General features: G+C 40.2%; 1 protein-coding gene across 2 annotated transcripts; it reads right to left on the reverse strand.

The window, feature by feature from the left end:
- Positions 1 to 22,233: 22,233 nt before the first annotated feature.
- NRROS (negative regulator of reactive oxygen species) lies at positions 22,234 to 46,989 on the reverse strand. 2 transcript variants are annotated; one of them, XM_039850635.1, is made up of 3 exons: positions 46,772 to 46,989; positions 30,046 to 30,166; positions 22,234 to 26,458 (listed from the first exon to the last, which is right to left on the reverse strand). In XM_039850635.1, the coding sequence occupies exons 2-3, from the start codon at positions 30,151 to 30,153 to the stop codon at positions 24,488 to 24,490; spliced, it is 2,079 nt and encodes a 692-aa protein (XP_039706569.1). In that variant the 5' UTR covers positions 30,154 to 30,166; positions 46,772 to 46,989; the 3' UTR covers positions 22,234 to 24,487. The 2 variants fall into 2 exon arrangements, with proteins under 2 accessions (XP_039706569.1, XP_039706568.1); XM_039850634.1 differs by having other exon boundaries at positions 46,815 to 46,987.
- Between the last annotated feature and the right edge of the window lie 14,370 nt (positions 46,990 to 61,359).

Here is a 61,359-nt window from a genome sequence, read left to right on the forward strand (position 1 = left end):
ACCCCCAGTTAGATTTCTTTCTGTCATCACATATTTGACCCCTTTTACCCCATCTACCCCGCACCTTGCTTCCCTCTGGTAACCACTAGTCCACTGTCCATGTCCATGAGTCTCTGTTTGTTAGTCATGTTTATTTGTTGCTTTTAGATTTATATCCCACATATAAGTATCATCATACGGTTTTCAATTTTTCCTGTCTGGCTTATTTCACTCAGCATGATTATCTCAAGATTCATCCATGTTGTTGTGAACAACAGTATTTCATCTCTTCTTATAACTGAGTAATATTCCTCTCTATATATGTACCATATCTTCTTTATCCAATCATCTATCATAAGACACTTCTGTTGCTTCCATGTCCTGGCCATCATGAATAATACTGCTATGAATATCAGTGTGTATATATCTTTTCAGATAAGTGTTTTCAACTCTATTGGGTAAATACCCAATAGAGGGATTGCTAGATCATGTGCTAGATCAATTCTTAGTTTTTTGAGAAACCTACATGCTGTTTTCTATAGTGGTTGTACCAATTTTCAGAGACACTAACCACTTTTGTGTCTAACCTAGCAATCTTATTCTAACATTCCTTTGTGAAAACCTACTTTCTTCAAAATACTTTTTGAACCAGCATTATCATTTTATTGGCCCCCTTCATCATTGAGTTAATATGTCTTAGACATGTGTTCATTTTATGTTGTATAAGAGTTATGTTTCTTAATTTTTGAAATTATACTTCAACACCTGATAGCCCATATGATGAAAGGATTAACATCTTTTTAGTCTTTGGTATGTTTTTGATATAATAGGCTTACATATTTCAAACTTTCAACTTTTGACATTTCCCTCTCTGAAAGGAGCTGAGAACAGGAAACAGGAGAGAGCAGAAAGCTTGAGGCAAAAGAGAAAGAGACCAAATTGAAAAGTCAGACAAATAAAGGACAATTGCCACAAACCAAAGAGCACCCCTCTTTGGTTTCTAGCTGGCTGAAGCAAGCAAGCTGTGTCACTATCTTCCTGATGTCCACTCTGGGCAGGCTCACCGTAGCACTGCTAAGTTAACAGTGGGACTTCAGAATAAGAGGGCTGGGAACTGTGCTCTGGTAGGGAAGTTTAGGAGTAAGGGTAATAGCTAGGAAAATGGTCTTGAATATATATAACAAGCACATTGTGCATCTTAAAGTCCCTACCAGGCTGCCATTACCCACAGCCATAGTTCCATCTTAATAAAACGAGGACTGTCCAATTATTGCTGCTAAAATTTAAAAGAAAAAAAACAAACCCATTACCATCAGAGGGCAGTATTTGTTTTTTAATTTATCAAAAGATAGCTCTGGCTTGGCACTAAAAGGATATTAGTAATACTTTCTTAAAATTTAAACAATGTGCCTATATCTACATCCAACGTGAGTGCTGGGGTGACCCTTGCTTAGCCTTTATATTGTTTTTAAACAACCTTTTTAAAATGCTAGGTCTTCTGTGTCATGCTTAGATTCATTCATTTTGAGCACTTTATATGTGCCAAGCATTATTCTAAGTAAGAGGGATATAGAGGAGAACAAGACGGGACCCCGCCTTCACTTTTCGGTGGGGATAAATAAGTAAATAAGGAAAATATCATATAATCATACATATTGCGCCAATCAATTTAAGTAGAGTAATATGGGGTGAATTCTTCACTTAATCATCATTCCCTCCTGTAGAATCTGAAAATGAAGACAAGGAAAAACATTCTATCAGCCTGATAAAGCCACAAATGCAAACTCCAAGATCATGTAACTAAATTATCTGTATGACCAAATCACATTTTATAGCATTATATGCCCAATTAGTTTTATTCTTAAAATCCAACTTTATATTTTTCTAGCTGTTTTCAATTTTTGTCCATTCCTATACTTCGTTTTCTTCAAAAGCCTGATGAAATGTCACTCTACGGAAAAAGAGCCAGGACTTACTTGTTCTGCTCTCCCTCCCTTTTGGTCCAAGTCTTTCAGCCCCAGCTGAGCATGAACCTTCCTTTCCTACCATGGAGTGAAGCTTACACAGCTCGTGTGCATAGGAGCATCTGTATGCTCAGTTGTTCCTGAGACTGGTGGCTGAGAAAGATCCCTCAGAGAACAGGATACCTTCATCTTTGTCCCTTCCCCTCACTGTCCTCATTCATAAAATGAGATATTCATACCTGTTTTCACTGGGGCAGTGTAAAGATTAAATAAGATAGTGTATGCAAAGTACAGTATCTGGCAAGGAGTAGGTATTCCATAAGCGGAAATTTAAAAAATATGTCTTGCCTTCACCTCTCTCCTAAGTTTCAGATATATGTTATTGGTCATCCAGACGTACAGAAGTAACAGTAACATTCAAGGCAACGAGACTGGGAAGTTATAGCCCCTTGAAGAAGAGAATCAAGGTTTTATAACATTTCGAGTGACTGAACGAAAACCGACAGGATGAAATATTATGGAGATAAAAGTGAAGTCTAGCATTTGCATTAAGAAATGTCGAGTGGAGGAGCACAGGGTAGGAAAGCGTTTGCTTCACAGTGATTACTGTGAAACAGTAGGGGTTTAATGGACAGCAGATTCAGTGTGAACACACTGTAGAGTGGCTGCCAAGGAAGTTGATGTAATCCTAAGCTGCACTAATTGAGGTTTAATGTCCAGATCAAGAGAAGGTATGGCCCATTATACACTGCTGTGGCCAGATTCTGTCTAGAGTCATGTTCTCTTTCAGGAGCTTCGTTTAAAAAGGGACACTGACAAACTGGAGTAAGTCCTGCAGAGAGTGATCACGTCACATGAGAATCTGTTGGAAGACATGAGGTTTTGGCCTGGAAAAGAGAATATTGCTCTTAATGGATATTTATTTAAAGACTTTTCATGTAGAAGAAAGTAGCAATACTTCCAGAGGGAAAAACTAGGCACAATGGGGGGAAGTTTAGGGAGCAGCTGTCACCTCAAGGAAAGAAAGAGCTTTCTGAGGATCAAAGCTTCCTGCAATAGGAAATACGACTTTGCGAAGTAGAGATCTGGCTATCCCAGAAAGCAATCTAGCAAGATACTGTACTAGAGCTTAACCAGATCAGTGTTTTTCAAATTGCTTTTTATGGAGAGGCATCCCAGGGAGCTAGGGTAGGTGAAGGTGGGGAGTGGTAATTGTTCCACAGTATAGAATGGAGGGAGACTGAGAAGGTGGGAACTGGACCCCCTAATTTAACCATAACAGCTCAGTTCTTATGTTTTTGAGTTTTTTTCCATCTTAGTATTCTACTTGAGATGTTTTGTTAAGGGTTCTGCCGCTAAAATCAAAAATTGGAGATGATGGCTTTCTCACCAACTCAGGTTGTGGTGACATAATACCTCCTCACTGTAGAGTACAGACTAGATAAGTCTTACCTTTGTCTAAACTCAATCACTTCTGGAGCTTTCTAAATTGTCCCCTCCCTTCTTTAAAAAAAAAAAAAAAAGTGGTCTCAGCTTTTGGTTAGCAGCCTTTGAGTCTGTAAGGCCTGACAATTTGCTGGATACCTAGCATTAACCTTTAAGCCTTTCCTCACATGCCCCCTTCCTCCTTTGGTTTGCCTCGTCATGCAGGCCTTCCTCCCATCCAGCCTCCTCCATCAGTCTCTACCTCTGGCAGAAAAGGCTTGCCCTTCCATCCAAAGGGGAGAGAAATACTGGGATCAAGTTTCAGTCAAAACTCTAACCTTGGACATCTGTGCTTCTTCTGCCCTGGCAAGGCCCTCCAGGAGACACTTGGCTACTGCAAGCCCTTGGAGGGGAGCTCACCAGATCAGAGGATCCCTTTCTGCTGGTTGGGGTTTCCCAGCCACCCCAGGCTTGAGTTCTCACCTCCCTATTCAGAACCTCATTACTACTATTTACACTAGGGCTTCTCAAAACAGGTTTCTCTTTATAGTTGTCATAAAAAGTTGAGCAGCTTTATAGAAGTATAGACTCAGTCACTCAGTCACTTTTTAAAAGTATAGACTCGGATCTCCTGAATTAGAATCTCCCAGGGCGTGGTCTAGGAATCTGTATTTGTCACAAGCTTCCCAAAGGGGCTCCACTTGGGAGCTGCTGGTCTCTACTACTTACTTTGGCACTGAGCCCACCTTACCTTGCACAATTATTGCCTTAATGAGGCATCCCATCTTTCCTTAAAGTGAAGGACTGTGTGTCACTTGAGTTTGTTCCTCCATCTCCTACCACCAGCTCCAGATGGCAGCAGCTGACAGTGGAGTGAAGCATGAGTAACACCCGGAGTCCTCTCCACTCCCTTTACATATCCTGAGACTTGGTTGCAAAAGTTTCTCCTTTGCTACCAGTGATTCTCAAACTTCCAAGTGCATCAGACTTACCTGAGGGGCTCGTTAAGCTTGCTTGACCCCACCCATGGAGTTTCTGATTTAGTAGGTCTGGAATGGGGCCCAAGGATTTGCATTTCTAACAAATCCCCAGACTCTTTGAGAAACACCACCCTACACTCTTGCTTTCCTTCTTTTTTGTTGTGGGTGTTCCTGTTTCTAATCTACAATTCCCTTTTATTCATATTAACTCCAAAATATTCCATAGTGTCCCTCTGCTTATAGGCCTCTCTTCTTATAATGACATGATTTCTATGAGATTCAGGTATACTGTGGCCTTCTATCCTAAACCTTCCCACAACCCCTGGTTCTGTGGCCATTCGTCTGTGGCCCAGGGGTTCGCCCTCTCAAGATGTATGCACTTAGCAGGCATTCTTGCTGAAGCAATTCAGAGAAGGGAAGGATTAGTGTAGGCTGGAGCAACTAGGAAAGCTTCAAAAAGTGATCAGATTTCAGCTCATCCTGAAAAGGAGATTTGTCTACTTAGAAGGGAGAGAAAAGAGCAATTCTGACAAGGGAACCATGTCACCAGTGACCCCTAAAAACAAGAGCATATATTGGAATGACACTTGGGGAAATAGACTCGCCCTGGAACACGCGTCTCTTCACTCTTCACGTCTCTTCAGTGAGGTGGTGAAGTAGTGAAGGGAAGACATCCCATCTGTAGCTGAAACTATTATAACTTATCAAGTGTAATCAACTGCACTGGAGGCAAAATGATGTTGATTTTCTCGCATCGGGTGAGTCAGCTGTTCTGGAGCCCTAAGGGCGGCAGGGCTGTGTGGATCCTGCAGTGTAGGCATCAACTCCTGAAGCCCAGGATAGATAATTCCACTTCTTCTTTCTGAGGAAAAAGCCCCCAGGGTGTGGCAAGAGCCTGAGGAAGAAGCTTTGCTCAATAGGAAATGAGCTATGATGGCGAAATGAGGAAGCCCTCCTTGCTGGGCTTCGGTGTGATGGTTTTGAATTACCAATGAACGTGTAGAAATTGAACACAATATTGGAAAATTGGAAACAACCCAAATATCTATTAATAAAATATTGGTTTAAAAAAAATTGTGGAGTGCCCATACTGTGGCATATTGTGAAGCCCACAGGGAAAAGGTAAACATGGTGACCTGGAAATACCTCCTACTTACATGGTTAAGTAGGAAAACAAGTTACCAAATAGTACATTATAATCCATGATTTTAAAGATAGTAAAAACTCTTGAAGGATGACGACAAGGCAACGGTTAACAGTGGCCTGTGGAGAGGGAAGTGAAGTTAAAGGCAGAGGGGAGGAGCTTAAGTAAGATTTTTTAATTTTTAAAAATAGATTTCTGAATGGTTTGGATTTTTTACTTGTAATCGTAATAAATACTAGCTTAGTCCTTACTAAGTGCCACGCACTGCTAAAGTGTTTTAGACCTATTTACCTATTTAATCTTCCCAATAAGATATTATTTTTCCCCTCATTTTATAGATAAGGAAACTGAGGCATAGAGCAGATGAATAGCCTGCCCAAGGACACACAGATAATAAATGGAAGAGCTTGGATTTGAACCGAGGTCATCTGGCTCCAGTATTTGTGAACTAAATCCCTCAGTATTATGTCTCTCTATGGTCCATATTGGTCCTTTGGATATTAACTGTAAATGAAATATGATTCCAATTAAAAAACAAAATATACATGGAAAAAATGGAATTCAGGTCTCTAAAACTATCTCTTTAAAACACTGATCCAAAGATTCACTCTGAATTCCAACTCACATGGGATAATTCAGGAATGAAAAAAAGTTATTTCAGAGCACAAACAAAGCTTTGCTTCTCTCCCCTACCCCAAACTGTTGGTAAACATTTCTCGAACAAGGGCTAAATGTTTTTTTTACCACTCAGAGGTAAGGTTTAATAGGCAAATATATCTGGACAAGGTGTAACTATCTCGGATTTAATTGTATAAATCTCTGATTTAATACTACTATGGTATAAACAGCAATCATATACAAAGAACAGGTTGAGATAAGGAAAGGGAAAAGACAGGCAGAAAGTAGACAGCCTGAGAGCACCACAGAGTTGTTAGTGACAGTGATACAAGCCTTACCTTCTATAAGCACCTACCCATGTATTTTATACACTTGATCCTTCCCATGAGCCAGGGAAGACAGATATACCCATTTTATAGATAAGAAAACCAAAGCTCCAGGAGACTGTGGTGTGCTTAATTGCCAAGTTGGAGCTGGAACCCAAAACTCCTAATTCTCCTTCCAGGACCCTTGAATCACATCCAGAGACCTCAGCCACATTACAACCTTACCCAGGGCTAGGCCTGAGTCAGCATCAGTAGAAGAAAGTGGAGCAGATGAAAAGATCCAGGTGTTGAGGGCTACTCTTAAGTGATCAGGTCCTGGCCAAGACCTACTGAGGGATATCCAGGTGGGATGATAGAGCGCAAGTGTTGGTCAACCAAGAGACAACACAAGGGTGCCACAGTCACAGAATGGGAAAAAGGCCCTGGGGCTGGCACCACATCAAGCCAAAGAGCAGGGCAAGAGTTGATTTGGGTATCTATAGACCAGGACTTTGCTCCCACGCCAACCCCATTTGTAGGATCTTCCTCTTACTCTTTTCCCTTCTCTTTGCTTCCTTCTCCCACTGCCAATTCCAAATTTACATTTAATGCTATGAAAAGCAGGAAAATACATAATATTGTTTTAAAAAGAAATTTGCCCTACCAATAGGGTTCAATTCATAATTCTATTTCCTTGAGTCCAATTAAAGGCTCTTCTAATTCTTTGAACTTCTTTCTAGTTATCACCTAATTAGGATAATTGCTTCCCTCCTTAATTAAATCCAATTAATCTATTTACTGCTTCATTCAATCTTGAATTCTTTTCTTATTCTCTCTACCTTCTAGTGCTAAGTAACTTTAGATATTAAATGACCTCCAGCTAGATTTTGTATATCTCTCATAGCCTTGTTTCACTTTGTGCTCACATCTAAAAAGGCCATACTAATGACACAAAGACATGGATATGCTCCACCAATCCATGCAATCTAGAAAAATACAAATGAAAATAAATATACTGCAATTCCTCTGGTAATGGATGACTCCTGAAATGTCCTGCAATTTGTGTTTGGACTACTGATAGTAGTAGGAGGAAAAAAGTACCGAGGAGGCAGAAAAATTAACAATTAAAAAGCTTGTGTGCATTACAAGGAGGGCATCTCATGATTTTTGTTTTACAGTTTCCACATTTTATTTTTGCCCTTACCACAGCCCACATAGTTCTAAAAATCACCACCAGGGGGCACGGGTGTGCCAATGTCAAATGTTTGAACTGGTTGTTTGGGTTTCCTTTCCCAGAATATCCTCACAGAGCAATTACTGTTCCTATCATACAGATTAAGAAACTAAGACAGAGTGAAGCAAATAGTAAGGGGCTTAGCATCATGTGAATGGCTGAGGTAGGATATGAACATCGGTTTCAGTAATCCATCCAATAGACCCTTTTAGAGCTCACCTGAGGGTTTTTTTTTTTTAATTAATTTATTTAACTTAATTTCAAGTATACAGTACATTGGTTAGACATCTATATAGTTAATAAAATGATCCCCCCATTTGCTCCTTTCCTCCCCTGGCCCTCCACTTAGCCATCATATTAATGCCAACTGCATTCCCTATGCCGTGCTCCCCTTCCCCATGACCAATTATCAGCTATTAATTTGTACTTCTTTAATCCTTCATCCCATTCTCCCAGTCCCCCTACCCACCTTCACTCTGTCCATCACCAAATTGTCCACTTTATTTGTGAGTCTTTTTTTGATTAGTTTGTTCTTTTTGTTCCTTAGATATCGCATATAAGTGAAATCATATGGTATTTATCTTTCTCCATCTGACCTATTTCACTCAGCATAATAACCTCTAGGTCCATCCATGTCCTTGCAAATAGCAGGATTTCATTTTTTTTAATGGCTGAGTAATATTACATTGTATATATGAACCACAACTTCTTTATCCAATAGTCTGATGGGCATTTAGGTTGCTTCCATATCTTGGCTATTGTAAATTGTGCTCCCATGAATATTGGGGGTGCATAAATCTCTATGAATTATTGTTTGAATTTTCTTTGGCTATTTCACTTTTTTCAATGTTTGCACCTCCCCTCCCCCCCCGTTTTGAAGTAAAAGATAATAAATTAAGAAAACTTCAAACCATATTACTGTAACTGCTTCTTTTTCCTATTTTCTGTCACTTACTCCTAATTTTTGTCATTCATAATCCTTCTTTCATCCCTGTGCTCAACGTCAAAGAGATCCTCGTTCTCTTCCACTTTCGCCAAGAAATCATTTCTGTGACAGCTTCTGTTCTATTGCCTATAATTTACTTTAAAGACTTCTTACTTTAAAGAATCAGTGATATAAATGTGTGTATGAATTAGATTTGATCTACAAGCTAGGAATGGCTAGATGTCCTATGCAGGAACGCATACTGTATGAGTGGTGACAAAAACCTGTCACCACATGCTTCTGATATTTCTGTATCCAGTTCACACCAGAGGCTTTGTTAGCATAATGGATGTTACAAATGTTTCACTGGGGAAATTAGTAGTGTCTCAAGATGTGTGGATTGTCTGGAAATATTGAAGAGTGTCCCTGTTATTGACCCCATCTGTTATCAACCGAATAGACCCTAATAATTATAAACAGCCCAGTTGCCTTGGATTGGTTCGCAGTATTTTGTTTACACTCCGCTTTGAAGAAAATCCCTTTAGCAGTTATATCTGCATCTCTTTCTTTCTCCCATGAGGGAAAAGTATGAAGAAGGGAGGAATACTCACCTACAGCCTTTAACCACTGGCTGGAGAAAGCATCTTCCCTCCTTTCTGTTATTTGGAGTTTCATTTCCCCACAGAGCCTTTTTTCCCCCCCTTTTCTTTCTAGGAGTACCATGTGTGTTAGGTAATTAATAAGCCCCTTAGCAAGTTTTCCTAAGCTAGATGGGTGACATTTTGGCAATTCTCTTTTAGGAAAAACAAACAAACAAACAAACAAAAAACAGTTATATCGAATGTTTAAAGCAACAGTCTCCCTTAAAATACAAGATAAAATTGAAAAGAAAGTAATTGTATTTTTATACTTTTCTGTCTTTCTAAGGAGATGTCTGATGAGTCTACTAACTCTTGAAGAGTCAACTCAGAAATTACGATGCCCCCTGCCCTCTCCATGCCACATCTAGCTCCACATTCACTGCTTTGGTCCAGACTTTCATCATCTGTTGTCCACATTGTTATTATTACCTAGATTCATTACTGTTGTTCCATAGTCTTTTTACTTTATGAAAGTGTAGCAAACTGCATCACTTTTAAATGTACAGTTCAACAAATATTTACATATATATACGCCCATGTAATACCACCAGAATGGAGGTGTAGCACATCACCAGCACCCCAGAAGTCTCCCTTATTCCCTTTCCTTGTCCAACCCAGCCCTCCAAAGGTTACAGCTACTCTAACTTCTATCTCCATAGGTTGTTTCCGTGTTTTCTTGAACATAGTTGAACCAAACAGTACATACTCTTGGGCATCCAGTTTCTTTGTTCAACATAGGGGTGGTGAGATTAATCCACTGCGGCATTTTAACAGTAATTCTCTCTTCTATATTGCTGTGTGGTATTCTATTACATGAATACATCACAACTTGGTTATCCAGCCCACTGTGGCTGGACTTTTAGGTTGTTGCCAGTGTTCAGCTATTATGACTAAAACTGCTGGAAATGTTCTTGCACATATCTTTTGGCGAATTCATTTTTCTTGGATGTATACTAGAAATGGAATTGCTGGGTTGTAAGATAAGCATGCAATTAACTTTAGTACATACTATACTACAATTTCCCAAGTTGTATAAATTTATATTCCCTCCAGCAATGGATAGAGTTCAGTCGTTCCATATACAACTGTTGATACACATATTAGTTGGTATGAATGGGTACTGGTAAATTATTGTATTGTGGATTTAATTATATTTTCCTTATTTGAGCATCTTTTTATATGCTTCTCTATTTGAATATACTCTTTTATGAAATCTTATTTGTGTCCTGTCTGTTTTTAAAAAATCAGGTTAAAAAAAATAAAAAATAAAAATAAAATAAAATTGCTTGTCTTTTTCTTATTAATTTGTAGAAGTTCCGTATATATCTTGTCGAGTCCTTTGTTGACCATGCATATTGGTCAACAGTACAAAGCTTAATTTTCAGTCTCTTAATAGTGTCTTTGATAAACAATCTTAATTTTAATCCATCTAAAGCATTGATTTTTGTGTGTGTGTTTATTGCCTTGTGCATCCTGCTTAAAAAAAAAAATCTTTGCCTACCCCAAAATCATGATGATAAGCTTTTATTTTCTTATAGAAATTTTATTGTTTTAGTTTTAACGTTCAGATGTATGATCCATTTCAAATGAATTGTTATGTAAAGTATAAGATAGGGGATCAAAGTCCTTTTTTTCCCCCTCTGTGAGACTATCCAGTTGCTCTAGTACCATTTATTGACAAGACCATTCTTTTCCCCATTGAATTTTAGGGTGACTTTGTCATATATCAAGAGACTACATGTGTTGAGTTTATTTCTAAGCTCAATATTCTCTTCTCTGAATGTGTTTGTTTGTCTTTACCCCGTACAATGATATCTTGATTAGTTGTCTTATACTAAGTCTTGAAATTTGGTAATGAAACCCCTCCAACTTTGTTCTTCTTGAATAAGTCTTGACGCTTCAAGGTCCTTTGCATTTCCACATAAATTTTAGAATCTTCTGACAAATTTCTATAAAAAAACTTCCTGGCATTTTAATAGGGATTGCATTGAATCTATAGATCACTATGTGGGCAGTGGTGAGAGTTGACATCTTAGCAATCCCGAGTCTTCCACTCCATGAACATCATATATTTCTCCATTTCTATGTTTTTATTTATTTCCCTTAGAAATATTTTGTAGTTTTTAGTGTAGGACTCTTGCACATCCTTCATTATATTTATTCCTAGATATTTAGTTTTTTATGTTATTATAAGTAATTTTTAAGATTTTCATTTTCTAATTGATTGTAGAAGCGTATAGAGATACAATTGGTTTTTGTATAATGATTTTCTACCTAGCAACCTTAATTCATTTATGAGTTCTAATAGTTAATTTGCAGATTCTTTCAGATCTTTTATGTATACCATCATGTTGTCTATAAATAACGAGTTTTATTTATTTATTGATTTCCAAATTTTATGCCTTTCTCCCCCTTTATAGTTTTTACTAGAACCTCTGGTATGATAGTGATTCTTGATGGTGACAGCATGTTTATGATGCCAAGGAAAAAGTGTTCAATATTTAAGCATTATTTGTGTTGATACCTATAAGCTTTTTAAAAATGGATATCATTTATTAAATTAAAAGAGTTTCTCTCAGTTATTGGTTTGATGAGTGTTTTTATCATTAACAGGTATCAAGTTCTGTCAAATGCTTTTTTGCATATTGAGATAATTACATGGTTATTCTCCTTTACCCTGTTAATATAAAATTTACATTGATTGACTTTCAAATGTTTTACTAATGTTGCATTACTGAAATAAACCTGGCATTGTCGATCAAGATTTGATATATTTTTTTGTGTATTGCTGGGTTTGATTTGCTGATATTTTGGATAGGATATTTAGATTTAGATTCATGAAAGATATTGCCTAATAATTTTCTTTTTCAGTAATGTACTTCTCAAGTTTTTATATTAAGATTATCTTAGCATCATAAAACAAGTTGAAAAATATTCTCTTTTCCCCTCTTCTTTGAAAGTATTTGAACAACAATGATATTGTTTCTTTCTCAAATATTTTGAATAACTCACTAGTGAAGACATCTAGATATAGAGTTTTCTTTGTGGGAAGATATTAATTACAGATTCAATTTATAGGACTTCAGACTTTTTTCTTTCTTATTGTATCAGTTTTATTGACTTGTGTAGTTCAAAGAATTTGCCAATTTAATCTAAGTAGTTAAATCTATTGCACAAAGATATGATGTAACTATAATATGTAGGATCTACAGAGATGTTGTTCTCATTCTTGATATTGATAATTGCTGTCTCTTGAAGTCTTGCTAGGAAGTTTTTAAAATAAACTTTTTATTTTAGCATAATTTTAAATTTACAGAAAAGTCATGAAGATTGTACAGAGGGTTCCCATATCCCTCTCACCCAATTTGTTTCCCTTAATACATTTATTAAAATTAAGAAACCAAAATTGCTACATTACTATTAACTAAACTCCAGACTTCATTCATATTTCATCATGATTTTTCATTAATGACCTTTGTTCTGGGATCCAACCCAGGGTACTACATTGTGTTTAATTATTAGTTTCTTTGTCTTTTCTTGTTTTTCAGGATCTTGACAGTTTTGAGAAGTACTGGTCATATATTTGTAGAATGTCTCTCAAATTGGGTTTTTCTTAAGTTTTTCTCATATTTAGACTGTGGTTATGGGTTTTTGGAAAGAATACCACAGAAGTGGTGTGCCCATCTCATCACATCATGTCAAGGGGCATAGTATCTGCGTAACACTCTTAGTGGCGTTAACCTTAATCACTGGGTTAAAGTAATATCTGCCAGGTCTCTCCATTGCGAAGTTGTTATTTTTCTCTCTCCAGACTCTATCCTTTGGAAGGAGTTATTAAGTTCAGCCCATACTCAAAAGCAAGGGGGATAGGAGGAGGCTAATGTTCACCGCTTAGAATGGAGAGTGTCTACATGCGTTATTTGAAATTCTTATCTAAGGAATATTTGTCTCTTCTTCCCCATCAATCTCTTTATTCAGTCTTCCTTTATATCAGTATGGATAGATACAGAGCAAAGCAGGGAAGTGTGAGGAATGGATATGAAAGTAAACAGGCAGTTGACTGGCACCAGAGCTTAAGACAATACTACTTGTTTTCCAATTTTTTTGAGATTTTGAGGCTCAGAGCCAGGACTAATGTGTCTTTGAATGACTGGATCTGTGAAGGATTGATGTTCTGTGTCACCCAGCTTTGGAATCAAGAAAAGGGACCATTGTGTAGAATCGTATTATGTGGCAAATGCATGGTTGACACAGGAATAAACACTGATTTTCCTCTTGGAAGCACATTAAATTAAGAAAACTGAAGACACGGAAAAGAGCTTATAATACACATGTGCCGCACACTCTTTCTGTAACTGCCCAAATATAGCAAGAAGTACCTCAACTCTATACTAACCAGACTAGTGCAATACCCAGCTCTCAAGGATACTGAACATTAATAACAGTAGAGAATCTGGGAGACAGAGTGAAGAACAGTAATTTATAAGTGACTATTAGTGAGAAAAAAAGTAACTTTGTATGTATCCCTAGAGTAGTATCTGGCACATAGCAGGGGCTCAATATATATTTGCTAAATGAATGATTATCTTAGGAATCTGTGCCCATTCCCTCGTTGTAGAACACTGAAGGGCATGGTACAAGGTGTAACACATTTCTGTGCATTTGGACTTGAAATAAGCCCCAAGCAAATGAATGATCTTAAAAAATAACAAACTTGAAAAGTCCATGATGTTGAAATCATACGGAAGACACTGAGCTGTAATTCCCTGATTAGGACATCGATTTGAGGATGTGAGGATGGGATGATGAAGCTTTTTCTTTTTTTTAAGCTCCAGTTGACTGATACCAAGAAACCCGTGGGCAGTTCTCTAGCAGAGCACCCTTGTCATGCTCAGTAACTTCTAACTTTCTTCTTGCCCTGTGTTCCTCCGCTGCTGTCATTTGGGTTGTGGCAGAGGGGAATTCCAGCTCATTTTAGGATCATTTATAGAGAGGTTTCTGGTCAGTAGCCCTTGGGTGGATCCTGGGACCCTGATGAGAAGGGTAGAGCAGAGATGCATTGGTCTCAGAGGGTTACTGGGCCAAGAATGGATATGAATTGACTAAAAACCTCACGGGCAACAAACAGAACATCCATATAAATGTTCTCACAAATCTGGAAGCTCACAGTTGTATACAATCAGATGAAAGTAGGTAACAGAAGGTAAGACTGCTTTACCATAATCTTTAGGCCATCAGTAAACCAGGCACCTCCGTATTGCTCCATTTCTTAACTCAGCTGACCTCCCACTCTTTCTAATTTTATTTTTAATTAATATATTATTTATAAATATTTTTAATATTTGTCTAGTCACACAGATAGTTGAACAGAAAACTCCTTTGAATCATGGAATGTGAGATTCTGCAAGGCACTGAATCTGAAATTATCTAGTTCAGCCTCCTCATTTTGTAGGTGGGGAAGGTAAAGTCCAGGAGGGAAATGCCTGGCTTAAGGGTACACATCGAGGTAGAAGCCAGGTCAGGACTATAACCTCAGCTATAACTCCCAGTCTAAGGCTCCTTCTGTTACTCTAGTGCTATTCCTCTACCTTGAGTAAACTCGGAGTAGATTCAACAGCCAGACCTAAGACACTCCTACTTTCCTGCCTATCAAAGCTCAGGAACTGATGGTGGAAAAGCTTATTAAATGATTAGTTTTTTTTTTTTTTAAATCTCATATATGTAGAAAAGAGCAACTTGGAATTGAGAAAAAGAATATGAACCATGAAAGATAGAAATTGTTACCACTGAGGACTCAAAGGAGCAGAAACCCTCCCTCATTTGAAACAAGCCCCCAAAAGAGGCTACACTCAATCATTTTAAAGGAGCACTGTCTCTCGCCACCAGAAATTAAGTAGGAGCTAAAATTTAATATTGAACTCAGTAATATGAGAATCTAGTAGTTTTGGCTAGCAATTCAAATTTAAATTGTCTTCTGAAAATGAACAAACCTCAAGACATGAAAGTTCAGACCCCTGTTCACTCTAAATGAACAAGTCGTGGCAATCACCACCTTGGTTACCACGCAGCAGGAACACAGCTCGCTAAATGATCCAGTCCTGGTAACTATGAACAAAATGCAAAAATAAGTAGTAAGTCCAACATCTTGCAAGGGTACAGAGACTTAGAGATCAACATTTGAAAAGTAAGCTCCCCCAAAGAAGTAAAATTTGGCCATGAACTCATAAAATATACATCCAAGAAAAGCACCTAAAAATGAAAGAAAAGGGGGAGGGAGGATGGAGTGGGTGCAAACTAGGGGAAAAAGAAGATTAAACAAATCAGGGAGGAAAAAGATGATAAATTCAGTGACGACCCAAAAAGAAGTAAATGCCCACCATCGGAGGCTGAGTTTCTCAAACATTAAGGAAATATCAGCAATATTCTTCCTTTGAAGACTGAGAAACAAATTGTACTTATTTACAAAATCTAAAATGCCAAAAAGGTGAGCGTGCTCAAGTTAACAGTTATCAAAGAGAAAAAAAATATCCAATCTTTAAAAGATTTCACCATTGGTCTGAATAAACTTAAGTATAAACAAAGATATTCTGCCTTCTGGGAGCAGGAGAGAGAGGGACGTGGGAGACCCAAAAAAAACCACAGAAAGCTGAATAGTTGCAGGAACCCCTCCCCATCTTGAAAACCTCAGTCAAAGTACCAGCAGCTAAAGGTAAATAAAGCACATTTTTAAAAGACCATACTTTCACACACGGGATTATAATCCAGGGACTGACTTCATATAAATCAATTTTGGGTTCATGAACACATTCTTTATGCAAATACTTCTTTTGTTTCGAAATGCTACTGTCTTTACAAATTTAAATATTTTACTTACTTCCCCTTTTAAATCTTTTTTCTGTAATGAATTTGCCCTATTGATGATCTCTCTACTGAACTAGTCCATACTTTTGTACATTTTCAATTTCTCCTGTCCTACTAAGCTGTTATTCCTTTAACATTTACAAAATGATGCTATCATTCTTTTTCCATTTTTGGACCTTCTTTTTTTTTCATGTGTAATTTCTTCACTCGTCTATCCTCACACATATCAAATCCAAATGATATTAAAGTTCATGGAAACTGTAACTTAGGTGAAGGACAATGTCTCTTTGTCTTATCTTGCGCAGTTAATTTCTCTAGAGCCTTGAAGCAAATCAATGCTCTAGATCCATTAAATGGGTCAGTTTTGCTCAACAATTTGTCATGTCTTATATGTTACGCTGTATTTTTATTTCCACCCAATTCACATAATAGTAAATCTCTTTTTTACATCATGATCAGTTAAGCTTTCAATTCCCAGGTTATGTTTACACAGTCTTCCCATCTTAATAAAACCTTGCATTGTATTTGTTCTGATTAATGTTTTAGTAGAATTGTAGCCGTTTTTTTTTTTTGCAATTAATGACAGTTTTCTTTCAACAGTGAAAAAGAAAAGAAAACTTAATTCAATCCATGTCACAATGCTTCCCACTCGCAAGGCCAGCCAGCTGACAAAGCTGAGCACCTCCCTCTTCAGACCTTCAGGTTTTTACCTGACACATACGGAAGGTCTTTTCTCTGGGATATGATACATATTGCAGAATATTTGACAATCATTTATAAGAGTCGGTCCAGAAGATAATTTAAATACCATTGGAACTTCTGATAGAGAGTGAAGTAGGAAAACATCTTTAGAAACAAAGCTGGGTATAACAAAAAAAGAATAAAGTGATTCTAGCAATAAAGATGTCCGTACCTCTTTGCCTTCATCTCCAACTATCAGGTAGTTGATATTCACCTGTTAGGAAAACTGCAGGATGTGGAGTTGGGGATGCAAAACTTACCTGTATTTTAAGGGGAAAGTACAACATTTTTGAAAAGTTAGAACACTGGATGGTGTTTCCTTTCCTAATCAACCGTTATGATCAAAGTGGAATTTTTGTTGTCGTTATCTCTCTTTCAGAGGAAGGGTGTTCTACCATGTGAAACACAGGCAACGGAGAAAGATAATATTGTTAAAGAAATGTAGTTCAAGACAGTCAGGGTTGGCTTGACAATTTTATGAGAAGAGTTTGTTGCAGAATCTCAAAGTCTTCGAAGAGATGGCATTAGCAGATTGCAGTTTGAAAACGGTCTTTCCCTCAGATCTTCAAGAGACATTATCTAAGAGGAGGGCATGGGGAAGGTACATGACCAAACCAAATTTTAATGGAGATAAAACTGGCCTTTTGAAGAACAGGAAAAAAAGTTGGCCACTTAAAAGCAAAGCAAGGATGTTATTTTTTAAGTGGTAGGTTATATGGTGATATAAATAAATAAATACATGTATGTATATTGATGATGGTGTTATGAACACACACACACACACACACACACACACACACGCACGCATATATGTGGCATATGTGGCAACCTATTGGTACCACCTGTGTATTCCACCCTGGGGACTAGGATGCTATTTCAGCTATATCTCATGAAGTATCTCACAGATTGCTAAGATGCTCATAGCAACAAAACAAAACATAATCTGATATAAAAATGATTTTTTCCAACACTGCAAAACTTTGGGGTAGCACCTCAAAAATAGAAGGATTTTAAGGGCATTAATCAGGGCTAAGTATAGTTCTTTGGCAGTATGCTCTTGACGTATTTCCTTATTCTTCCTTTTTTTGACCTATTTCCCTATTCTTCCTTTTCTTGACGTATTTCCCTATTCTTCCAAAGATCTTCGACTTTGTTGTCTATTCTGCTGTGTCTTAAAAATATCCTTTTTTGAGATTATTTTCCGGATCCTGATTGATTTGAAAAGCAGCTGACATCTGGCATGTGCCTTTCCTACTACATCTCCAGGAAAAAGGAGCTGGTGTCATTTTGGAGGCTGGCATCCCTGATCTGGATAGAGGGGCTTTGCTTTTTTCTCCCTTTTCCTCTTTTTTTCTTTATTTCTAACTTTGTAGTACTGGTAAGACAACAGGAAGCTCCGGGCTTCCTCTGCAGGGCATTCAGCTGAAGGGATGTGCTCACCACATTGATAACAGTAGCCGGAAAAGAAAGAAACACACCCTTCAGAAAACATGACCCTTCTCCTCACCCTCCCTGCCCTCCCCATGCAGGGCCCACTTCCTCCTGGAAGCCTCGGAGGCCCTGTTGGGGTAACACCATTCAGGCCACTCCAGTGTTCAAGCCAATTTTATTCCCATTAAAACTTGGTTTCACTATGTGCCTTCCCTGCACCCACCTCTCAGATGGTGTATTTTGGAGATATGTGGGAAAAAGTGTTTTCAAACCACGATCTGCTAATTCCACCTCTCCTAAGATTTCGGGATTCTACAGGAAAGTTCTCTCGGTCTCAGCAATGTGTGAGATACTGTTGTCTAAAGTTAATAAGGGTTAATCGTTGTGACACAGACTCGATGGGCATCAGTAGCACTATGCATGTTCTTATATGGAAAATAATTTGTTGTGTTTCCTTTTATAAGCTAACCACCCTTGAAATAAGCAAAGGGGGGGACTATTGGTTACTAATACAATGTGTGCAGGAATAAGAGTTTTAAATATAACAGAAGTTTGGAATCCAGTTTTTCAAATTTTTCATATTAAAAGATCTAGAGGTGGTGGGAGTTCAGGCCTGCATGTCTGAGGAATGACCACAGAATTGAGAATAGCCATAAAGCTTCTGAGGACAGTCATTGCACTGGCATTATGAAGGGTCAGTTAAAACAAAAGCCGTGTCAAAGATATGAGTGAAAGACACAAGCCACTCTTGGGAACAGTCATTAAAGATAGTTTTTAAAGGGTCCTGAGAAGTATAATTTGAAAGAAACTCCATCTGGGATGCCAAAGAAGTCTGTACGTTGCAATCCTCTCTTTAACTATTTCCTGGGGTTTAGCTGACCCTCATCTACCATTCTTGGTAACACTAAGACCAAGAACTGCCTGAGCTCCCAGAGATCCTGGAATGAATGGGTCAGTGTTTTAACAACTTGTAAGTCTATGAGTAAGTACTATGTCTATTGATGTTTAATCTAATCTTTCTTCTTAGAGATACTGCATCTATAAAAGTTGGTTTCTGCATTCGAAAAACTTGGAGCAGGCGGTTATCTCAGAAACAGTCTTCTCTCTGGGCCAAACAGTTTCCCTGATCAGTCCCCTCACCCACATTGAACCTTTAAAATCCTGGTAAAAACCAGAGTCCTCTTGCATTAGCCTGTTGTCTTGATTTTGAGCTGGAAGATGCTGCATGGCTGAAGTAGGAAGGAACCAAGTGAGAGCCTTCTGTTGTGAATTACCTCCGCGCTATCACTAAACCATGCCGCTGCCTTCAAAACAGCCTCAAAAAGATGGGTAACCTTCAGCTACTGTAAGTCCTCACTTAACGTTGTCTATAGGTTCTTGGAACTGCAGTGAAAAGATGTATAATGAAACCAATTTTACCGCAGGCTAATTGATATAAACAAGAGTTAAGTTCATATGGTATCTCATTGAGGTTAGAGCAAAATGACATTATTCAAGGACGTGCTACACTCTGGACTTCCTCACCTATGCCCTATATGAACCTCTCCATGTTTGCCATTTAATCAGCAAACGTGTACTCTTCAGTAACCACTAGCCACCTACAGGTCAACAGTTTGACAGACTCGATAAAGGTGATCAAGTTGCTGCAGCTGCCTTTCTCTTTCTTAGCTTAATCCTAAAGTCTTTACCACAGTTCTGTATGACCTTAGGCAAATACGAACTGCTTTCAGCCTAAGGTTTTCCCAAATTAAGTGAAATTATCTATGTGAGGCACTTAACACAAAATAGGTACGTAAATTTTTTAATTAAAAAAATTTAAAAAATTATAGTTGACACACAATATTATGTTAGTTTCAGGTATATGTCATAGTGATTAGACATTTATATACCTTACAAAGTAATCACCACAATGAGTTTACTATCCATTGGGCACCGTACATTATTATTATAATATGGTTATTATTTACCGTATTCCCTATGCTGTACATTAGATTCCTGTGACTAATTTTATAACTGGCAGTTTGTATTTCTTAATCCCCTTGACTTTTTTGCCCATTCCCCCAGTCTTCTTCCATCTGGGAACCGTTAGTTTGTTTTCTGTACCTATGAGTTTGTTTCTGTTTTGTTTTGTTTGTTCATTTATTTTGTTTTTCAGATTGCACATATAAGCGAAATCATACAGTCTTTCTCTTTCTGTGTCCGATTTATTTCACTAAACATTATACACTCTGTTCATCCATGTTGTAGCAAATGGCAAGACTTCATTCTTTATTATGGCTGAGTAATATTCCATTGTGTATATGTATCACATCTTCTTTATCCATTTATCTATCGATGGACACCTAGGTTGCCTCCATATCTTGGCTATTGTAAATAATGATACAATGAGCATAAGGGTGTATGTATCTTTTGGAATTAGCGTTTTCAATTTCTCAGATAAATAACAGAAGTGGGATTGTTGGGTCATATGCTTGGTAATTGTTAATGAGGATGAAATAGAAAATGACTAGTTAGTGAGGAATATTTTTCTTTATAATACTTTTTTCCTAGCCTCATTTCTGTTTTCTTTGGCTTGATGCCATCACAACACCCACAGTCTTTTAAAAGGTATGGTCTCTGAGGCTAGGAACTTCTCCCTCTCCAATCTGGGTTACATCTGAATATATTTGTAATATGATGACATGTGCCAGCTTACTCATGTCCAGCTTCTTCCTCATGTTCACCCAAAATGAATCAGAGGGACAGTCATCTCTGGAGGATTTGACTTTATATCTCTGACTGCATTCTTAGCCTTCCATGGCTCCCTGATCCAAGTACCAGGACCTCTCTGGCTCAGTATTACTAAATAAATAACCAACTGTATCACTCAGGGTCTCAGATCGAGGATGATTTATAAAAGGACTGTTTACAAATGTGTGGCAGGGAAAGACGTACCACAAGGGATAATGCAGGTCTGGTAATGACAGAGCTGTTACCTGTCCCTAGGCTCAGAGGGAAGAGACCTGTGGAATGAGTGGTTTCTAACCCCAAGACACAGGGCTTTTATGTAGAAAAGGCCACCTTGAGAAGACTGTGGCCTTTGCTATAAGTGCAGCCTGTTGGAGATAAATTCACAGAGGAGTCGGGAGAATAATCACCCTGATTTCACTCTCCTCTTGCTCTCTGATCTGCCAGCGCTCCTTCTTAGCCAAATACAGCTGGACCCCAGAGGGTAAGGGAGCCCACTGGGGCGAACTTCCTGCGGCAGGACAGAGGAAGCGGATTTGGAGGTGCAAATGTAAGATATCTGCCACATTAAATAAATAAAAGTGGGTCATGCATGCATCAAAGATGACAAAAGATGACCAGTATTATGAACCCCAAATTAGTTTATCCAATTTCTTATGAATGAACTCCTTAAAAACATCAGCTAAGCCCTAATAACTTACTTTGTGCCACTAGAAAAACCTTCAGGTTTTGTTTTATGACTGGATTTTCAAAATCTGAATTACTATTACTCATGGTAACAGTCCAATCCCTCACATTATTTATCTTTGATTCTGAATATTCTCCTGTCTAGATATTCCAGAATGTGGCAACTCCAGGATGGCACCCACTTCCCGCCCACTGAGGAAGAACTGCTTGGTGCTCAATCTGACTGTACAGGAAGCCTTAATTCTGGTCCAACCAGAGAACTCTGGGAATAGGCCTGTGGGTCCCCCCCGCCCCGCCCCTGCTTTAGCACTCTCAGCGTGGATATTAGAATATACTCTTCTGCAGGTGGAGGTAGGGGTGGGCAAAGCAGGACAATGGTACAGAATTTGCTGGAGAAACCACAGCTCAGGACTGGAGGCAGAAATATACCTGCTCCTCTCATCCTTCTCACCATACTGAAAGAAACTTAAGAAACAGCCTTTAGACTGTAGCGATGGATAGCCCACAGCCTTCAGAGGTCATTGCTACAGGCAAAGGTAAGGATCCATCCTAATCTTTCCTCAATCTGCCATTCTACAAGGCTAGGCCCTAAGAACAGGTGAGTGAGTGGTGAGCTACATGGGGGAGCTTCAAAAGGCTTGCCTGACCCCAACTATCTCCCTTGCTGGCCTGAGAGTCTGCCTAAAGTTTCCATCATTCGAGTCATTTCTTTATGCTAAGAATTTGCTTTAAGAAGTCCTCTGCTAAAATGTACATGGTGGCTAAAAGGGCATGGTGCATGTTTGTCTTCTCAACATCAATCTTCCCTTCTTGTTTTGAGAACTCCACCTCTTACGAATATTTCTAAGAAGCAGAGCCCATTTTCTTGCATAGAAGCCTCACCAGAAGGTACAGCATTTGCCGTCACAGCCCCTCTTATAGTCAGGGCATGGGCACGGGACCTAAGGGCACCCAGCCAGGTCCACTTGCTCCAGACTGCATATCAGGAGCCAGTGACACAAAGCAGTAGAATCTGGAAGATCTTTTATTTCGGCAGTGGGCCGAAGCAGTGGCCCTGTCCAGAGCTGTCAGTGGCAGCAGTGCAAACTGTGGTGTCCAGAAGTAAGGGGTGGCTGCAGTCATGTTCTCACAATTACTGTTTATGGCATGATATGCACTGTGGTCCCAGCTGCTGTGTAACATCCCCAATTCCCCTGTATTTACCAAGTCTGCTCCTCAGCCTTCCCAGAAAATCTAGAGCTCCCCAATATCCTTTTTCTAAAACTCACACTGTTTAAATCAAACGTAGTCATCCTCAGTTGCAAGAAACTAAGAACACCGACTGATACAGGGGTGACACAGTAACACAAGAGAAGCCATAAATGTACCAGCCACGGATAGATTCATTTGTCAGATTAGCTAGCTGTCATCTTGGGAGACATCAGGACACCAAGAAAGAGTTTTTGTTGACGGGAGGAGGAAATCAGGAGTGTCTAGTCTTATGAGTATTGGCTAATGGGGCTTTCCTAGAAGGACACTAGACAGAGGCTTCTAAGAAAGCTGAACATCCAAGGCACTGGACTGGGGTATGAAAAGAGACACATTGATCAGAAAGATGGAGGTGCAATAAGGCAAAGCTAACACAGCTGACACCAATGTCAGTGAGTGTAGAGCCTAACTGAATGACCTTTTTTACACTCTGTAGAACATCTAAAGGAAGTTTCTGCTTTGTCAAAATAAGACCACTGATGTAATCTCTTTGATTTGCTTAAACATTTCTGCTTACATTAACATTCATGGTACTAGTGATCAGTTTGTGGGATTTCTGTCCTCTCTTCTTTTTCCCCCCAACCCTATCACTGCATTTGGCCTCTTTATGATTTAATTAGCAGGGATAAAAAGTGCAAGGATAGCATAAATTCTAAACTGATGAAAGGGCAAGGGCCATGTCTTTATTATCTTCTCCCTAGAGAAGAGCACAGAAATTGTTCATTATTCACTGAAGAAAGGAAGGGAGAAAGGAAACTAGGAATGTAGCGAGTACAGATATTGAACACATGCTAAGAAGTTGTTTGTGGTTTTTGTGAAGAGTAGGGGTAGTCCACAAGTCAGCAGAATTCACTCCATTCTGCATTCCTCTTTACGTCTCTCAGAACAAGGACTGTGCCTTGTGTTCAGTTTATTGCATGAATAAACTCAGGGCATGGTTATTGTTCTGTCAGCTTTTCCATGGAAGGGTCATGTTTGCCTGCCAGCAACTCCAAGAATGAACCCAGGGCACCCGCAGAAAACCCTTTCAGGCCCACTTTGACTGCAATGGCAATGCAAGCCAAGACTGGAGGTGACAGTTCTCATCTCAGATCCCACAGCTCAGCTCTGAAATTCTGGTCTTTGGTAAACCCCCCGGGCAGTGACTCTCACCATCCACAGGACATGCTCTTGGAGTTGTTTTTGCTGTTTTTGCTATAGGGTAGCACCGAATCACCACCCTTTCTCACCAGCTCCATGGATGTCACCAAGGGAAGGGCACTGAAAAATAACCTAAATGAAACTACCAAAAAACATTAAAGAAAGAAAAAACACAAGCTGTGTTTGATTTAAAAAATATTTATGAGATATGTTTTTTATTTTTGTCGAATGTTACTTAATAAATATTTTACCAGTATGATAAGGATGAATCATGATGACGGAGAAAGAACTTGGGGTGCCTAAGGGATGGAAACATTTTACACTTTAATTTAAACCTCAATTTATCAGATTTGTCCTCTGCATCAGATCTTGAAATCTGGCAGAGAAAGTGTTTTTCCATGCATGGAACAAATTTCTAACCTTGGCTTGTAGCCAGGTCAGTATATGGAGGACCAGTGGCAGCGACTCTTGATTACCTGAAGCAGAGGCTTCTTAAAAGTGAGGAAGATGACAGTGCAGGCCACCAGTAAGGTGAGGCAGCTGGGGAGAATAAGCACAAGGTACAGCAGGCCCATGTCTACCCTCTCCCACTTACAATCCTGAGGCATACTTCTAGGTAGGTCTACCAGGCGAATGACCTTGGAGGAGAGGTTGCAAGTGACCATGGCCAAGTCGGCAATGGTGTGCAGATGCTGTAGGGCCCCCCAGCCCTCTACCCAACAGCAGTCATATGGATTCTGACTGAGGTAGATGGTCCGCAGACTTCTCATGAGCTGCCCAGACACGGCCCTCTGGGGAAGGGCTGTGAGTGAGTTCCTGCGGAGATCCAGGGTCTGCAGGGCCAGGCTGCCCCTGAACCTTGGGAAACTAGTCAAGGAATTTCCTGACAGATCCAAGTTCCTCAAATTCTTAAACCCAGAGAAGTCCAACTCCATGAAGCTGGAACTGAGGCCCACATTCCTGAGAGATAAGACCTGTAATGTGGGGGCAATCTTCTCAAGAGGGGCAATGCTCCCATTCAGAACCCCCCAATTGCCAGACAGGTCTAAGTGGGTGAGGGCGGTCCCCTGGAACGAACAAGCTTGTAATGCTCTCAGCCCACAGCCCTCCAGAAACAGGCTCCTCAAAGATGCCACGTTCCTGAAATCCACACAGCTAGGGGGCCCCATAAGGTCTAAGCCAGCTGGCTGGGGGCAAAGTGAGATCTGATTATGGCTCAAGTCAACTGTAGTGATGTTACCGGCATCAGCGAAAAGGCCAGTCGGGACACCTAGGAGCTGGTTGGAGCTCAGGTTGAATGACCGGAGGCTCCTCAGGCAGCTAGGGAGCCCGGGAGCCAAATGCAGCTCCGACAGCTGGTTCTGGCTCAGGTCCAGCTCTGTGAGCGCTCCTGGGGGCTCATGCTCCTGGATGTGGAGTGTCATCAGGCAATTCTGATTGAGGTTCAGATGGGAGAGGGAAGGCATTTTCTTTAAGAAGCCGTCAGGCAGGTATTGAAACTGGTTCTGGCTCATATCCAGGAAGCGTAGATCTGCAAGGTCACTGGAAGCAAACTCTTCCCAGAGGTTGACTGTGGTGATGTTGGTTACATTGCCGTCCACAAGGAGGAACTGGGCTGCCATCTCCTGCGGTGATGAGGTGTTGTACAGGTCCTTATAGAAGCCCATGTTGTTGTCCCGCAGCAGGAGGGTATGCAACTTGCTAGACTGGGGCAGGAGAGGGAAAAACAGCAGCTGATTGTGAGAAAGGTCCAGTGTCTCTAGTTCAAAAGGAGCCTCTTCCCCCGACGCCAGGAACCATTCCAGGACATTGTAGCTGACATTGAGGAACTGGAGCCGCGTGAGGCTGAAGTCCACAATGCAAGGAAGGTTGTTATAAGCCAGGTTGAGGTGTCTCAGCTCAGTCAAGCCATCAAAAGCACCACCCTCAATCTCAAAGATGTAGTTTCTCTGCAAATCCAGTTCTCTGAGGTGCCCCAGGCCCTCAAAGGCAGAGTCATCAAGCCTCATGATGGTGTTCCTTGCCAGGGACACAGATTCCAGTGAAGAGAGGTTCTGGAGCATGAGAGCCACCATGTCTTCCGACAGGGAGTTCCCTGACAAGTCCAACCTCCGCAAACCCTTTAGGCTGTGGAAGGCAGCTGCTGTCTCCTTGTAGCTCTCTGACAGGGAGTTGTCAGGCAGCGCTAGGCTGTGCAGGTGGGCCTGCTCCTGGAAGGCGTCACGACCAATGCGCTCCAGGTGGCAGCTGTGGAGACTGAGGCTCTCCAAGAGAGGGTAATGCTGGAGGGAATGATTCCACAGGGTCTTGAGAGGGTTGGCATCCAGGATAAGCGTCTGGAAGTAGGTCGGTAGACTGCTGGGCACTGAAGCAAGGTTCTGCCCTCGACAGTCAGCGACTCCATTCACCTAGATCCAAAAACACGCTGGTCAGCAGGGAGGAGATCTCTGAGGCAGAGGTTAATGTGCAGAAACTTAGTTTGTTCATTACACTGTTTCTGCAACTTCTGGGAAGGGCTCTAGAGATCATAATTTTGAAAAATAATAAAAAAGGATGGGAAACTATAGAACAAAAGAGAACTTTTCTTTATCCTTAACCTTCACACTAAAAGAGTCAGCTAGGGGCTGAGTTCCAGGCCTCACTTAAAATACAAAGCCTGTTAGAGAAGATCTGAGAACCTGTTGATTGGATGCTGAGTGGTGACAATTGTACCTGCAGTTTGGTTTTAACTGTGAAAAGGATTGAGGACCAGGTCGCTATCTGGGGTTGAATCTGCCATTTATTTCCTGTGTGACCTTGGGCAAATAATTTAGCCCAAGTCTATTATTTCCTCTGGAAAATGGAGAGAAAGATAGTACCTACTTCAGAGGATTGCAGTGAGATTCGATGAGAGGCAGCACAGTGCCTGACACACAGTGGACATTATTAATATAATTGGTCGCTACCGCATTGTAATCATCATTGCCACAACACCTGTGTGTCTAACAGGGACACTGCCTAACGACCAGCAGTGTTGTGGCATCTTCAATTCGCCCAAAGAAATTTTGCTTGGGACGCTCCTCTACATTCTTGATTGATTAAAAATCACAACTGAAAAGGACTTCAGAGCTCATCATCATCCTGAATTGTACAGAGGAGTAATGTGGGGTCTGGAGAGAAGTGAAAAGTCAAAGGCAAAGCTGTGAACAGAGGCCAGAGCTTTTAATATCCAATTCAGTGCTTTTCCTTGATGCTATTCTACCACGATTGTGCTGTATAAGGAAACAGGAGGGATGGAATGACCCTAGTTTCATTGCAGAAGTCACTCAAGCCTCAGGATAAACTTAGCCCAATGTTTTACAAGATTGGCAAAAACAGTCAGCCACAGGACGTCAGTAAGGTGCCCAGGAAAAAAGTTTTAAGTGATAAGATAGAAGAGCAATGGCATTCCTTTGCACGTATTGGTCAGTAGGACAAAGTCCATGATTACCAAAAATTGTGGACCCAATCCCAAGGGACAAGTAGAGTACTGGAACAGGAGAGAAATAACCTGATAGAGAGGAAAAAACACAGGTTTGGAAAGATGACAGACTCAAGTCTGAATCCTGGCTCTGCCGCTTATTAGCTTTGGGCCTTGGACAAGGAATCAACCAAGCTCTTTATCTGATCATTAAAACAAAATCTTATAATAATTAAATACATACAGTATAGAAATATAGAAAATTAAACTCTTCAGTAACCTCAGTCTTTCCCTCAAAGAAACACCACCAACCTTTTGTTACATCTCTTTCTGGACTCTTTCCTCAAAAATCATCTACCTTTTTAAAAAAAATAAGAAATTTTTAAATGAAACCGCATTCTATAAATTGTTCAGTAATCTACTCCCCCCATAATGTATGATAGACATATTGCCTTGGCAATAAAAATAAAAAAATATGATTACATTCTTTTTAGCAACTGTCTATTAGTTCATTGCATCAATACAATAGTGACTAAGAGCAAGAGTTCTAGGGTCAGTCCATTTTGGTTCTGCTTTTTTATCAAATGGCTGAGCTCAGGCTGGTTACCTAACAAGCTTAGACCTTCATTATTCCACCTATAAAATGATGATCGTACTCGTAATTTTCTCATAGGTTTTTTTTTTTTTGGAAGATTCTGGGTGATTATTTAAGTAAAGCACTAACACAGAACTTGGCACATAAGTGCTTAATAACTGGTAGCTAAAATGATTAGCATGATCTCATTCATTCATTTCCTATTTTTGAGCATTTCAGTTGTTTCTCATTTGTGAAATTCTTTCCGCACCTCCCTTCTCCCCAAAAGTCTTTGGAATTGTGATTGGGATTGCCTTACAATCATAGACTATTGGGAAGAGAACTGATATCTTTACAAAATTGAGCCTCCCCAAGCAGAAACAAGGAATATTTCTCTATTTGAGTAAGTGTTGGTGTCCCCCGCACAGGGACTCTCTGAAGAATGTTGTGGTTAGGGGCTTTCCAAAAGCCGTGAGACCCTGTTTCACCACAGCTGCTGCGGTCATGAGGAGTCACACATCAGCAATTCCCTGTGGCCCCACTAAAGTGCTGCAAAAGGACCACCGGGCTGTCAGAGCCCAAGAAAACCTTACCATGTCCACTTTCTGATAATGTCACATGGTTAATGCAAGGAGATACAATCGAGGGCACCTGGACTCTCACACTCTCAGCCCTCATTTCAAAAGAGCCACAGAAATTCCACTCTTTGAGTTCACTGGCAGCTGAGTCCCTACTCCTCCTGCCCACCAGGCTGAAGAGGGTCAGGCAGGGAGTCAAGCCTGAATCCCAAAAGTCTGTCAAAGAATTGCTTTATTCCCTCCTCTTACTATGCCTAGTAACTCCTCAATTAGCTACTGTGAAGTTAATCTTTTCTTGCCTCTGTAAGGGAGTAATGGAAGTCTGTGTAGCAGAAACTAACAAGGACAAAAATAAAAATAGACGAAACACATAGCACTTAACTACATACAAGGCACTGTTCTGAGTGCATCATGTACATTCACTCATTTAAGCATTGTAACAACCCAGCGTTATGGTATTGTTGGTTGATACTATTATTACCTCCATATTTTAAAGATGTGGAAACTGAGAAACAGAGTGGCCCTATGTCACCAGTTAAGTGGTGGAGCTGGAGTTTAATCTGGTCTTGCTCATAACTTCTACCCCATACTGGAGTACACTGCAGCGTAGTGGTTAGAGGTTACTAAAAGTGGTTAAGAACTGTCACCAGCTGGGTTTTAAAGCTTCATCAGCCTTCAGAACACATTTTTGAATGTAAGTATTAACCCTGATATCCAATTTGTTTTCCCAGTGCCCCAAATATAATAGCACTCAAGAAATGTTTATTAGATATATGTTTATCAAGCAGATTTTTTTATATCACTGAGTTATAGGTAAAGGAAAAAATTTCTAGAGATGTGCTCAGTTGTTATGAGCTAAGTCTGTTTCTATATATAGGCTGAAAGCCCTGTAGAGAGTAAGCCACAAAAGCTCTGATATCTTACTCCCTGGATCGTCTTAAGCCCACGTGCAGCCGAGGATGTTGCTCTGCAGTGCAGCTTGGGCAGCGTGCTCTTCAGTACAGCTGTTTAAACATTTGCTATTGGCTCATTCACAAATTCTGACTCAGGGCTTCTCCAACTTCAATATGCCCCACCATTATCACATTCTGATACCATTAGTGGTGCTCAATCATCCAGATTTCTAACAAGTTGCTCTTGTTCCAGATGGCTGAGCTATGCCTGTCTCCGAGGTCTCCTGTCTTCAGTAGCTACGAAAAAGGTGGAGCAGAGCGTAACTCAGTCATTATCTTAACCCTTGTATAAAGAGCAGCTTGAACATGGCATCGTGCTAGGTAGGTACTGAGTGATTCAGATTCATTCATTCCGTAGCCTCCTTGACTGACAATCCAATAGTTTTCCAAATGAACCCAAACTTGTCAGAACAGAAGCAACAGACAACTCAGAGTTCCCGGGGAAACTCACCAACTTGCAGCCCCCTTGGGAAGCTGCTGTGACTTTTCCACTTCTGTTACTCCATTCCACCGTCAAGAAGTGAAAACCCAGGCAGAGCCAGAGGGGCAGTAACTCCATCTCAAGTGCAGCACTGTGGACAGAGGGCAAGGAAGAAGTAAGAGAAGAACATCCCAGAGGGCTGCTTTGCACTCTCAGTAGAAGGAGCCAGTTCCCAGTTTTGTCTGGTCTTGGAAGTCCACAGCTACAAGAAAGTGGAAACCCACAGATTCTTTAAATACCTCAAGTTAGCCAACATTTTCAGCTTTCACTGCAACCGTCAACAAGAACTCACTTTTGTTTCGCCTTTACCATTTGATGGACTGATTGATGGCTGAACTCTGAAACTCCTAAGAATCCAGCAACAGATGTAAGAAGCAAAGGATCTGAGGAGCCAGGAGTCAGGTCACCTAGAGTTCGATATGTTTTGTAGTTCTGTTGAAATTTTCCTCCCCAAACTCAAATTTGCCTGATGCTCAATAAATATTTGCTGAATGAATGAATGAATGAATGGTGAACTGAAATTGAAATAGTGTTGCCTCTGATAGCATAGAGTTAATGATTGTTTTGACATAAGGCTTTTAGTAAAGAGTAGATCTCATTGGTTAACTCATTTGAATATAGACTTTAAAATAGGATTTTGATGTTTTGGCTGGATAGGGGAAAAATTAAGGGGAAAATGAATATAATAAGGATTATATAATAAGGATTATTGATGAAGTGTGGTTACCAGCCCTCTTACCTAGCCAATGAGCATAGAACAGAAGTCATGAGAAGGCTTAAAATTATACATATACCAATAGAATTTTAGTACCAAGAGGAACCATAATGGAAATGTAATATATCCTCCACCATCACATTTTTATAGGTGAATACACAAAAACCCAGAGATAATAATGGCTTATTCGAGGTTCCAGATTGACTTAGTGGCAGGGCTGGGAACAGCCTGCAGATCCCCCTCTCTGAGCTCCAGGATGAGAAACCAGGATACTATCTCTCCTTGTAGGTGCTGGTGAATTGACTATCTTCCTGTTGGGAGAGTTTATAGCCCAGTGGCATTCCCTGTCAGCTCTGCATTCCTCTGAATCTGAGGCAAGTATTCCAACCGCCCCAGCATTCCAAACGCCCCATTCTCTCCTTGACATCTACCTGGGAAAGACCACAGGGTCTGCTCACCAGTCTTTTCCTGGACCAGCAGCACCAGCGCTAACATGAACCTCCTCACCTATTCCATGGACCTTTCTGCCTGACACCTCTCAGCTCTCTAGGGCCTCTTCCTCTTTCTCTTTCTTTAAATAATTTTACACAATCTCTAAGGCTATTTTTAACTTCCCGGTCAGATTTGAATACTCATCAGTGAAAACAGACAAACAGAAAAGCTAAGTGAAACCAGGTAAATCTACTTTAACCTTTACTATGGGTCAGGCCATCTCTCCTTCCCACAGAGGGAACCTCCAATTCAGAATTCATCTGTATTTGCCCAACACTGGAAATCCCCTTCCTAGAACCCCCTTCCACTTCTGCACCTGTGCAGGAATTATCACCTCATGCCATGTACAGGGCACAGATGGCAAAAACAAAGCCATATGGGCTCCTTTCTCAGTATCCTCTCAACACACACACACACACACACACACACACACACACACACACACACACACACACTCTGAAACCTTGGGATCACTGCCCACCTTGAAATAAGATTGCCAGACTTAGCAAACTACAAGATGCCTTTGAATGTCAGATAAACAACAAATAACTTTTTAGTGTAAATATGTCCCATGGAATATTTGAGACATACTTATACTAAAAACAATGCATTGTTTATCTGACATTCAGATTTCACTGGGTGTCCTGTATTTTATTGAGGAGAGACAGGGAGATGGGAACCATGGACCAGATCCCTCCTCTCCTTCTTCACTCTCTCTGTCAGGCTTGGGATGGTACATGCTGCTGTGACACTGACCCTTCTAAGACGGCCAGCCAGTACATTGAAATACTGAATCTAGGTGTGTTCAGGGCAAGAGTGTAGTTCTTCAGGGAGGATGTAACGCTTCAGGCTGGAATGCTCAAAGCCCTGATGTCACTTACACTCAGACTGTAATTTTAATTTCTGGGTCAGCAAGAAAACTTTTGCAAATTTAAAACATATTTCCTTCCTTCTAAACTCAGTCAACCAGTCCAGAAAAACTCTTGCTGTACCTTCTGAGCAACTCCATCTCTCATGAGACAGTGTGGGAAGATTATGGAATTTAGAACCAGACAAAGATTTGAATCCTGGCTCCACTGTTTGTTATTTGTCCTTGAGAAATTCATATAAAGTCTCTGAGACTCAGTTAATCCTTCTATAAAATGGATATAAGAACAATTATTGAAAGTTTTAATGAGAATCAAATAGTATATGTGAAAGTGCTTCATTAATTATGAAGGTAGTTAATCACATAATTATTATTTATTAGCTCAAAATGCCAAAGAACAGCTTGAGTGGTTGTTACTTCTGTGTAATCTCCAAGGTAATTCAGCAGCCGCACAGAGAAAGAAAGAATAATGAACAATTTGACCGAAAGAATGAATATAGCACATCAACTAAATGTGTAAAAAATATAAGGGAAGGTTGGATTGAAAATTCTACATTATTAATTCCAGAACAGGGCTAGCCTCAGGAAGAGGACTATGCTGGTTGAGAGCTTTTTGTCCTCAGAGCCATGGTTCACCCTCCCCCGCCCTGCTCTGGCTTGCAGCGGGCTGACTTCTGAAGGCTCTGTATCTAAGCTCTAGGTGTCAGCTGGCCTCTAGCTGCTTTGGTCAATGGGAGACACTATTGGGAGGTGAGAAGGCATAAGGAGATAGAGAATACAGGATATTTCTCTCCCTCCCACTCTGTCTTCCACAGAAAAGTACTTGAGCTTCTTCTGCGTCTCCTAGTCACTGGTAACGCCCTTCTTCTTTTATCCTCCCCCTACCTAGGAGAGGTCACAGCTTCCTAAAGTTACTGTTCTCTGGGATGACTATTCTCTGGTTGGCAGCTCAGCCTCTTTCATCATGCGTAGCCAATTTTCTGAATTAAATTTCCTCTCTTTCAAATAATCTGTATGTTTCTGTTTCCTGGTTGCACCCTGACTAATACAATGATGTAAATGAGAATGGGCTTGGAGAAGTACTAAACAAAAAGGTATGCAATGACTCTGAAAAGAAATAAAAGACTCAAAATTATCATTTAGGTTGAGAAACACTTCCTGGAGTGTGTAGCTGCAGAAGGCTTCCTCAGAGCCATGCCACTACAAAGAGTACAAGAGAAACAGTTTGAATGTCAAATCTCATTGGAAAATTTCATGAACCCTCTCCTGTGTGTACAGGACTGCAAATAAGTAACTGTCCCCCTTTACTCTGATCTCTTTGGCATTTTCTGAAAAACACACTGATTTTTTAAGCCGAATGTTGCTCATCTTAGATACATTTTTGCTGGAGAAAGGAAGTAAATGGAAACAGTTATGATGGAGGGCACACATAGCAGATGACATAAACAATTTAAATGGTGTAATCTGGAACCTCTCCTCATTGTAATTAAAAGGACTTGGATTAATGATTCTCATTTTATAGGTTGTGAATCACCGTGGGAGCCATAGAGTTAATACAAAGGAACTGCAGTTCAACCCATGTTCCAAGTAGGGGCTGGGATGTCTCTTTCTGGTCTGGGTGACCATTGGGAAAATATCCTATATAAGTCCTGAGAGCTTGACATGAGAAGCGGACCGCATAAACAGACTCTATCTGTTTTTCTTAAACCAGATAATGAAGTTGAAGAGTTCCTTCCAAAATGTGGAGGCAGAAAATGATAAGTCCCATTTCCTTCAGTATACTGTCTATAAAACCTACATTCTTTTATTCAGTTAACAATTTCTACAAAGTCTTTCAATATATTTTATCCAGTTATGATTATCATGATCATGACTAAAGCCAGAGACTGTGGCTTCTAATTAGTGAAAGCCTTTGAAGGATAAGAAACCATGGACCCACATGCCTGTAGGAAACAAGATTCTATACTTTGTCTGTAATACATTTGACTTGGAGATATTAAGATTATCAGTCCTATCTCAAGTTAGAGCGAAGTACTCTTAGTGTTGAATTTATATCTTTTCTTCATCTGTTCTGTTTGTGTCCAGTCATCACAGAATGTCCTTGTTGGTTCTTCTCTAAGAAGTCCTTGAAACTTAGGCTTCAAATACTCAATAGCATCCCCTCCATAACCATTAATCTTGAGACTGTGCATTCTAACTGGCTTATCATGGAAACCTGTGATTCAACCCCATATCCATCCCTTATCTATTAAGAGTATAAGAGTATTCTCTCTCTTTTTTTTTACTCAGAATCTCTTTGGTCTGGCTTTTCTCTCTCAGATCTTGTCATAACAAATAAGTGGTGAAAACAGATTCATTTCATGAAAACAACACGAATGAGACTGTATTCTGAAATAAGAGAACATTAGCAGTGAAGAAGAATGCACATCGGCTACAAAAATTCCTCTGCTTTAGATATTATGCTGGTTTGCTTTCCTTGTTTTCACTAAATAATAGGGAGAAACTCTGGCTTCATTGACCCAGGTTACAAGAAGACTGATTGATGGCCTGTGAGTTGTGTGAAACACTGAAAAGGATGGGAATATTTACTCCTTATGAAAAGGGCATCCTGGTCTGGTGGCTTGCCTGTAAGCTGAGGCAGCGCTTCCATACCCATCCTGTGACCACAACAGTTTCAGGCTAAGGACTGTTTGGACTGAAGAAGATGACTGAGGAGTGGTTCCAGGACAGAGGACATGTGGGTGATACTTGCTTTTGCAATGGACAGGGAAGAAAGGGTGTGTGAAATCGTTGGACTTGTCTCTGCTTCTTGAAGTCCTGAAATTTCCATGTCCCCATGACAAGAATCAAAATAGTTCAGAAATGTAGCAGCATCCCTTTTTATGTCAGTCCCTCTGATACTTAAACACATATTATGTATACTACTTTTTTTTTCAAATGTACATAGATGTTCTTGTATAAATAAAAGATAATTTCTTTTTTAAGTGTTATTAATTCCAAGTAGCTTTCGGTTACGATGTAATGTCTGAATCAGCTGATAGCAAAACACAACCATCAGGTAAGAGCCAATCTCAGATGTTTTTGTCCATTAAAAGGTCTCCTCATATTCAAAGTTTGGAAATACTAAGGAGTAACTCTGACTTGAGTTTTGGGTTTGTTTCGTTAGAATTTTGGGGTTCATTTTCAGGAAAGGATGCCAGATTTCTAATATTCAGGGCCACCCTAATTATCACCTCCTCACTTTCAGCACTCTATCACCTCCCCACCTTCTTCAGCTGCTACTACTACAGCAGCTCCTGCCAGAGCTGGAACTGCAACCTTTTTGCTAAAGGCGCTATTAGTAAGTGTTAAGAGTTTTACACATATCATTGTCATTGTCATTGAGAATCTTCTCCTCAAAGTAAGCTGAAAAAGCTTAAATGAAAGAGGTCTTTGCAGAAAGTAGGTAACTCTTAGAATTATTTGCTGTTAGAAACAAATATTTATGGACTCGTGGGGAGTGGGTTAGGGGGAATCTCCAGAAGCAGAGTACTCATAAGTGCAGGATGTAACTGTGTGACGGTGATACCTGTGAACACAAAAGACACAGGTGCTAGATAGAGAGCTCCATGGAAAGGGAGTCTGTCTTTTTAAAAAAATAAGAGAGCAAATACAACCTGGGATATTGGGAGAAAGGGAAGGGCGGCTGGTCACAGACCACAGAGAATAGATAATAAAGAACAGAAACCCCAGTCTGTGACCACTTCAAACAATTCCTACTGCCAAGAAGTATTTGAAAGCCCTCAGGCAAGCCGCTTTAGTCCCTTTGATTCTTAGCAAAAAATTAGAGTGATCTCAACTTTCACCAAATGTTCAAACTCAGCATCTCTCATGGTGAGACCACCTACATCTTGAGCCTCCAGGTGAAATGCCTTTGGTAACACAGAGCTCCATCTTGGTAGTACCCTTGCCAAAATGTTTGCCCTGAAGCTAGTCATGAGGAAACAATCAGACAGTTCCAAGCTGTAAGAGGTCCTACAAGACGACTGGCTTGGACTCTTCAGAAAAAGTCAAAGCCTTAGAAAACAGAGAAAGGCACGGGAGAGGAGAGGGAGGAGATCTGATTACAGGTGACTAAGAAGCATCATAACCAAGGTACATTTGCATGTACCTTGAGTAAATTTTGTATTTTAAAAAGTCCTTGAAAGAAAAATTTGAGACAGTTGGGGCAAATTTACATGTATATTAAATAACGTGTTTGCAGATGGTATTATGCACACAGAGGACATCAAATTATTGCTAATTTTCTTACGTATGATAATAATATTGTGGTTACATACAAAAGTGCCCCTATTCTTAGGAAACACATAGAATTAAAGCAAAATATTGCCACTTGTCAAATTTAGCATTACATTTTTTTAACCTTTTTTCAAAATTAGAAGAATGAGGAAAATTAAAATAATGTCGGAGTTTCTAAAGGGAGAGAGGAAATTATGGTGATATTTTGTCCCCAAATTTCCAGGAGTCTACATTTTTCTAATATTCTTTTCAGAAAGGTGTTGAGTAAACTTTAAATTAAAAACGCATATATACATAAACCTTTAAAATATCTGGGAAATTTAAACATTCAAACTACAGCTTCCAGACAGATTCTCGTACCTGGAAAGAGCACAGAAGTGTTAGATTGCGTGTCCCGATTGCGGTTCAAGAATATGATTGATGTACTAATGTAACGCCCATTCCAGGTCAATTGCTCTGTTCACCACACCCACAATCCCTCTGGAGGGGCAGCCCTCAGGGGCAGTGCCTCACTACCACCTCCACCGCCACCTCCACCAAGCTAATAGAATCTTGGGGAAGCACCTGAACAGGGGAGGTCAATCCTTACATGTAGCAAGCATCCTGTGATGATCCCAGTGAAGAGAAGAGGGAGAGAATTAGGTAATTAGCAGTGGACATTGGAGCTAAGAGGCGCAGAGAGAAGGTAGAGTTGAATTTTTTAGGGATCTTGCCATGAAGAAGCAGAAGCTATGAGGTAGATAACAAGGCATGTGAACAGAAAAGAATAAAACAGTCAACAGAGGGCAGAGGTCATAGAAAAATGAATAGAAAGAATAACAAGAGGGTGGGAGAGAGAATGGAGAGAACAGGCTCTAAGGCTGTCTTTTGGGGTTCCTGGTGGCTCTTTACAGGGCCAGGTTCATTTCCAAGCTCCATGTTTTCTCATAATAGCACCTCACTGCCATCACCACCCCTACTAGCTGGCCCAAGTGGTGCATCTTGCCAACAAAAAGAACCTAACTAAAACAACTTGTGCTCTTTAATAAGCTTAAATATATATAACAAAACTGAACATAAAAAATGTTTTAAAGTGCATACAAGCTTAATAATGTTACTTGAAAGTTAGAGAAAGCAGCTGAAATCTGAATAGAGGGAAGCATTTTTCAAAATGCATCTTACAGGTAAGAGTCATCAAGGGATGATAAAACTAAAGAGTGAAAGTTTGTTGGGAAACAAGATATTAATATAGTCTTAAAGTATCTTATTAATACAAGTTACTTGTTAATTTTACGTAGGTGAAAATAACAGCTTTATAGCGGAAAAACCAGCAGGCAACCCTTTAAACAAATGATTAAATTACTATAGGGGTCTTACTTGGATACTTAGCAAAATTTTAATACAGACAATGGATGAAATAATAGTATTACATCCATGTTAAATTCTCAGACTTTGATGATTGTACTGTGGTTATGAAAGAGACTCCTTGTTCTTAGAAGATAGACACTGAATTATTTAGAGGGAGGAAGACGATGTTTGCAATACTAGTAATGTTCTAATTTCTCTTCATCCTCATCAGCACTTGTTATTATCTGTCACTTTTATTATAGCCCTCCTAGTGGATGTGAAGTGCTATCTCTTTATGGTTTTGATTTGTATTTCCCTAATTAGGAATAATGTTGAGTATTTTTCATGTGTTTATTGACTGTTTTTATATCTTCTTTGGAGAAATGTCCAAAATGTGTACTTTTAAATCCAAAGTTTCCTTAATTATGATTTTGGAATTATATGTAAAAGAAAAACGAAAAATATAAAAGTAAAGAAGCAGTTCTATTCCTTGGCTGAATTAATACATTCCCATATTTTGCAAAGAAACAATATTCAGATTGTGGATGCATTTTAAAAAAACTTGCAAATTGAAGATTGGGGAGACAGAGCATTTAGAATTGTAATGTGTGAATTCAGATCTCATGATTTGCTTCTCTGGCTTTCTGTCTTAGTAATGAATTTGTTAAAATATAGGCAACAGAATGGCTTTTGAGTCCCTGTCTCCCTAGAACTGTATCACACACTGCAGAGCAAATTGACACAGTTTTTCTGTAGGACAATTTAGCACAATTTATCAAAGGTCGTGAATACATAGATTATTTTTGATTCAGTAATTTCACTTCTAGAAATTTATCCCAAGGAATTATAATGTATATAAAACTACTTCTACAGAAATAGTCATTGCAATAATAATAATAGTAAAGTAGAAACCATCTAAAAGTCGAACAGTGAAAAGAATGGCTAAATACATTATGATATAGCAATGATAGAAATAATGTGCTGCAATCAAAAATGCTTTGGTAGCAATATATTTATTGACATGGAAAGATGTTCATAAAAAATATTAAGTAAAAAGGAAAGTGTGAAACAGAATGTATAGAATAATTTCAAGTTTGTTAAAAGAATATGTATGCATCTTCATGTACATAAAATATATTTGAAAGGGTCCACATCAGAATCTCAACAGTGAGGAGAAAAGCAACTGATACTTACTTTTTTCCATATTTATATTTTTGCTTCTTTGTATTTTCTAATTTTCTAACAATTAACTTCAATGACTATATTAAAACAAGTTTTAAAATAATATCAATCTATTATTACTTAAAAGTTAAAATATACATCATAATCAGAGCCTAGTAAATATCACTGAAATAGAAAATTTCTTTTAGGGATTGAGATTGAAATTGTGAGTGTGCTTAAAACAATCATGTTTGAAGTTAATGGAAGAAAAATATTATTGACTAATAACTAAAATAAATTCTGTTACAGATATTACTTTTTTTTTTTATCAGGGTCCAGGGATTTAGATTTGGGGTTGTATGTTCTTAACCCAGCCCCTGAAGGAAGAGTCCAGACTAAGGGGACAGATGGAACAGGTTCAAAGACTGGCTCTGACCTTGGGTACATCACTCAAGTTATTGTCCTCAATTTCCTGCCTACTAAAATGAGAATTACAATTCCTGTGTTGCAAGGCTGTTACTGCATTAAGACAAATTTTAAAAGAAAAGTTCAAAGAATATTCTTTGTCATCATCCCTGCCTGTCAACCTGCCTGTGCTTCAGCACACCTAGGGTGAGAGCTCACCGCTTCATAAGGGGCTGGTTGTACTACCGGGGTCCCTTGACACTTGCCTCCAGGACTTGGACCACACCCTAAGCCTGGACAAATAAATGAGGAGTTGTATCATTTGAATTTTTGCAATGCTCCTGAATGTACGGTCCTGAGAACTTGTTTGAGAAAAGACAGTTCTATTGTATCTCTTCTGGCAAGTGCACTGTCATTCAAATGTAGTGACTGACTAACCTTTTGAGAAGAACTGTAGATTTCTGAAGGGACTACCCACCCCTTTTGGAAGTGAGAATATTCAGGCCAGAAAGATGAAACAAAATGGACAGGTGCCACAGGGAATACAGTGCAATGGTTTCCAAGCACTGGTTTAAGATCCAGATCTCTTGCTCCCACCTAGAGCCTAGCACACCCGGTCAGCCAGGGCTCCACCCAGGCTTGTGAGAAGAGTCTCGTCTGGAAATGGCAGAGGCTCTGCCTACTCGGAGAGAGTTTGGAGGCCATAGCAGCTCTTCCCTTGGGCAGCCAGTGAGTGGAGTGCCGCTTGGAGCACTACTAGTCTCCTCGTCTTCATCTCCTCAGGGCTACAAATGAGTCAACTGGCTTCCTTCTGCGGTCAGGGGCAGCCCTTTAGAACCAACAGAGGTCATTTAACTGTTCTATTCCACAGCCACAGGCTGCATCTGGCCACAGGTCTTAAAATGTGCAATTCTGCTCCACTGGGGAGATAACACCTTGCTCTTATATGGTTGGTGGTAGTTCTACGGTGTTACCTTTACATACAAAAGACCCACATACTATCTGTGGATAGGCACCCAACCAATAATCCATTAGCTTCAAACTTGTTTCCATTCAGTGTCACGGGTTTGTTCTATCAGTTCACTCCAGTGGTGGCCACTGGTGACAATAATACCCACCTCGCTGACTTCTCAGGGTTGAGACTGACTGAGATGTGTATGAAAAAGCTTTGTCAATGTAAGGAAATACTGTGAACTTCATTAGTAAGGCAAGACAGTGTCAAAATTAAAGGAAAGTCAGAGTTGCTCTGCAAACAGGGAGCTGGTATTGAAATGAAACAGAGGAGCTGCAGCACCTTCTCCCATCTGTATGAGCTGCAGAGCTTGGACCTTGTGATATTCAGAGAAAGCAAGACCACCCAGAGCCTATGGGAGAAGGGATTATAGGTGATAATTGAGGCTTATTGCCCAAAGTGGAAATATATCACCCTCACCCCCAACCTCGGTTCCCTTGAGAAAGAGCACAACTGAGGAATAAAACAATATGGATTCCTGATTACTGATTAGCTCAATAATCTAAGCTCCCAGATTTGGATTATATCCAAGTTCCCAGATTTCTTTCCAGGCTCTTAATTGTAATAGCTAATGTTTATGGAGTGCTCACGTTGGGATGAGTGCTATGCTAGATGCTTTGTATATAATATTCCTTGCAAAATCACAGCAGGTATGTGTTGTCATCCCCATTTTACACATGGTAAATTAAGGCTCACAAAAATTTAGGCCATAGAACTAGAGCATGTCAGAGCTGCCATTCGAACCTAGTCTGTGAATCCAGCAAAACTCAACCTCATCGCCACAAGCCCCAGCCACCTTGGGATATTTGCTATCTTTGACTGAACCATGAATTTTCACACACTTTTTCCTGTGTGAGAAATGCCCTTTTCCTCTTCTTCTCCAGCTGTCCAACTCTCATTCATTCTTCAAGGCGCAGTACGTGTGTCATCCCATCACATTCTAGTAGTTCAGTTAAACGAAAATCTAATAATGCACATACTATGGTAGCATATTATTCGTTATAGTTTCTATGGAAGTTTTTTGATTTTTTATTTGATTTTTATGTTTATGAAAATAAATGTGAGCAGCTAATAGGTATTGTCAGTAATTTAACTTTACTCCTTTTTATTATGAAAAATTTCAACATATAGCAAGGTGGAAAGAATTTGACAGTGATCACTGTATATCCACTTCCTAGATTCTACTATTAACTTTTTACTATACTTGTTTTTATCACATATCTATCCATCTACCCTATCTATCCTTCAATCCATCTTATTTTTTGATGCACTTCAAAATAGATTGCAGTCATCAGTACACTTTCTCCTAACTACTTCAGAATGTATATCAAGTGATTTAACTTAAAAAGAAGTTCCTACTTTTTCAGTCTTCTGGGTCAATTTAATTAATTTAATCTCAATTTAATTGTGATTGCAAAGTCAGTTATTTTATTTGGGGGGATGATTTCTAATCACTGCCTTAGTGTTCTCAGCCAGAATTAGGAGAAAAGTAGCTCACACTAAAGTGTGAATGACTGATACTCTCTCTCTTTAACGGATATTTAAATAGATAATGATGAAAAATAATAAACTTTCATGGTATAATTTCAGGATGATAGGAGAGATAATCTTGTCCTTTTCAAAATCTCTCAAATTGTACTAGCAAGGTGGCTATTCTAACTAAGGTTGATTTTTTTTTCTCTAAAACTTACTTGAATTCACAGAGGACTATCCTCTTCCACTCCCAAAATAATGATTTTTAGGAAAGTCTTGAATGAATCCAAGACAATTGGATTATCATTAATGCTATTCGTTAATAATAATAATCACACTTGAGGTTGCAAAGACTTCTTACAAAAGTTCGATCTCATTTAATTCTTGCAACAGTTCCACATAGCAGGCATTGTTATCTACATTTTTTATTATGGTAAAAATACATATAATCCACCATTTTAACCACTCTCTGGTAGCATTAAGTACATCCTCATTATTGTGCAACCTCACCGTTATCCATCTCCAGTACTTTTTCATCATCCCAAACTGAAACTCTATACCCATTACACATTACTCCCCAGTCCTCCTTCTTCTCAGGCCCTGGTTACGCCTCTTTTTTCTTCACTATACATGTGCCTATTCTAGTAGAATATGAGTAGAATCAATAAGTGGAATCACGTAATAACTATCCTTTTGTGCCTGGTGTATTTAATTTAGTGTAATGTTTTCAAGGTCCCTTCATGTTGTAGCATGTATCATAATTTCATTCCTTTTTCTGGCTCAATAATATACTATTGTATGTATATACTGCACTTTGTTTGTCCATTCATCCATCAATGGACATTTGGGTTATTTCTACCTTTTGGCCACTGTTATTAATGCTGCTATGAACATCAGTGTACAAATATCTATGTCCTAGTCCCTGCTTATTATCTCCATTTTATAGATAAGAAATCCAAGACTTGAAAAGGACAAAGTGAATTTTTCAAGTCACACAGCTTGTAGTGAAGCCAAAACCAGAGCCAAGTTCTGGTCCAGGTAAAAGGTGCCGATGTGCACCTGAGAGGAAAATACATTGAATGAATGTTCAGCTGGGTTGCATAGGTATGTATTTATTGGTAAATAGCTACCCCATGAACCCCAACCCCAGTTGCCTGGCCACTCTCTCGAAACTCTCAAGGGCTCCATCATGATCCAGCAACCAAGGAGGTAACACCTAACCCAGTTTGTTATGACAGGGCCCTGCTTCTAATGACAGTGTACATTCTTATTGGTCAGTGCCTGTGCCATGTAGTGTTTGCTGTTGTGACTAGCACCTCTGAGTGTTCACGGGATCATGGTCTTCTGTGCGTATGAGGCAACCTGTCAACACCATGGGGTATGCCTGTGACAAAGACGAGAGCCTATAGAGGGTCCACAAAAGAAGCTAGAAAGCCTGGGGAAAAATACTAAGGATTTAAAAGGAAATAAAGACAGTATTCTTAGTTAAATCGGAAGCTTCAGTTTTGGGACCTAAGGAAGGATGCAAGAACCTAGACAAGAGAAAGGCCATCTGGGGAGTCTCATGAGAAAGTCTCAGGGTGCCAGGCTGGGAGACAATACGAAGACCATTAACATCTCTGAAGCAGAAGGAGGTGGCCCAGGACCAGGTAGGGAAAGACCCACTCGCCAGTGACCCTGCAGACTGAGGAAGAGAGCTCAGCCTTGGTATCTGGGACCACTGGGAGGAGACACCATAAAAGCAGGAGAGACCCAAGGGGTCATGGCTGGTCCAGAAGAGAAATGACAGTACGGAGGATCAGAAGGAGCCAGTGTCCAGCCTGACATCTAAAAGGGAGTGACATGAGATTTTTGGATGTGTACTCCAAGATGAACCTCTGCCAGTCACTGTGGGTGCTAGGCTACCTCAGACACTTAAGTCCTGCTTGAGAAGAGCCAGAGTGAAAAGCCAGAGCCCCAAGTGCTGTCTCCTGGGGAGAAGTCTCCTTGTAATTCTTTTATTTCTTGGAGGGGCAGCAGAAAGTTTCTCAGAGTAAATGGCACAGCACCTGACAGAGGTGTCCTTCTGGGTTAGGGCTGAAGGTGGGGAGTCCCGTGCCCTCACAGGGCTTCATAGCCACATTTAGCCCATCACGAGTACCAGCCCTGCTGTTGCCCATTTCGCTGGTGAGAACCATGAGAGGGTTCTACTTCCTCCTTTCTTCCATTTGTTCAGTCTGAAACCACTCATGCATTAAAGTGAGAAGACACGTGTGGTTTGGTCTCAGCACCTAACTCCATTTACTCTAGAAATCAGTTGGTTTTGCTTGCCCATATTCATTTCTCCTTCTGGTAACAACTTCTTAATTCCCCTTTGAGGAAACTACCCCTCCCTTTCTTTTCTTTCTTTATTATTTTAATTATGGTAAAATAGACATAACAAAATTTGCCATCTTAACTTTTTTTTTCCTGTAGTTAAGTTTCTCTCTCTCTCTCTCTCTCTCTCTCACCTCTCTCTCTCTCTCTCTCTCTCTCTCTCTCCTCTCCCACACACCTCTCTCTCTTTCTTTCTTTCTCTCTCACTCTCTTTGCCATCTTAACCATTTTTAAGTGTATATTTTGGTAGTGTTAAGTACATTTACATTGTCATGCAACCAACCCCCTAACTTTCTTAAGAAGCCCATGTTATTTTGAGTCTGACCATAACTTTTGGCTCCAAGGAAGAGCCTATGAATAAGCATGGGCCCTTCAGAGCCTCCTATTCCCCTAACCACAGTGAGTGGTTTATAATGGATTCACAGAAGACAAGTCCATTAGAATCAGTTCAAGGATTGTTACTAGAACTATTGGGAAAGAGGCTTTCTTTTCCTGCTTCAGATGCCAAACTAATGGCAATTAAGTTTGAACTTGCAGGCACCCATCTTTGCCACTAACTTTAGAACCTGCCTGATAAGGAAGCCTACACAGAGGAAAGCAATGCTGAGGAATAGAGATGGATGGATTCCTGGCAATGTTTGAGTGCCTGGATCCAGCCGTGCCTGAAGGTATTCCCCATATACTTTTTGGTTATTTGAAAGAATAAATCCTCTTCTTCTTTTTTTTTTTCTGAAACCAAGCCAATTGGGTTTTTGTCATTTGCAACTAAAAGAACCCTAAACTCAGAAATATAGTTGCTTTTGAGGCTCAGTAAGATCTAAATCTCAATGTCCTTTTTTCCTCTTCCTGACATTCTGAGCTTTCATAGATCATCACTTAATGTAGCTCAGAGCTCCCCATACATTGAGCCATGACAATTTTTGGCGGGGGAGGTGGTTGAGTGGAAATGAGTATAATAAAGAAGTTCTACCAAAGGCAAAAAAATTTGTCACTAATGTGCAAACACATCAGTGAACATCATTGAACATACCACAAGCATGTCTTGAGAAAAATAATGCTTTTTAGTCATGGTTGAAAACCGACCCTCTCCTAACTTTATGTGGTTATAAAGTGGATCTGAGAATGGTATGAGGCATATCTAGTTGTCCACCCAAGAGTATAGTTTATACTTTATGGTGTGGATACCTCCCGCAGCCAGAGCACAGGTTATAATCAGTACTGGTGTCACTCTTCTGTGACAAAGAAAGATCAGAGACAAACAGGTCAATGCACTCCTAACACAGGCCCCGGGACAAAGACGCCAGGACCCTGCTCTCTGCTTAGGAGGCTCCTGCTCTTGTATGATGGGTTTAAACAGTATATAAATCAGGTTTATATGGATTTTCATGAGGTTCCATGAGGACACTCACTAAATGAAAACACCCCTTTGTAAAATAGGTGTTTTGTTTTGTTTTGTTTTGACCTAAAGGCAGAAGTTGAGCTTTTTGTATTTTGGGTTTTTTGTTTGTTTTTCTGGGCCCATGATTCTATAATCCCCTCTAGGAACTCTCAGACACATATATAAAAACCTACTGGGTGTGTGAGGGAAATAAATAAGTCTCAGGATGCTAAAACCCAGCAAACCATCAACATCCACAGAAGCAGTCTGTGTGTGAAAAGAGCATAAATCTCGGAAGGCCATTTCTATAAACTCAAAATGTTTCTACTGTCCAAACTCCTAATAGGCTGTACCTATCACGGAAGAAATCTTCAGTGAGGTCTCTTCACTTCACCTGGAAGTGCATTACCCAAGACCAGCCCTATCCAGAGGCTCCATTCTTAGGACTCTGATTCAGTCTCCATGAGTCTCAGTACTGTTGGGCACATGGCCACCTTCTCTCAGGGGTGAGGTGAGCGGGCAGCCCATTCTGAGGCAACCCGGAGCCAGGCCAGTGGCTCCTTACTTGTGCCATCTCCTCAGTGCATGGGGATGCTGAACCCTCCAGAATCCAGCCCACTTGAAGAGGCCACGAGGGCTTTGGAAGAGCTCCAGATAAGGAATCAGAAAGGCCAGAGATCTAGTCTCTCTGACATTACTAGCTGTGGGTCCAAGTAACAGAACCTAGTGAATTTCTCAAGGACAAACACTGTGAGAAATGAGCTTTGCCTGTCTTCTTCACAGCTCTGTCCCCAACACAGACGTGCACATGGAAGATATCCACAAGTGTGCATTGCTGTCAATGAGTATCAGTGTCTTCACCTAGGACATGTTGATTCTGAATCCACCTTGTGGGGCGGGAAAGAAGATCCAAGCACTCAGCATGCTGAGCCTCAGGGTAGTCTCAATGCATCCAGTCACCCGGCCCAGGAGAGAGCATTATGTGTTCCCATTTTGCAGATGAACATACTGAGGCTTAGAAATTCTCCCCACAGAGCCAGGAATCAAGCCCTCAAACCAAGAATCTGAAGCCCTGGTTGTTTTCATTACACCACACCACCTTGTTCCATCTACCCGGAGCCGTAGCCCCCAAACTGGGCACAAAAGCGATGGAGCTTGTATGCAGCAAGCCACAACTTCCCAGTCAGCCCCAAGCTGTGGCCCTGCCACCCGACCTGGCCTGAGCTTGCCCACCTCAGAGAACAGAGGAGGCTGACGCCATGCAGGAAATACTCACGGCTCCCGCAGGCCCAGGCGGCTCCGCGGGGTGCATCCTCTCCCAGGGCTCCGGCCTCCTGGAGAGCAGCCGATCGCGGGGCTGTGCTGCCTCCTCTTTCTGGAGCATCAGATTATTTTAGCACTTGCGGAAGGAACGGACGGAAACTGAAGTCACATGGAGAGCAAGCAGCTCAGCGACTCAGCACTCACAGAAAGCAGGCATCAGAAAGGGAACTGCCCCCGCGGGTGGGTGGCAAGGGGGAGGGAGAGGGCAGCCAGCGGGAAACACTGGTCTCCGGACTACCTGCTGGATTTGTCAAGGAGGGCAGATATTTTTATGGTCTCCCAACAATGCTGGCTCCAGAGGTTTTCTCGCCTTAGAAATTTTGAGGAGTGGTGAGCTGGGGGTCCCTGCCTGTGTGTTCTGCTGACCCAGAAAACTATTCTCCAAGGTTATGTCCAAGGGTCAATCTGTGACAAACTTTGGGAATGGATAGGACACAAGTTTTCCACTTGGGAAAGAGTCCACCTTCTGGAAGAGCCATCCGCTCAGCTAGTCTTTATGAATAATCTCTTTTTATGTGTCCAGCACATCAATAATAATAATAATAATAATAATAATAATAATAATAATAATATAATAATAATAAAAAGAAATGGAAGTTGCTTTGTGGTAGACTGTCAGAGTGCCATGAACTAACTTCCTTCCTTCCTTCCTTCCTTCCTTCCTTCCTTCTCCTTCCTTCCTTCCTTCCTTCCTTCCTCATATCATCTATCTATCTATCTATCTATCTATCTATCTATCTATCTATTTATTTATTATGGTGACATCAAAATCCAATAAGTTTCAAGAGTACAATTCATACATATATGACTTACTGTTGAATATATATATACACACACATATATATATATGTTGTATGGTGTTCACCACCCATAGTTAGATTTCTTTCTGTCATCACATATTTCACCCCTTTTACCCTATCTACCTCCCCCCTCCCCTTTAACTTCTTGATCATAGACTGCTTGGCTGAATTTTTTGTACCTGATGTGTACAAAATTCCCTGCTAGCTCTTGCCAAGAATTCAAAAGAATAGTCAAATTAATAACAACCACCATCAAAGGAGTGCCGGGCACTATGCTAAGAGCTCTATATGCATTAGCGCATAGCTCCTGTTCTCAAGAAGCTTACCATCTAGTGGAGAAGGCAAGATATTGACAGAGTGAGCATGCCGAATGAGTAGTGTGGACAACTGTATGAGGGGAATCAGAGAAGGAATCTCCAGTTCTGCTCTTTCCCATCAGGTCTGCAGAGTTGAAATGTCCTGGAGGGTTGGTTTGCATCTCTTGTAGCCTGTTGATTTGTGATTCTGTATAGTATTATTATCATTGACATGTCCTTCTTAAGAGGACAGGAGCAAGTCCTTCCTACTCCAAACATCTAACAGATTGCCATCTCCATCTCTTCTTTATCCCAAGCAGTCCCACTTTTATATGTTTTATACACTGAAGTTCTCTATAGATGTCTTTTGAGAAAAGCACCTGCTACCCCTTAAAAAGTGGTCTTAATGGATGTGTGGAGGAGACAAGCCAGTTTCTTGGCACACAGCACCAACAGTTCTCCCTCCAGCAGCAAGCTGTCTTAGCAGAGAAGACCTATGACTCCTAGCCAAAACCAATGTTGATTTGCAACTGAAAACAGGACATTTTTTATGCCAGCAAGGCTACAACGCCGACCGCACGGTTTAGGATTCTTCAACTTGATTGGGTACTCTTGTCCCCTTTCAAACCACACTGTGCAAATCAGAAGAGATAAGGGCACTTGTACTGGAACATAACCCATGGTGCATCCTAGCCAAGCACATCCCTTCACAGGATGGTGAGAGTCTGAGGGACTGTATGCCTCTTTCTTTGAGCTTATTCCATGTGTCATGAAGTTTGTACCCATGCTCTGCTCAACCGTAACAAAGCGAAGTTTGGTGTCAAGCAGCACAGCAGGATCTCTGAGATCTGAGGTGAAAGCAAGGAGCTGGGCAGTTTCCAGCTAAAAAGTCCAGATGCCTTATTCAGTCTGATCTTACCTCTAGCCTCTCGTCATGGTTACCTCTCATACTTAATTAAACATGTGGTTCACAAGTGGGTTTCATTCAGTCTTATCTGCTCACAATTTCCCTAAACAGAACAAATGCTCCCCACTCTGCACTCAGAGGGTTCCCTTGCTTGGAATGCCCTCTTCTCTGACTACCACAACCCTCCTCATCCCAAAGGCATGGCTTGAGCCCCTTCATCTCTGAGAAGCCTCCACCTCTTCCTCTGAACACGTGGTACCAAGTGGCTACGATATTCACTGGCCTCATGACATCTCTTGTATTGTGCTTTAACTTTTAGGATTTTTGTTTTGTTTTCCCTAACTACACTATAAACATCTTGAGGGAAGGGGTCATGAGTTATTCTAAAATGTATACTGCCCAATGAACATAAAGAGGCTCGGTAAATATTGGATCAAAGAAGGAAGGAGGAAAGAGAAGGAAAAAAGAAAGGAAGGCAGTAAACCTACATTGTCTATGACTTTCTAAGTATTGTCTTCAGAGGATTTTTTTTTTTCTTTCCTAAACTGGGCTTTATAATAGTTTGTCACTGGTAAGACATCTCAGTCTCCCAAAGAGACCAAAGGAGCTTTGGCTTCTGTCTCCCTTCCTACTGCTTTTCCAGATGATAACCAGACACCATTTAGGACTGAGTGATAGGGAAACCTATAACAGAGACTGTGACGGGAGACACATCAGAGTTGGAGACCAAGTGCGGAAAGGATCCAGTGGGGGAAATGAGGATGAGTTTCCTTCCTGCAGGTGAGTCTGTGAGAGAAGAGTACAGTCTATTGCACCCACAATGGAGTGCCAGGGTCTACTTCTGGAACTGGTAGTTCATTCCGGGTCCAAGAACTTGGTCCTCTCGCTCTCCCCTGTGGTATTTTCCATTCTGCCTTGGCTTCTCTGTCCCTAGCCATAGATAGGGCAACTCTTTCACCCTGTACCTTCACCTTGCCGACTGGGCCTGACCAAGCAGTGAGCTAATGCCTCCCCCGTTTCTCTGGCCTCGGCACATGACAGGGAGGGGATTTCCTTTGGGGCCTTAACTGGGAATTGTTCTCTTGCCCCCACGTCAGCTAGCTGCTGGGGGAGAGTCTTTAGTAGTTTCATTTCCCTCATTTGGAATGTAGTTTTTAAGAACTAAAAATCGAAAAACGGAAAGAGGAGAGGCCGCCACCCACATCAATACCACTCAATCCCTCTTAATACCAGTCCTGGAAAAGCTGAGGGGTCAGTGCAGGGTGGTTTGGCTGAAGGATCTTCCTGGAATATTTTACTCCTCTTCTCTAACCATCTGGGGGAAGGTGGTGGGTCTCAAATCCTGAAGGCAGCTCCTGTTGCTTCCTGTTGCCCAAGCGGTTCACGAAGCTCTCCCAGGATGAGCCCATGGCCTCTCTCAGCCACTAATTCCAGTGACTGACCTCTGTGGGGACACTGCCTCTTCCTTTTCTGGAAACACTGACAGTAATCATCATATAATCAATGATTTTGTGTTGTGCAAAGATAACAAGATACTGACAGAAGTATCCCATCAGTATCAGGGCATGACTGGCAGTGAGATATCCAGAGGAAGAAACCTATACAACTAACCACAGTCCAGTTCAGGGAAAAATGGAAAGGAATCATGAAAAAAACAGAAATAAGATGCTGGCAGAATCATGGGAGGAGGAGAGCACAAGTGGTGGGAGACTTCAAGGAAAGCTTTCTGAAAGAGGTGGCATCTAAACTGTATCTTCATGAGATGAAACTGGATGTGGAGTTGAAGGCTGAAGAAGAGATAAGGAAGAGGATGAATCAAGATAAGGCTACCTCAAAGAGGAGAGGCTGCAGGGGAGATGATGGCATCTCTCTATGTCCCCCTGGGATTTTGTTCATGGTTCTGTCCAGTGTTGCCCAAGGGGCACCATTATTCACCGGTGACAGTTCTGCCTTTCCTCTGGGGCAGTGAGTCCTGGCAGGCAGAGACTATGCTTTGTTCCTATTTGTATGCATCGCCAGCAATACCTAGGCTTGCTAATGTGTGCCCAGCAAAGGTTTCTTAAATAAATTAAGGTTAAAGTGTCATTTGCTCTAGAGCAGATGAAGGGGTTAAGTGTTGAGATAAGTCACTTGTTGATCATTGAAAAATCCTTTTTCATAACTGACAAATATAAACCCGAGTCCTTATTATGGGCTCAAGGCCCTGCATTATCTGGTCCCCTCTCTGCTCCCTCTGATTTCATACCCTACGACTTTCCTCCTCACTTACTCCCCTCAAAGCATAAAGTCCTCATTTAAGCTGCAACTCCTCATTTAAGCCAAGCAGGCCTCTGTCTCAGGCCTTTTGCCATTTGCTCTTTCCTAGGCCCAGAATGCTCTCTCCACCCCTCAGACATCCAAACAGCTCACTCCCTAACTTCTTTAGACCTCCGATCAAATTTCACCTTTTCAAAGAGGCCTTCCCTGACCACACCATCTAAAACAGCATGCACATCCCTTACTTTCTTTTTCCATACTTTACTTTTTATTCATAATATTTTTTTATTCATGTCACTGCTTGATATCTTATTTTATGTTTACTTGCTAATTGTCTGCATCCCCAACTAGATTGTATGCTCCTAAGGGAAAGAAATTTGTTTATTCACTGCTATATCCCAGTGCTTAGAACGGGGCCTGACACATACTAGGTGGTTATAAATTTATGTGGACTATATGAATGAATTATCTTAAAAAGAGCAATTTCAGTAGAGTGATAGGATCAGGAGCCAGGTTACCAGGGGTTAGTTAATCAGTGACCAAGGGTACAGAAATAAACACAGGGAGGGAAGATTGCTCTTTTAAGAAATAAGGTCATGAAGTGAAGGATCAGTATGTGAATATCTTTTGTAAAATGTGACGTAGCATATAAATGTGTCTATTTTCTTTGGCAGAACAGGTCAGGGAGAGATGAGCAGGGATGAGACCAAGTCCATAAGTGGGGGTTGGCCTTGGCAAAGTGGCAAACCCTCTGCGTGTGGTGGAAGTAAAGGCAATGCGATAGGGAGAGGGAAAGACAGACCTGAAAGGACTATTGGTCATCCTCGTTTACTAGGACCCACTCGTAAAACAGCAGGCAATGTGTGGGGAACTCAGTTTGCACTACTATATAAGACAGTGGGCAGCCCAGGCCTGCTAGAGGAGAAAGTACACCATGACAGGGGCCCACGGTCATAGCTACCTTCCACACAGGTACGTACATTACCCTTCAATGACTCCATTTAATAGTCTCAATTTACAGAAGAGAAAATTTGGCTCATATTGATCACATGTTTTACCCAAGGCCACACAGCAGAAAGTGTCAATGCCAACTTGTTTTTGGTAACAGTTACTGGATTTTTAAAAATTTTATCTCATTATAAAAGTATTATATAGACACCAAAAAGGCTAAAAAGACAACCACTGCTCACATTATAGGGCACTGCATTCCAAACGTTTTCTATGCATATGTAATATGTTTTTTAAAATAAAGTTGAGATCAGATTCCACATGCTCTTTTGTTAGTTTACGTACATAATTTATAACAGTACACTGGACTTATTTTCCTATGTCCTTAAATTTTCACGGACATGATTTTGGTTAGTTCCATATTATTCTGTCATTTGGATGTCTACAGTTAATTATTCTGTCCTCTTTTGTGTGGCATTATAGTATAGGTTCGAAATTTTTGAACCTATATTAAAATTTTTGGGCCAAAAGTGTTTCAAAAATCACAATTTTTCATGGTTTACAAAGGTAACACAGTGCATATACTATATAATACGTAATTCCTCCAACAAAGTCTAGAACCACACTCCCAAATCAACAGATTAATATTTTGGCAACAAACACGAATGTTCATATTACGTGGGCGAAAGATAAAGTGGACAAAATAGGTTTTTGTCAGTTCAGGTCAGGTTTTACAACCAAATGAGTTTGTGACAAATTCATCAAAAAACGCTTTAGTTTTCAGAGCTTTTTGGATTTCAGAATTATACACTGTATTAGGACTTGAAGCTGGCTTGTCTCACAACCCGACCATGTTTCCCAGTAGCTGTGACATTCTAGAATGGCAGCAGAATAAAGGGCATAACCATGAGGCAAGGTTCTGGCTGCCTAGGGAGGTGAACGAAGCAAAAAAAATGGTGGTGGGATTCCTTGAAACAGAAGGGGTGCAGGCCTGGAGGTCAGCTGAACAACAGAGAGAATTTCCTTAGAAGAGAGGGAGTGCCTGGGGAGGAGGAAGTATTAGTGACTGAGACCAGAGAGGCCTTGGCAGTGGGGAAAGGTGCAAACTGCCACAAAGCACAGGTCGACAGCTCCCAAATTAATTTCACATCCACCTACCCCGAGAGGCTCTACATGTCAAGGATAAGGCCACCAGAGGAACCCCTGCTGAGCTTGCCGAGACCCTGGGAGAGAGGAAAGAAGAGTGGAAGACTCAGAAGCATCCTGCTGTGGGAGGAGAAGGAGCACAACCTTGTTGATTTAGTGAAGGCCTAGGGCAGTGGGCCCCGTCCTCCTTCCTGTTCCTGTCAAGTGTGGTTTACTGTCAAGTGGTAGCAGGTTCAGCCACAGTGAAAGGAGGTAGAGGAGAGCGGCCCCCAGAGAGCGAGAGGCCCTGCAGTGGGTGCCCTGAATCTGGGAGGTGATTCGTTAGAGCCGCTTTAGGCTGGGGAGCAGAATGAATGGTGGGGACTAGGGTTCTGGGTGGTGCAAGGCCTGCTGGGAAGTGTGGGTTTTAATTGGCAGTTGGGCAGTTTAGCCACAAGCTGAGGGCAGGGCGGGGTCGGTAAGGGGGAGAGGCTGGTAAGGAGGAAATAGGGAGGAGTGATCTATTTTTTTTCTCTCACACCAGCAGACAAGGGGAAGGTTGACCTATCAAAACCAATTATTATCAGCCTAGTACTGAGTTCAAAGGCTGAATTTAAACTTTTCACCAACTCTAAAGGAGACTCATTCCCTTCATTGCTTCTGGTCATAGTTATCAAGATAATTGAACTAATGATGTGTTTCCCATACACATCTTGCAGATTCCCTCCTACAAAAATCTTCTCTTCTCTACCAGGTTATTGTCACTACCTCCTTGGGGATTTCACTAAAGACTCACCTCCCCAAAGCCTGCCCCAATTAATCCTATCCTATTCAATTTATTATCTCTACTTATGTGAAATACCATCTAATTCTTCCAGAAATCAGATTCCTGGCAACTCTAATTACCCAAAACACAGCAGAAAGCTGTCTCAAAGCCCAAACACCTCATTCGCCTGATAAGCTGAGTTACCCTCAGCCTCTGCCTAGAGTAATAACAAATACTGGAAGCTGCGAGAACAAGGGGTAATAGAGAGAGTTAGAAAAAAAGATATACATAAATATATGAGGACAGGCTCTTATAACTGTTGAGGATGGTTACTGAGGAGATCATTAATATATTAGTTATAATGTATTCATATATTATATAACTGTTAAAAGGCATCATGTTGCCTTTTGACATAGGACAGACAGCCTTTTACTGGTCTGTAACCCATGAGAGCTCCATTGTATCACAGTGAACCTCAGTCATTGATGCTCTTAAGAAATCTCTAAGTCATCAGGAATAGACTAACATGTAAAGAATTCTTACGACTCAATAATAAAGACAAATAACCCAATTAAAGATGAGCAAAGGACGTGAATATACAGTTCTACAGAAGATATACAAATGGCCAATAAGTACATGAAAAGATGCCTCAACATCATTTGTCATCAGGGAAATGCAAATCAAAACCACAGCGAGATACCACTTTTATACTCACAAGGATGGCTACAATAAAAAGACAGATAACAAGTACCAATACATGCTGTAGGAATCTAAAATGGTGCAGAAACTTTGGAAAACATTCTAGTAGTTTCTCAAAAAGTTAAACATGGAATTATCGTATGACCCAGACATTCTGTTCCTAGATATCCAAATGAATGAAAACATATGTCCACACAAAAACCAGTACACAAATGTTCATAGCAGCATTATTCATGATAGTCAAAAGGTGGAAACAACCCAATGTCCATTAAGAGATGAATGGAGAAATAAAATACCTATGATGGAATATTATTTGGCCATAAAAAAGCATGAAGTACTGATACATGCTACAACAGAGATGAAACCTTGAAAACATTATACAAAGTGAAAGAAGTCAGTAACAAAAGGCCACATATTGTATGATTCTGTTTATATGAAAAATCCAGTAGAGGCAAGTCTGTAGAAACAAAAAAAGATTAGTGATTACTTAGGTCTGGAGGTTCGGGGAAAGTCGGAGAGAGACTGTTAATGGCTATGAAGTTTCCTTTTGGAGTAATGAAAATGTCCTAAAATTGTTTGTGGTGATGGTTGCACAACTCTGTGATATGTTTTTTAGAAGACATTGAATCATACACTTAATATGTATTTGGTATGTGAGTTATATGTCAACAAAACTTCTATATAAAACTATATTAAACTAGGAAAAAAGAACAGAATCCGTACACTCAGTTTCTTATATAAGACAGAAAAGTATATGATTTGTTCAAGAATTTTTTAAAAATCAGAATGAAAAAAATATTGCTTAAGTTGATACTCACTGGAAAATATATTCATGTAAAACATCTCATTTCCTAACTATTGCACTCTAGAGCACATAGAATATTAGAACAATTATCAAGGTCTCAATGCTTGAAAACATTATACTAAGTACCAGAACAACATAGCATTTTGACCATGCTATCTTGAATTTCTACAGTTTCTCTTTATAGCTATTGTTTCATGTATGTATTCTTAGCTTTAAAAAGTAAAAATATTTCGCTGATGTTGGACTCTTTTTAACACCCGCTAAAATGTTTTTTTTAATGTTATGTTTTGAAGATTTTGAAATTATAGATTTCTTAGTTAAAATATAATTGTCCTTAATTCTATGTTGAAGATGGTTGCTAAGGAGATCATTAATATATTAGTTATAATATATTCATATATTATTATATAATATATAATTATTATATAACAAAAAGATAATACATATGAATATATAAGAAATACAAAATACAAATTTATAGAATTTAAATACATAAATTAACTATATATTATTACATATCAGAAAACTCTAGGTAGCTGGTATGCCTTATTAAAGAGAAGGGGACACTCATCACTTTGAGAGTAAAAATTGGTCCCCTTCATCTCTTTAAGGAAAAAAGGATTATGTTCCTAGGGCTTGAATCTATAATAGTCAATATTTGCAAGGTTGTTTTTGAAGGGTGCTCAGCATCCAAAGCCCCTTACTGTTTAGGGGAGTCTTTCCTTGCATGGTCTTGGTGGGAAACAGAGCTCTATCCCTTGGAAATTAGTGTATGATCCAGGCTCAGCCATCTGAATCTGTGCCAAGAACCATAGGTCTGGAGCAAGTGATGCAAAGAAGCTGTCTGCTCCAGAAGTAGCAGCCACAGCCTCTGATGTCTGAGGCGGCGGTTGCAGCAGTGCCAAACAGAGTGTTCAGCAGGCACAATGACACAGCCTTCCAACCAGGCCATCCCCACGATCTGACCATGCTGTGGTGACAGCTGTTCACCTCTCTATGGTACTGCTCATTTTCTCACCTGGATCTCCAGCCTTCCCACTAACTTCTACCTACTACCCTTCCAAGAATTCCTTTCCTGCTTAAGTAAGCCAGAATCAGTTGCTGTTGCTTGCAGTCAAGAACCCTGACTCATTCTCCAAAAGGGAAAAAGAAAAATACAAAAACCTCTTGTAGAAAAGATGGTAGGAAAAGATGGAGAGGCAGAGGTAAAAAAAGAGGTGTTAGGATTTGAAAAAAATAAAATAAGGTTTTTTTTCTAGAATTAGCAGAAAGCAATGGCAGCAACAAGTCTTGTCTATTAGTCAGCCATAAAAAAAAAAAAGCCTACTATTTGCAATGACATGGATGGACTTCGAGGTTATTATGCTGAGTGAAATAAATCAAACAGAGAAAGATAAATATCGTACAATTTAATTTATACGAAGAATCTAAGGAACAAAAAGAACAAACTAAACAAAAACAGACTCGCAAATACAGAGGATATTCTGGTGACTGCCAGGAGGGAAGGGTGTTGGGAGGCTGGGAGAAAGGGATGAAGGGTTAAAGAGGAACAAATTAGTAGTTGAAAGGTGGTCAGGGGATGCAGAGTGCGGCATAGGGAATGTAGTCAATAGTATTATAATGGCTATGTATAGAGCCAGAGGGGTGATAGAGTAATCAAAAGACTATATTACCTGCAGCTATGAGCAAAGCTGCTGGACTCCCAGGGAAATCAAGACTGCGATTTAACTGGCACAAGTCAAAAATTACAGTCCACTACCACAGAGGGAACTGAGTCACCCAAGGGATAGAGCAAGAGAATTCTTTCAGAGACAGTAGTGTCTGATTGATGTTCTGAGATGTTTCTCGGTGGGTGTACTTTAGGATAGATTAGGCCTGGAAACACTTAAAAGAGCAGGAGTTAAATGATAGCCAAAAAACTTGATAATAATATAGAAAGAACTGAAATAGTAGCCAAAAATATTAGTGAAAACATTAATAAACCATGTTTTCATAGGTGAAATCTTAAAAATAAGAATTGAAAGAATTTGCTTATGATTATGTGATAGAAATACTTGTAGTTTGAGTTGTAATTACTATTTAAGATATTCTGAAATTATAATTCTATGTAAGTAAAATAACAAATATTACAATTGGAATTATTGACAAGGAAATAATGCTTTCTAAGTTTATAGTGGTTTATAGGTTAAATTTGGTAATACTGAATTTAAGATTATTTCAGTGAAATGATACTTCTTTCAACCTTAAGATCCCTTCAATCATATACATAGTTTGAAAATATTACAAAAGGCTTATAACAGAAACAGATATACATAGGCTTTGTTCTATTTTAGGTGCAAACTGTCAGCAGAAATGAGCTGCTCAGTAGTTATGTGGCCTTTCAGTGCCTCAGTTTCCTGATTTGTAAAATGATTATAATAGTACTTATTTCATAGAATTGTTCTGAGAAAATTAAATAAATTATATAGTGTAAGCCTTTAGAACAGGGTCTGACACATATAAAGAGCTCAGTAAGTGTTAGTTGTTTTTATTGTGATGATTGATTTTTTTTATTATTTGGGATAAATTCAAGTGTATTACCAATGACCATAGAAAAGAAAGCAGGCTTGGGTAGCAATTTAATTGAAACAAGATAACTTTAACCACCCCCGCCCCCCACAAAAATGTTGCATTCCCAAAACTTACCTAACCTTTAGGGAGGAAGAGAGAGAGAGAGAGAGAGAGAGAGAGAGAGAGAGAGAGCCGCGAGAATTGTTTAGAAGAAATCCACAAGAGATAACCATTCTACTAGGGAACCCATCACTAACCTCAAGTGGCTCCCAGAGCTGTGCCACAGTTATCTTTCTGTCATCCATGTCTGTAATGAGTGCAAGATGGTCCATAGGCAGGAGGAAGCAAAGGTTTTTAAGAAAAGCCTCTCTATGAGAGAGGGGAGAGGGTGAAGACATCCTAGGATGTAACCAAGGAAACCCTGTTAGGAGTGCAGAGGGGAGGGTGTTGGGTAATAGGTCATGAGGACTGAAAGCTGAGGGTGGAAGGAGAGAAGAGATCCAGAAAGGATGTTGTGGTGAGATGACCACAGCTCCCACAACCAGTTGCAGGAAATACACCACAAGCCTCTCCACATCCCAAAAGCAGTCCAAAGGCTGGAGATGCTGACAGATGATCTCAACATCCTCAGGCCTGCTGGAACGTTATTGACTTAAAACCAGACTGTGGTTTTTAATTAAATTTATTGGGGCAACATTGGTTAATAACATTATATACATTACAGGTGTACAACTTTATATGACATCTGTATTCTCTGTTGTGTGCTCACCACCCCAAGACTAGTCTCTTTCCATCACCATATATCTGACCCCTTTACCCTCTTCATCTTCCCCTCCACCCCCTTTCCCCTCTGGTAACCACCATGCTATGTGACAAGGTCTTTTAACTATTAAGAGACAGAACTTGGCTCTGGGGTCATACTCTGGCTTTAATGTCCATGCTCCACCATCTGCCAGATGATGAACTTGAGTAAGATACTTAGCTTCTCCGGGCCCTAGCTTCCTCATAGGAAAGGTGCCTTTCACACAGCAAGAGCTCAATAGACTTTAGCTATTATTATTGTTTGCTGACAATTTCATCTTCTGAGAGTAGAGGAAGTAATAAGGGGAACTGCCACTCTGAACCTAAATTTGGCCAAAAGGCGGAATTAGTTGGCAGGGTGGAAGTGGCAAGAACCTTGGGAGAAAGCAACTGAGTCTTGAAGTTTATGATCCTGAGAGAAATGGTAGGGCACAGTAAGATGTGTTCTCTAGATTTTTAACAATTAAAAGAATATTAATACGATGGCTTGAGACTTTAGAAAAATGCTCAAGAACCAAATAACTTCTTAAGAACATTCACTTTATCTATGAAATCTCAAGTCAGTGAAAAAAGGGAAGGACTTGAAGAAATCATACAATTACACATACGTTTGTATATTTGATCGTAACAGAAAGTAAGCCTAAAATAGACAGAGGGGTGATAACCATTGATGAACATAAGAAGATGAAATAGATGCCTAATGTACTTTTGAGAAAGTGAAAGCCTCCTGTGAATTGAGTCCTGTAAAGGGCTTCAGAAAGTCATATTTAAAGCAAAAAAGGGATACACTGTTTGTGGTCAATGTTGTCATGTTGGCGGTTGACAAAGAGAAAGCAGAACCTATTTTGTATTTTGCTTCTGTTTTTTTTGCCAAAGAGAATGTTCTCAGAACAGAAACGCCCAGAGAAAAAATTAACCCAAGGTGGGAGAAAAATTTGCAAGAGACAACCCCAGTGTCTCTACATGAATTCCAGGAATCTTACCAGGACAAATTATTTCCTAGAATGTAGGGAGACTTGCAAATTAATTACTCTTGAGGCATTGTCTAAAGGATAGATCTCTGGAGGCAGGCATTTAGTACAATTTTTAAAACAGTGAGGGAATTCAATTCTACACACGCAAGTCATTGTATTTATTGAGAGTCCCAGAACTAAAAGAGATTATTGATGAGAAGGTAAGTGCCTCCAAGAGGCACCCTCCCTAAGATTTAGTGTAGATGGATAGAGAGCATTTCCACTGCTGCCATTTTGGCCCTACGGAGGTTTTCAACACAAATATTTAAAGTCAATTATACCAACATTGATTCATTTTTATCAGGAATGTGTTTTCTAGAACGAACACCACTAAGTCAATTTAATTCCTCCATCATCTTTCTATGACACATTCTTGAAACATTTCTATTTTTATCCATATTAATTTTTTTCAAATGAAGTGTTTTTCACTAAAATCAATTTTTTTTCATTTAAATGCTTTTATTAAGTTATATCTCATTGCTTGGTTTCTTTATCTGTATTGGAATGATATCAAATTTTACTAAAGTTTTCGCCATTATTATTGTCCCCCACTTCCCAACAATATCCATGTCCTTATTCCTGGTGATTACCCCAACTTTTATCCAATAACCATATTTCCACCAGGCAACCAGGGACTTTAAGGAAAGCCAACTCCACCCCTGGCTAAAGTAGGGACCATGGCTCAGGCCTCAGCTCATCAGCAAAATCCCATCTCCAGTGAACTCTTATTACTGCAAGAAGCAGAATATGACTGAAATCAGGCCAGTGAGGTTGGAAAAAATATTTTGGTGGGGGCTTCTGGGAAAGCAGTTCCCTTCTCTTCATTTGACTAGTGTGGTATGAAGATGTGAGGCCTGGAAGCACTGCAGCCATTTTGTTATGGTGAGGGAAACTTGGTTGAGCGCTAAGCCACCACTTAGCGCTCTAGAGACTTCCATGGAAACCAAACCGAAGCCCTATCAAGCTGCATCCGAAAGAGCTATTTGTGGACTTTACAGTTATGTAAGCCATGAAGACCCCTCCCAGTCCTCCTTTTTAGCCAGCTTAGTTGAGGTTCATGTTCTCTGCAACCAAAAATATCTTAACTAATACGCCCACTGTAGGTTTTCTTTTATGGCTTTCTATGAAGTCCAAATTTTCTGACTCAAATTTTGCTGGCCTAACTTTTGTCAGGAAGATTTTTATTTTTCAATTTTTAGCTAAAAATAAATTTTAATGTTTCAGCATAAGCAGTTTTCAGTTGAATGTGTTTACCAATGATATTCATTTTGAATTAGATACAAAATTACAAGATAGCTTATATTTATTTCTTGGCTAATCCATGAGGATATTACAAGCCATGAGTCAGAAAGAGGAAGAGGAAGAGGAGAAGAAGGAGGAGAAGAAGAAGAGGAAGGTGAAAGGGAGAGAGGGAGAGGGGGGGAGGAGAGAGAGAGAGAGAGAGAGAGAGAGAGAGAGAGAGAGATTGTTGTGGTATAATGTCAAAACCTGTATGAAGGGAGGGGAGCCTCCACAAAATACCACACTTTACT

This window comes from Pteropus medius, unplaced genomic scaffold, assembly GCF_902729225.1.
Source record: "Pteropus medius unplaced genomic scaffold, Ma_sr-lr_union100, whole genome shotgun sequence".
NCBI lineage: Eukaryota > Metazoa > Chordata > Mammalia > Chiroptera > Pteropodidae > Pteropus > Pteropus medius.

Excerpts from the sequence above, each read along its gene's own strand:
- NRROS (XM_039850635.1), bottom strand. The coding sequence starts at position 30,153 with ATGGAGTTACTGCCCCTCTGGCTCTGCCTGGGTTTTCACTTCTTGACG. Across the intron at positions 26,459-30,045 it reads CCCAAGGGGGCTGCAAGTTG|GTGAATGGAGTCGCTGACTG; the intron begins GTGAGTTTCCCC and ends TTTTGGATCTAG.